Raw genomic sequence first — 72,089 nt, forward strand, 5'->3', positions numbered from 1 at the left:
TATAAAAGTGTAAAAAATGTCTATTATTATCATACGAAGTCTTCGAAAACAAAGTTTTTCCTACCTAGATTCAACAGCAAAATAAGTCATAAGCAGCCATCCTACCAAGGAAGTAAATTATTAATTAAGCTACAATTATGATAAATTGTACAAGTCATTTTGATAAGTTCCAGGATGAGCATAAAGTTATCTTTTAAATAGTGATTCTCAAGGCTATTCGTGATCATTTCTACTCGGCTATTTACTTTTGTTTAAGAAGTTAATAGTATTTGTTATTTAATACCCAAATATTTTATCAATTTTCTATTATTTTCTTTTCAAAAGTTGATTTCTTTGGTCACAATAGCAGTGGTTTGGGCTAAAGAAACTGAAGGCTGAATGCTGTTTTTGAATTGGAGGTTCACACACTAAACGATTATAAATTTTGGGAGGAGTTGAATGCTACAATTAAGTTTTGCGAGAATCATTCGAAGCAACTGGTTTATTTTGTATACCACGCTACGCCACTGCTCGCAACCATTTTTTCTTAAAAACCTAATTACGCTTGGAGTTCAGGTAGTAAGCCTGACAGCCAAACCACATAAAAGTGCGGTACTGAGCTTCAAGTGTAGTTCGGTTTTGAGTGAAAGTGGTGGCAGACAGCTTTCGTTATTTGTGCATAAGTATTGTTTTGTTTGTATTGCATGTTGTTAAGTAATTTAATTCTACTTGTAGCTCAAAGTTAAGTAAAAACTGAACTGAGTTTTAGTGCTATTAACATATATGTTTAATTTAAAAGTGAAATGTTTAATAGTATATATTTATAAGTAATTTAAACTAATTAAAAGTAACACAACAGTTTTACGTTGTAATTTACTATATCAGTATCATTCTATTTCAATTTAAAAAGTTATATTAATTCAAGTTACTAAGTCTCACAAAAAGCAAATGAATTTTTAGTTTAGTATTTAACCTTAGACCAGCGGTTCTTAACTTTTTTTTTCATGTTTTACCCCTTATTGGAAAAAAATTACTTAATTAATCCCAATTTACATTACTTTAGTGCCAGTTACTCTATGAACTATTTAAAGCTCTCAAATTATACAGGATCAGTTCCTGTATCATTTGTTTGAGTTACACTAGTAGACAACTTACTGAGGATTAAGCGTCGTTTGGCTTGAATGAGAAAAACTATGGTTGTGAAAATATTTTTTTAATATTAGTACATTGCATTCTTAAAGGTACAGAACTTTATACTTTTGTAAGAAGCATCTAAGGAACACTGTATGTGAAAGGTTTATGCCACTTAGGCAGAAACTAAGCTAAAATTTTCCATTTACATAAGTATAAAGTATTAACATCTTAAATTGTAGAAACGATTTTTGGACATCTTTTAAATTAGACACTTACAAAATACTGTTTTTGTCCACAATTTTTCAGGTAATTTTGTTATATTTGCATATTTACAATTATTATGTCATGACCCTGTAGTCTCATACAGTAGCAACTTAATAGTTTTTACATACACTTTAGTTGTATATGGATATTATCTTTTAAATTATAAAATATTAATTAGACTAATTGTATGTACATAATAAGTATTTGATAAGTTGTATCTTAATTAAACTAACAGATACAAATATAAATGTCAATTAGCTCTTAAATATATTACTGCAGCGTAAAAAAGAATCTAATTTTAAAATTGCAATCAAATCTTAATAATACTTAATCATTAATTATCATATCGTTGCGCTGGTTTATGTGATTGTTTCTAGTTTTATATCACAAACAACATTTGTATTTAACTAAAAATTTAAAATACTAAACTGTTTTTTCAAGTAAATCAAGAAAAGTTTCCAATAATAAACATTTTAAATTGTCCGCATAAAGTTCTACAAATTGTATGCATTATCATAGTAACGAAAGGTCTTATTTTATCTATTTAATTTTGGTGTTTTTTTTCGACTCAATATTAAATATTACAATATTTAAATTAAAAGTAAAGTTTTTCCTGTTTTTATCCTGTTTTTGCGTACTACAAATGATACAGTTTTGTAATAGACAACTCTGGTATTATTCAATAATTTACACTTCAACTTAATTTTTAATTATGTGTATCAGTATCATTGTATTGTAATTCAACTAATTATGTTACTACATAGTATTCAATACTAAGTGTGTCTCGTAAATAAATTACCAGTTAAGTATTCAATCAAATCTTAGTTTTTTTTATAAAGGTGAATTAAAAGTTAGTTATGGCATTACTTTAGTTTAATCACAGTTAGACACAACAATTTATACTACTTGTTAATATTAAATTGTATATTATTAATTAAATTATATGAATTTATTAGAAAGTAAAGACTTAAATTATATTGGATTTATTGATATAGGTAAATAAAGTAATGTGCAAGTTGAACTAATCACAATCTAAAAATTATATAACTAAAAGTTATAAAGTATTTTATTATTTATAAAAAGTGTTAACGCTCTTGTTCTAACAATTCCGATTTTTTATCGTTTACATAAAGTTTTTGGTTTTCTTTTTGCACAAAATTTTGTGCCCGATATGATGGAGACATTAGTTTTTGAGTATGGGCAAGTTGAATAAGTTAAATGTTCATTTTAATTGAATTTTGATGCTTGAAAATTTGCATAAATTTTTATGTTTACAGTTCGGTATAGTTTCCAAATAAAACTTGGTCCTATCTATTAGGTAAACTTGCTGTTGTTAATATGAATGTAATTGTCTCGAAATGTTTATGGAGTTAAATATTTAAACTAATAGAAGTTTACAATAACTAACTTCGAAATAATAAATTAAAAATAAAATTGTGATCAAGTAATGTGCAAAAATAATCAACTTGATTGAGTTTTCTTTGTTGAATAAATAAAGCAAAAATGTTTTTATATTTCAATGAATATATTTGTACGTTGGCCTCAAATGTAAGTAGTTCTTTAGAAGTTTATTAAAGATTTTTTACTTTGCCTAACAGTTTCATTAGTATTTTGATATTTTTTATAACAGTTTGGAAACTTAAGCTAAACCTTAGTTTGTGGATAAAAAAGTTTTCACTTACTTATTACTAAAGGTTCTATTTAATATCTATTTGTTTATACAAATTCTATTTGTTATAAACATAGTTCGAATACTAGTATCTGCTAATTGTTTCTAACTCACAACATGCAAACAGATACAAGTTTGAAAGGTATTTGAAACAACAAAAGAGCTAAACTAAAACAAATTAAGATTTTAAACTTGACAGCAGGGGCGTCGCGTGGGGTGTTGCACTGCCGCAACTGCACCACCTTGAAATTTTGTAAGAAAAAAAAAGTATCTGTAGCGTTTTCGTTATTTTTTAGAACGAAATCTCTTTAAAAACTTCAATTTTGAAAACGACCATTTTGCCCACTTCACTGCCGCAAACTCTTAGCTGACTGCCGCAAATGAACTCAAAAAAGCAAAATTTCTTCAAGAATTACCGCAAAATCAATATCTTGCGGTAAGTAAACTAAATTTAAAATTCCCTAAAACAAGACATGCTTAAGTATCATCTACAAGCTATTGTAAACATAAAATAAAAACAAAGCTAAGCTACTGCAAAGGATTAAACTTGAGTTTATGTACCCACATGATTTTTTAAATTTAACAGATCACTTCTATTAAAACTGGACAACAAAAGAACAAAACTTGTCATGAATGAAATATTTAAAGAAAAAAAAGATAAGAACCTTAAATCACTAAAGTCTAAGAAATTCGATTTTTTATTTTAATTTGCATACATAAACTTAATTATAACTGATTATTGTTATCATAAAATTAATAAAATATTTTATTAAATTATTTTTAAATGTAAAATTTAAGTTCTGAAAAAAAAAAGAAGTTTAATATAAACTTCTAGTTCACTCTTACAAAAAAATAATTTAGATTTATGTTAAATGAAAATTAGTATTATTGAAACAGTCACATATTTAAATAAAGTAAATAGCCTTAACTTAGAAACTTAGAGTAGTTTAACATTTTAGGAAAATTTAGTCTACTTTATATGACTTTTGGTTTAATTTTTTCATAAACAAAGCAAAAGTTTTAGATAAAATTGTTGAAACATGGTTGCCTTGCCTCATAATCAGGATAACTTAGAAATGTTAAAAACTCAAGATGACCCAAGATAAATTAAAACAGACCAAATTATAAAAATATGAAGGCTGACTAAAGCAGTTTTAGTTTTTTACTCTGAAAATAACAAGCTTATCTAAAATTAAAAAATAAGTGTTTTACCCCTATGGCCACATGAAAACTAACTAACCAATTTTTTACTGCTATAAGGGTTACTTATTTAAAAATTATCTTTAAAATTCTTTAAAAATTCAAAAGCCTCACGAACTAAACTTTAAAAGTTGAGCTCCTGAGAAAAATACTGTCATCAAAATGAAAAACATATTAAAATTAAATAAAGAAAAGATACCCTTAAAAACTTTTGAATTTTAACCCTCCAAAAAAAGACATTAAATTTAGAAAAAAAGTTAATAAAAATCTTAATGTTTGTAAAAAAAAAAGTGCAAAATAGTGAGGGGTAAGGGGGGGGGAGGTTTATAGGCACTTTTTTACATGTTGTTGTTATTTTAACTTTTTCAAAAAGCTAATAGTTACTCTTGAATAAACTTAAAATTTCCAATTAAACTTTTAGTTACAACCGATCAAAGCCAGAGAGTACAATGATTTATTATACAAGGAGCAAATCAAAACAGCAAAAGAATACAATTTTACTAAAAACCTACATTCTCCATCATTCTTAAAGCAATTTTTATCAAACTTTTTCATCCTAAGTTTTATAAAATTTGTTTACTTTTGTTAAAAAGAAATTTAAATTTCTAAGTATCAATATATATTTTTATATATACAAAAAAAAAACTTTTGTTATTTTTTTTTCTTAGTGTTTCAAATATCTATTTCAGCAATTTGTTTTTTTTATAAAAGAAACCTCTAAAGATTTTGAGGCCAACATATAAAAAAAAATATGGTTTTAGTGATTTGATTTATTTGTTGTTTGAGTTTATATTATATTAATAAGGATTCTTTTGTACCTCTGACTGTGAGTTACCATATCTCAAAAGTTAATAAGAATTTTTTATATTTATAAAAGATGAGTTGTAGTAAAATTAAAACTTTATAAAATAAATTCTAACAAATAATTCTAAAGTAGATGTTAAGGGCATAAAAGAGGGGGGGTAAAACACTTTTTTTAAGCGCTGATTTAGTTTGTGCCTCCCATAAGGAACCTTTTATTGCCTTTGACTTTGACCAGCTATATCTAAAAAAATATATTGAATTTTTAAAATCTGTAAAAAGCATCTTGTAGCTTTGTAAAAACTACATAAAATAAGATCAAATTGTGAAGAAAGTGTTTCTTTTTTTGTAGTGAAGATTTTTTTTTGTTTGTAGACTTTTTAATTTCCTTGCCGAATCTGATAAGACATTTATTTTTTTGTTAAGTCAAATACTAATGAAATAACCATTCTTAGTATGATGTTTAATCAAATATTTTTTAAATAAAGTTGAGGCAAAATAAAAAAACTATTAAAGTTGCTGTATTTTCATTATAATAACAATTTGTTTTGTCTAAATTTTTTCTACTGTTAGTTTTAACTTTTAAGCCTTCTTAAAAATCAATACTCATAAGTAAGCTAATATTTTTTGAGTCTTTTAAATTAATTAATTTTTTTTTTAATATTCCTATATTTGCTTTAATTTTCAAAGTATTTACTTTTTTTTAAGTTGTTTTCTTAAATATTTTTTTTTTGAAGAAATAAATGTTTAGTTTTTAAACAAAATTTCCCAAGTTACATTAGCAATTTAATGTAATTGTTCTAGAAAAGTCTTTATTTAAGATAAAAAAGAGTTTCAAAGTTAGGGATTTTTTTTTAAATTCTGCACCACCTAAAAAAAATACCAAGCGACGCCACTGCTTGACAGTACTCAATAAAAACTCAATAAAATACGGTTACAAATAAAAACGTTTACTTTTCATACTAGCACTTGGTACAAGAAAAGCATAACTAACAAAACCAAATACAAAAACCAGTAACGAAGACCAATTGATATCAGAGACAGATATAAAATTTTCATAAACGTACTAGCTATGTATAAATCATTTAGTCTTCGGAATAACTACCACTATCAAAACTTTTCCAACAACTAATAACAATTAATGTGCCGCTGCTCTGAGATTGTTGGATTAGCTGCTTCTAACACATCATCTGGAGTTTGTGAAATTTCTTTAAAGTATTTCAGCGCCTTTTTTCTTTCGATTTTGTGTTACTTTTTGTTATGCTGTGAAACCACATATTTCCAATAGTGTTGCTGCAACCCTCTGAAATATTTGTAATCAACCATAGCTTTTCGGTCTTCATCTTTCTCAATCCAACAACTATTAACAAGCTCAAAAGCCTTGTTCATGATCCTGTAAACCGCTAATTTAGTTTTTTACTTCAAATCAAGACGCATATTTTCACTCAGATTCGCAATTGATAACATTTGGTATTGGCTGTATAAAGAACCATTCAGACCAAAATAAATGTTAAACAGAATATCTCGCTCTTCGAAATTCAAGGGCTTGTCAATCTTAATCAACTGTTTAATAAGGTCAATTGCAAATTTGTAGCTGCCTACAGAAACCTTTTATAGGATCAACAAGGCTGATTCTAGAGCCTTGATATAAAAAGACCATGAAACAAATTCTAATAGTAGAGAAAATATTTAGGCTTGTAGTACGTTTTAAAATTAAAGGCTTTAGAGCCGATTCACAACCTGGGAGTAAATGTCATTGTTTTAGGAGATATATTTTCTTTACCATAAGTTTTTAGCTAAGTTAGTGTTTAACTGTAATTTTCTTAAAGTTTAATAAACATAATCTTATTTAAACACAGTTTTCTAATTTGTGGGTAAATTTGGTAATAATCCTCCAAAAGGTGGTAAAACATGAAAAAAAGGTAAATAACCGCTGGTTTAGAGGTTTTAACTAGCTTAATAATTTTCACATTTTATACATTATATGTTTTAATGAAAATTAAGTTTAAAATATAAACTTGAAATGCCACATTCTTTAAAATATGTTTATTCTTTTTTTAGTTTGTATTTTGTTTGTTTGTTATTTATGGTTAAAATTTAAATGTTGTTATTTAATCAAATTAAATAAAATTATTTAAATGATATAAAACGCCTACTCAGAATAGTAAAAAAGATAAATAAAATGAAAAAAACATCTTTAAGATTAATTGTAAAGTTAATTGTTAATCTATATTGTTTTACCATATTCTTCTAAATACTGCTAACCAATTATTCTAAATTAAGAATCAATCAATTTATTAAAGGCTTTTATAAATATAAAACTATTAATTATACCATATGTAGTAGCGTCTTCAATTTTAATACATTTGAAAATAAATAGTATTACAGATGCTAAAATTAAGCTTTAAAAACATAGTTTTTGATTATTAAACAATAACAATAAAACTAGCATAAAAGTGTTGTCTACAAGTTAATCTAATTAATTTTTAGAAGTATTATATTATAATTTGCAATTAATATCCTATGCTTTCTAAACAGATGTTTCTTTTATTTTTTAGTAGATAACACCCTAAATTGAAACTAAATAAGAATAATTAAATGCGATGCTACTCGTATAAATTTTCAAAAGTAGAAATTAAAAAATTTGCATTTCTTTTGATTGAATCTGTTAACTTTATTTATATTTAATCACATTTTTATTTAGTTTTATTAAAAACACTTACATGTGCCTAAGTTTTAAAATATTTAAGTATTTTTGTTAAAATTACAAGACTTGATGTTAAATTTTCATTTTGCAGCGTCACTTACCATAAATTTTTGACAATTTGAATAATTAATTCCTCTCAAGTTTTTCTTTTAACTAATTTTTTTCTTTTTAATTTTAATAATAAAAAACAAATCTTAAACGATTTTAGTTTAAGAGCGACAAATATTTTAATTTTTGAGTGGCAACAGATGCATCCTAGTCAATTTACAAACAATAATTTTTTTTAATACGACTTGTAAGACTGAATCCTGCGTGGGAGAAAATAAAAGTTTGAAAGATATTTAATGATACAACTTATACCTAATTAAGAAAGTATAAAAACATTTACAGTTTAAAGTGAACAAAGTGTTTAAAAAAACGATTTAACTATAACCAAAAATTGCAACAACATAATTTTGGTTAATTTAAAAAGGCTCATTAGTATTATAAAATAGTTTTAGAAATTAGTTTGAAAACATATACGCAAGTTAAGTTAACACCCGGTTAAAAAAGACTACAACGAAAACGTTTAGAAGAGGTGTTACAGAATAGTTCAAATTGAAGTTAAAGTTTGTTGTTTAGATATAGCAAAAAACATATGCTAAAATATTAAAGTAAATGATTGTGCTAAGTAGAAGAAATCGAAGAAAATTTATCATTTAAAAGTATTAATCAAAAAAATCAGTTTACGTTTATATCTTAGTTATACTTTATTATTTTTTCTTTTTCTTTTTGTTTTGAAAAAATTACAAACAAAAAAAAAAAACTAAAAGTTTTTACTGTTGTACTGTAATTTGACGGTTACTTATTGTTTTATTAATATTAAACATTTTAGTTAGTGTCGGAGTAAACAAAGATATAGAAAAATTGAAGCTAAAAAAAATATATCGATTTCTGTATTGTGGGTGATAAACTTTAAGCACACCAAAAAAAGCTATAATAACTTTGTTTAAAATTTAGCCTACTCTCACTTATTTAAAAAAAAAGTCTTTTAAAGAATATTTAACTCAGAGATTTTTAGTTCTATAAGATCATTGTTAACATTGTATTATTTTTAACCTTTTTGTATATATAAAAATAACCTTTAGTTTACACATTATTTTATGTACTCTTTTATTTTATCGTTTATTTTTTAAAATAAAATAAGAAGTTTTATTTGTGCTTGCTAAGTTTTTTTTTTTGTGTTTTTTCTAGATTTTACTGGAAACGTAACAAATACTATTAATTAGTCGTATAACTAATTAGGTTTCAAGGACAAAAAAATAGATACAAGTTAGTAAAGTACAAAAAAAAACTTCATAAAAAAAAGAAACTTAAATTATAAAAAGAAATAATTTGTTAATAATGCTAATAAAGTTGGTTGATTTAAGAACATGTTTAATTGCTGAAAAACCACTAACTTAAAGAAAAAATTTAAACAAAAAAGGGCGAACTTGTTTGTTTACAGTTGAGCTTTATACTGAATGGCTCAGAATTACTGTAAACAAATTTTAACATCAATTTCAAAATACACCCATTGTTATAAAAACGTTTTTATGTATTACAGATGGCAATAAAATTACACAAAATTGAGTCCTAAGATATTTTTATCTGCTGATTAACTAATATTTTTATTTTATGTTCATAGATCAGATAAACCTAACCAGTACACTGGTTTTTTAAGTTCAATTGTATATCTCATAAAATAAATTAACAAAATTATAACAGTGTTATCTAAAAACATTTTAATATCTGAAATTTGACAATTTAGGCTAAAAAGATCTTGAATTTTCTAAATTTTCGAAAAAACATGGAATTTCAAATAAAGTGTAATTTAAACCTTTGAATTTGAAACAACTTTTAAACGTAAAGTAATAAAATTTTGATTTGACAAAATATTGTCATATATACATATACTTTTTTTATTATTATTTAATTGAAAAAATATACTCATTTGAACTAGCTATACAATATCTTCTCAATGTTTCTATACTAATTAAGATAGTTTTTATACTTGAGTGAGTAGTCTGATGGAGTCATTGAAAACTGCCTGAGTTGAATATTGTAACATTAAAACACAACAGTCGGTCACATCATATACAAAACAAAACTCTTAATACTTAATCAAATATTGATTTTTTTTATAAACCTTTTTAACTCTTAATAGTTTACTGGTTAAATTGCAGTTTATATATTGATGGATTAGATCTCATTAACATTAAAGCTTGCAAATGGACACATAAAATTTGATGTAATAATTATTATTTTTTCAATTTTGTTTATCTAAAGTTTAAATTTTTCTTCTAAAAACAACAATATTTTTATTTTATTTTGTTCAATAATTTTTAATTTATTAAACTTTGTTTAAGGCCATGTTTGGGTACAAAACTTTTACAAAAAATAATGTAAGTATCAAAGAAACTGTAGCTCTTTTAAAGTTCACAATAGTTTGCAAAATAGGTCAATCTTTTCATTCACCCATTCAAGTTTTACTAATACAACATAGATAGGTGATCATGTGTTGCAATTTATTTTGTATGTTTTTGTGGTAATCAAAGTATGATTGGTTAACAACAAAGATTCACCAATCAGCATGTAACATCCAGTAGTCAATGTTGAAGATCCAGAAGTTAATTAAACTGTCAATAAGGATGATTCTATGTTTGTCAAAGAAGATCTGATGTGTGAAGTCATATACAGAGGTCAAATTGAATTATTCAATGGTAGAAGTGAAAGATTCAGTGGTTGGTATGGAATATGTTACCTTATATATGATGAAATAAGTGATGATTTCTGCCTGTTTGGTAAATAAGTAAATATCTCGAACATTAGTCCTAACTTTGCTTATAGAAACAACGGTTATGTTATGAAAAAATTAAATCAAAGGCATTTTCTACCTAGACTTAGTTAAAATAGTTTTGAAAGCGAGTAAAATTATTGTAAGTTGATGAATTCACATCAAAATAAGATTAGAATAAATGTTTAGGTATGAGAAAGTAACTTGTCAGTAACACTATGAACCAAATCGGAAAATCTTTATAAAAAAAAGTGGACCCTCTTATATCTTTAATGATATAATGACAGAGGTTGATAATCACAATGACATGACTTTATTTGCAGACGCTAAGATGATTTTAACGCTCTACAATTATGCCTAGATAATGTTTACAGATAGCTAGAAACAAAATTAAATTCTTATAAATGTCAAATTCTCAAACCAAACTCAACTTATCTCTTAATTGACAACACTTATTTACCCTTAACCACAATATTTAAAACTTATGAATATACATTTTTATAACTTAAAGTTGAACAATCATATTAAGTATATATATTAAATTGCATCAGTATCATCCTATTAAATATTAAAAGCTTTGAATTAATTAAAATATCTGTCTGACAAAGCCATTCATACTAAATATTCTTCTCAAGCTGGAGTTCTTAAATTTCTTTACCATTTTAAATAGTTAAAGAATATGAAACATTACTACAAAAATATACATGATTGCAACTATTGTAGCATATCTTAAATATCTTATAAAAACTGACTAAATTTAGCTTAAAGTCTCTAGAATAAAAAAGATGTGAATTTGATATAATTACTTTTTATAAGTTTTGTATAAAAATATAAAGTATTTTCAGAACATTTTTTTTTTTAATTTAATAATTTGCAAAAATGGTTTTTAAAGTTGCCAGTGGTAATTTTTTTATTTACAAAAAATTTTTGTAGTAACATTATCACACAATGTAATTTTGTATGAAGGGGTAGAACTTTTGTTTGAATTTTAAATTTAAGGTCTGAATTAAAAAAAAATGAGTAGAAATTCCCAAGTTTCTTGAACCTTTTTTCAAAAAGCTCCTTTTAAACAAATTTTGCTCTTCTTTAACAAACCTAGAATATCTAATATAAGTTTCAAATTAAGACTTCACTAAAAACCCCCTTTTGGCTCCTTTGCTGCTCGTGACCTCCTTAATATTTTTCATGGCTTCCAAGAGGGCCACTTGGCCCACTTTGGGAAAACCAAGTCTAAATTAAAAAATATATAACTACAAACCTGTAAAATCCTTAAGATAAGTTGTAAAACCAACTATTCAAATACCTCTAATATTTATAAAATATATTTTGATATTTTTCTACGCCTCGCCCTAAACATATTTAATGTTTTTGTCAACTCTGGAAATATGTTTGCATCAAGTTTTAACTTTCCAAATCAAATTTATTAGCTTATATTGTAGTTTATTTTGAATAAATGTAAGGTAATATATATTTTAGATATATTTTAATGAAATGTATTTGCTTTAAAATATTATGCTCATTTTATATACCAAGTTTTGAATTTATTTTAGTTTCACTAACATTTATGTTTTGTGAGTATTTTTTACATTTGTGTATTGCATTTTCTTTGTTTTATTTTTCTTATGCCTTTTATTGTCCTTGTTTTTGTTTATTTGGCTAGTGTCAAGAACAATCAACTATAATAATTACAACAATAAATGTCCATGACATAAGTTGAAATTTTTAATACTATAGTTTGCAAAATTAATACTAAATGGTTTTTTTAGTAGTAAGTATTAACTTTTTTGTTTTTTATTTCAATTAAATAAATGTTTTATCTTAAACTTTTTATTACAGTATTTTTTAAAGTAAAAAGTTTCAGAAATCTTTAAAAAGTAATCTTGCTTATAAACAAATTCTAATAAAATAGTTCTATTATTCACAGAGAAAAATTAATGATTAATTAAATTTACAATGGAACCTAGAAAGCTTAAATTAGGAACCAATACAGGTAAGTTGTATACTTCTTCATTTTATTTAAAGTAATTAACCCTCTCCTATGCCTTTAATAATTTAACTTATAATTTTTTTAAATATACAGTTGTTTTATTAATTATTTTTAACAAATGATTAAAAAATTATTATAAATCAGCTTTATTATAAATTATAGTAACTTAAAAATTTAATGAAAACTATAGTTACTTTAGAATAAGCAAAATTAAAGTAACTTCATTAAAAGGGAAAAAGTATATATAGCACAATTTTTGCATCATAAAAAGACTTAATTTTAAAAAATTGTAGGCTACCAGTTCAAATGCCATGTTTGTGATAGAAAATATTCAAGCAGAAAAAGTCTTAATCAACACATAAAAGTTCATGATGAATCAAAAGCATTCAAATGTGATGTTTGCTTGAAACTTTTCTCAGCAAAGTCAAATCTTGAAACCCACTACAGAACTCATACAGGAGAAAAACCTTTTACTTGTCAAATTTGTGATAAAAAATTTGCTCGAAAAAGTACATTAGAACAACATCAAGCAACTCATACTAAAGTAAAATTATTTGAATGCCAAGTTTGTCGTAAAAAGTATTCTAGTAAAAGAAGCCTAAATGAACATACGATAAACAGTCATGATTCGAAGGAATTCAAGTGTGATATTTGTTTACAAGTATTTCAAAGCATATATTACCTTAAAAAGCATTATAGAACACATACTGGAGAAAAGCCTTCCAGTTTTCAAATTTGTAATAAAGATTTCACTAAAAAATCTGCTTTGGTTAGACATAATGCTATTCATAATAAAGTGTCTATTCAAAAAGAATTAAAATCTTTTAAATGCACCATCTGTCCAGAGGTTAAGCTTTACAAAACAAAGTTTCTGCTAAATCAACACATGAAAATACATGACCCTTCAAAAGCATTTAAATGTAATGTTTGCCTCAAAGTATTTTCAAGTAAAACAAACCTTGAAGGTCACTATAGAACTCATACAGGAGAAAAACCTTTTGCATGTCAATTTTGTCACAAAAAGTTTGCTCGCAAATATAGTTTACTTTCACATCAAGCAACTCACAGTGATGTCAGACCTTTTAAATGTCCTATTTGTCCAGAAGGAGGTAGGTATTTTAAAACAAAAAATCATTTAAAACTTCATATGGTGTTTCATAATGAACCAAAGTTTTCTTGTAACTTTTGTGAATTTAAAACTTATACTTCAAGCTCTTTAAAAGTTCACGAAAGAAATCACTTTAAAACAAAAGTTTAGATTTTATTTTAAAAATAAAGTTTTCTTAAAATTACATTTGCTACAAAAATGTACTTCTGTTTAACGAAAACTTCAAATACTACATAATTAATATACACAAGTTTTATGTTTTAAGTCAAAATGTATTTGCTTCAAGTGGAATTTTAATTATTGCTATTCTCTTAAAAAATATTTGCTGTTTATAAGTAATTACTTACTTTAATAATAAAATAAAAACGGTCGTTTTATCTTAAGTACTTTTTGATTTTTTTTCTAATTTGCTAAACTCAAACTTCTTACACTGTTAAAGCTAAAAATGTTTAATAACTCACATTTTAACCTTAAAAATTACTGTACAAGTTTTTTTTACAACAAACTAGTATACTTATAGCTCAGTCTAATTGCATATTTGCTGAATCAGCAAAAAAGACTTTTTAAAACTTTATTTATAGTTTTAATTGTTCTAATTTTATTTTTGAATGATTTTTAGTATGTTTGGTTAAGTTGGGTTAGAGATAAGGGTATGAACAATAAACAAAAAATAAATACATAATTCCTGACTCATTAATTACTCAAACAAAACTGATTTTTAAAATAAACTTTCTTTAAAAAATATTAATTTTTATAGTTTTACTTGTCATTATGATAAAGAAATATATAAGTAATAAGTTAATTGATTAGTTGTAATGTCTCACATAAGCAACTATTTTTTTTTCAATTAGAGTTTTTTGAATGAACTCCATCTTATTTATTTTTTAATTTAGTAAGTTTTATGATAGTATACTAAATTAAATTATAAAATCATACAAAAGAATAATAAGTATTTCATAATTTAAGACAATATGCTTGTTAAAAATTTAATTTCAACATATTTTTTGTACTTTAAACGTGAATATACTAAGAGTCCTTTTTAGAATAAACATATATAGTTTTCTTTTATACACAAGTGATGTTTTTCTTGTGTTTGTAAATCATTATTTTTCGAATTATAAAATATTTTTTTGTTTGATATTTTGTTAAAATTGTTAAACAGTTAAAATTTTGTTATTTAGATATAACTTACTGTTTAATTAGTGAGGCTATTTAATAAAGTTATTTTTATTTTACTTGAAGTTTCTTTAATAGTTTTTAATTTCATTAGATATTTTGATAAATCTGATGAAAGTTATAATGGAAGAAGCTACTTTTACCAGTTAATGTGGATAAAAGGTAAGTTAAATTAAAAAGGTAGTTTTGTGTAGCTTTAACACATATCACATGCGTTATGTGCAAACAGATATGTTTCGTATCATTCAAACCAATATAATAATATTTAAGTCATATATCATAAATGAAGTATATATGCTATATATTTTTTATTTGACTTGTAAAAATATTCTTATGTTTTATTTACGTTTTTACTAAGTAGTTTTGATAATAAGCATTTTAGTATTGCTTTTAAGTATCTTGAAATTTTTTTCTTAATTGTTCACTCGTTGTTTTTGTTTTAAGTTTGTAATAATTTCTAAAAAGTAGTATATTTTGAAACTAACAAAAGTATATTCAAACTTAAAAAGTAAAATAATAGTTAATGAAAATATATATAAATATATGTAGTCTACAACACAAAAATTAAAAAATATACATATAAAACTATATAATTTAATGGTTTTTAATAGCTATACTCAGTGTATTACTATAACATAAACTTTCTTGACATGAGTTATTATTGAAATGATCAATTTTCATTATTTTTGATTGTCTTAATGTATAATGTGTTAAAGTTTTTAATAATCCTTTTTTTTATAAAATGAGACAAAATAAATCATTTATAATAAATGTTTTTTACTATACTTATAACTTTGTCACTGTTAAATTCATATGCATATTACTATGTGACTACTAATTTATTTAGTTTTTATTTGGTTTTAATTGTGCTTAGTTATAGATAGGGGTGGGTTTATTATTTTATGTATACATATTTTATTATGCATTAAACTTTTAGTTATTTAAGTTGTTTTAATTTATAAATAATTTTAAAATACCCTGAATTAGGGCTTTTTTTTTGTTATTTGTTTTATATTCTATATCAAAACTAGTTGAATTGAAAATAAATAAACAAAAAGTTCTAATTTAATATACTTTTAAACATACAATAAAACTATCATATGTGTTAATGTAGCTTTTATTATTTCTTTTAAAGTTTAAACTCATACAACTAACTGAACATAAAATAATTACAAGCAAGTATAGTTAAAAAATAGCTAAAATCATAAAAATCCTTAAAGTTGTAAAAGCATAAAAATACATAGAATTAACAAATAAGTAAATTTAATAAAGTTATTTTAAAAGGAAATTCTATAACTTTTTGTAAGTTTTTAAAGACACATAATCTTTTTTAATCTAAAAAAAGTTTTAAGTTACAGATTAAAGGGTTTAATTTAATAATTCTTTGTATAAACAATTTATTTGAGGTTATTGTTTTACAACATCGCAGACTTTCGAACATCAACAGAACATTGAGTTTGATAAAATTACCTAATACCCTGTTTTGCTTTTTTATAATAACAAAGAAGATTGCGATTTTAACAAGCTCTAACTAAGTTATATGCTTTCTTTTATACTGTAGTTTTAGGGTAGTTGTCAAATGTTGCACAGGTTTACACTTTTATGTTTTTCTGTTATTATTTTTTACCATCACCAATGTGATTACTTAAAATATGTGGGTCTGATGTTAATGTTTTGCTTTAACATCATTAATTTCGGTTTTAGACTAAAAAATAATTTAAGTGAACATTTAAAGTAAAGCTCTCAAAGAGTTGTTTTTTATGCTAAAACTAAGGTAATATCTATACCAGTGTTGGTAGCATTTTAAAAAAATTTATGCTAATTTCTATGGCAAAATTGCGTTCAGGCCACATTATACAAAATAATTGGAGTAAAAGTTTAAAATTGTTGTCATTTAATTTTTAGAAAATTGCATTTACTACATCGAAAAAAAAATCGCGTATGTTTTAACTATTTTCTCAGTGGAATGCCTTCTGAAAAAGAATTAAAAAAAGATAGGAAATGACTGCAGTTCAGTGATTTGTTTTTTCTTAATTTTACTACATCACATCAAGTTATTAAAAATAATTGTATAATTTAATTTTCATAGATTATTATTGTTAAGAGTTTATAGAAACCTATTTAAACAAGGAGTTATTAAGAAGCAAACAAAGATTGGTTTTAAATTTTGATTTTTTTTTACTTGTTGCTATCGCTTAATTGTTTTTATTTGGCTGTTTGATTCTGTTGGTTGATGTATAAAACATTATTATATAGTTTTGTTAGCTTAAGGTAGTATACTATGTGGTAATTTATCCTACAAATTAAACAAAAACCTTTATTTTTTTGTTTTTTTATATGAATAGATTATAAATATTATTTTAATGCAGCTCTATTTAAAAGATTAAAAGTTGAATGCTAAGTTCTTAAAATTGAAAGGAAATTTTTTTAATGTCAGGTTTATAATGTAAGGTATACTAGTTTAATAGATTTTAATCGAAACAGAAGAGTTCAAGACTTTTAAAAATAATTAAAAATATATAAATGTGATGTTTGCTTGAAAAAATTCAATAACAATTCACATTTTCACATACAAGATAAAAACAATTTGCTTGTCAGATATGTAGTAAACAATTTGCTACTAAGAATAATTTAGTTGTGCTTCAAGCATCTCACAGTGAAACAAAACCTTTCAAAAATATCTATATTTCCAGATGGCAAGTTTAAAAAAAAATCATTTAATCAGAAACAAGTTATTTCATAATGAGCCTAGTTTATTTAAAGCATTTGCAAATTGAAAACTTCTACAAGTTGTAATTTACATAAAAATAAAAATACTCACTTTAAATTAAAAGGATTTAGTTTCAGTAATTAAAGTTTTTATCAAGCTCTTATCCAAAAAATACTCTTGAGTAAAAATAAGAAAAATTGTAGTCTAGGTTATACTTTCAAGGTAATATATAAAGAGGTATATAAATAGTTTTGTATGTTTTTTTTTGAAAATTTGTCTTCTTAATTAAAGTAATTGTTGTGTGTGGTGTGATAAAGCTTGTTTTTAATTTTTCTTTGTAACAATCATCAATAAAGTTTAGTTGTTAGTATAGTTTCGGTTTAAGCGTCTAATATTTAATTTTTTTAATAAGTGTTTGTATACTGATTTCGTTTTTAAAAAAATATTTGTTACTCTTTTAATTCAATGAAGTTAGTTGAAATATTTTTCAATAATTTTAAGTAAATCAGTAACAGTACAAGCTATATGATATTAGTTGTTTTTTTATTAAATTTATTTTAAGGACTATTTTTTATTTGATAAAAACCACTCGTGTAAAAAATACAAGAGCTTGAAACATTTATAGACAACAAAATAATTTTTTTTTTAATATTTAAGTACTGTACATAAATGAATTGTGATACATTTTTGATAAAATATACCTTTGTTTTGAAAAGCTTTTGGTGTTCGCTTATATTAAGATTTTCTGTTACATAGGCTTTTTTTAATAATTTTTTGTTATAGTCACTCAAATGGTTATGCATTTTTCTAAGTAAGAATAGTAACTGATACTTTCGATTTAAAAAATATAAGTCCTACTTTTGGTTACTTACATAAAGAATGTCAATATACAAAATAAAGGTAATATAGTCAATAATAAAAAGTACTAATCGTTAGTTTTCCATTAAGATTGTTTCTAACATTCATTAGTTTACTAATTGCATAATACCCAGTACTGATGTTTGTATAAAACTATATATACATATCATTAAAATATTTCAAACAATTTAGTTTAGCTGAAATAATTAACACTCGTGTCTGATAAAATCTAAATAAGGAAATTATTTTTTTTTTATTATAGTGATATATTTATATATAACTATGTATAATATTTAATATAATATACATATATAATATAACCTTGATAAATTTAAACTTAATTATCATTATTAACAGAAACACAATTTGTTTGTCAAGTATGTAATAAAATATATTCAAGCAAATATACCTTCAATCAAAACATGAAAATTCAGGACGAGTCAAAAGCATTTAAATGTGATGTTTGCTTGAAAGTTTTCGACCAAAAATCAAACTTAACTAAGCACTATAGAACTCATACAGGAGAAAAAACCTTTTTCTTGTCACGTTTGTAATAAAAAAATTGCTGAAAAAAGTAGTTTAGTTCGATATCAAGCAACTCACAGTTAAATTGGATCTTTTAGGTGTTCTTTTTGTCCAGAAGGTAGATCTTTCAAAACAAAACGTGAGTTAAATCAACACATGGTTTATCATTATGAACCAAAATTTGCTTGCAGTCATTGTGTATATAAAACTCACACAAAAAGTAATTAAAAAAACACGAAAAAACCCATGGTAATAAAAATATTTAAATATAAACTAAAATTTTGTAGTTTAAAGCAAAAAAAACTTTAATTAATACTGAAACAATTTAAGGGCATAGGGGGGTAAACACCCTTTTTTGGTTTTTGATCTTATTTTATATAGTTTTTACTAAGCTACAAGATCCTTTTTACAGATTTAAAAAATTCAAAGTAGTTATTGAGATATAGCCGGTCAAAGTCGAAGGCAACAATAGGTTACTTATGGGAGGCGCAAACTAAAACGGCAAAAATAGACTATTTCTCTAAAAGTCTATCTTCTCATACATTTTTTGAGATAACTACCTCAAATTTTCAGGAAATGTTCTTTGATATATTTAAAAAATTCTGTCGGAACAGAATTCAAAAAAAAAAAAAAAAAATCATATAAAAAATAAACAAAAAAAACAGTTTTTTTTTAGTTTTTTTATTATAATTTTTTTTATTTTTTAATTTCTTTTAATTTTGTTCCGACAGAATTTTTTAAATATATCAAGGAACACTTCCTGAGATTTTGAGGTAGTTATCTCAAAAAACGTAGGAGAAGATAGACTTTTAGTGATTTCTAGTTATTTGCTGTTTTAGTTTGCGCCTCCCATAAGGATCCTGTTGTTGCCTCCGACTTTGACCGGCTATATCTCAAAAATTATTTTGAATTTTTAAAATCTGTAAAAAGCATTTTGTAGCTGAGTAAAAACTAAATAAAATAAGATCAAAAACCAAAAAAGGGTGTTTACCCCCCCTATGCCCTTAACTATGCATAAATACTTGTAAGTTAAATTAAAGGAACAAAGTAGCATGTTGTGTTTTGTATTTCTGAAGTTTTTATTTTCATCAACAATATTTATCTTTAAGAAGCATGTTTTTAAGTAAATAGAAGCTTAATCATCTTTTAAAACTTACGTAGTAAGAAGCTTAAAAAATGTTTTTTTGAATAATTTATAGAAGTACTATTTCTTTTATAAACGACAATGACTTTAATTATGCATTTTTTAATAATTATAAATAAATTAAATAAAAGTTAAACAATTGTTATTTACTTGTTTATTTTTAAAAAGTGGGGTATATAATGTTTAGTTAGTATTAACTGTACTTTTGTACATATAACTTTAAAATATTCTTATAGTTTGAATTATTTCGTTTAATACAAAAAAATATACTAATTTAAAACTTGCGTTATTAGAGTATATGTCAAAATTTCTTTATGTTAAAGGATTTATAAAGTTCCGGAGTTACTCAATTTTAAGTTAACTATTGTAAGATTTACATCATTTCTTATAAATATTTTTTACACAATATTTTTAAAGTTATGTCTTTTCTGTTTCGTTTATTTTTCAAGCAAGTTTTATTATTAAACAGAATAAAAATAGTCTTTAAATTTTTTAATAGTTTTAATTTTAACTTGGAAAAAAGAAGAAAAAAGAAAGGATTCAAAATTTTTAGTTAACTACATTTTTCCGCGCTAAATTTTGTGTCTTTATTTGTTTGATTGCTGAATCCTAAGTTTTTTAAAGCTTTCCATGTTATAATTATCTACATGCTTATTTTCAGTTATTGCTATTAAATTATTCATCCTTTGTCACTTATAAAGTGGTTAATATCTGAGCATTAGGTGTTTCTTTAAATCGTATCTGTAATAATGAAATATGTTGGCTAAAACTATATGATTAATATAAAAATTAAATTTTTGTTATTATTCTGATACTTATAACATTCACAGATAATTTATTTAAACTATAAACTGTAAAATGGAATCTACTTCCATAGCTTCACTGATAAATGAAGGTAAGTTAGATTTATATTTATGATTATCACTTTCATATATTAAAAAAAAAAAGTATTTAGTAGTATATCATCTGACTTCATGTTATAGTTATATAGCTTAAACTAATCTTTTAGAGTAAAACTACTTCTATTTAATATGCAGTTCAAAAATATTTTTTTATGTAACAATTCCTAGATTTATCAAACCAAGCGAATTTGCTTCTTGTAAATTTAAAGGGAATTATAGATAAACTTCAAGCTGAAAATGTTTGCTTTCAAACTCAAGTAGAAAAACTAATAAATGAAAATAAGCAATTGGTTATATCAAACAATAAACTCTCTATAGAAGTGAACTGTTTAAAAAAGGATTTAAAAACAAAGTTCATACAGTAAGTTTAGTTTAACTAAAGAATGTTCAAAGAATTTGTAATTACTATTTTTGTTGTTAAAATCAAAGGTTAACTAAATGTTTAACATACTATATTCTTATTGATTTAATATATTATACCTTAAATTATAATATACAAAAAATTGATTAAAGTATATATCAAACGTTTAAAACAGAAAAATGAATAAGTCCAAAAGCAATGAAAATCAAGTTAAATCAGAAAAACTTAAATTTTCATCAACAGTTGATAATATTGAAAGAAGTAGTGATAAATCTGAACATAATGAAAAAAGTAAAAATGGTTACATGTTAAAATATTTAAAAAATAAGTCATATTAAATGGGAACGGGTCTGAAAAGCACTTTAGCAGAGTGACACTTTAGCACGGTCTGAAAATTTAGCACAGAGTGACACTTTAGCACGGTCTGACAATTTAGCACGGTGCGACACTTTAGCACGGAGTGATACTTTAGCACAGAGTGTCACTTTAGCACGGCGTCACTTTAGCACGGCTAAACTTTAGCACCAAGTGACATTTTAGCACAGAATTTATTTTGCGTTTTTTTTTTCTTTGCTTAAATCGGATTACGTACTGTATTTTTTTTTAAATTTAAGAACGAACTATGGAAGTCTGTAAACTAAAAGTTAACAAGCTTTAAATAAGTTGCAAGTTGAAGCTTTAGTTAAAACTATAATAAAAGTGAATATAAAAACTTTATTAACTAGTTTTTTTATTTAATTTTAGATGAAAATGTTTTGATACTTTTACTTTAAAGTTTTCGACAAAAAAATATTTTAATAAAGCTAGCAATAAATACAAGCTTAGAATAAATACAAGGATTATTAAAATTTTTAAATGCTTTAACTAATTACAATCAGGCCAAACTTTTAGCGTAAGTTTTAGATAAAAAGTGAGATATATAAAGATTAAATACTTTCTTATTTCAGTTTAACACCTTTGTAAAAAAAATATTTATAGTTTTTTTAAGACAGTATTTTTAAAACTGTTAGAATTATTTTTCACAACTAATTTTTTGTTAAGTTAACTATTTTAGATAATCAAACATTTTTTAATTCTAAATTTTTAAAGATTTAAAACTATTATGTGCAAAAATGTCACACCGTGCTAAAGTGACGCCGTGCTAAAGTGACACTTTGTGCTAAAGTATCACTCCAGGCTAAAGTGTCGCACCGTGCCAAAGTTTCACCCAGTGCTAAAGTGTCACTCCGTGCTAAAGTGAAGCCGTGCTAAAGTGACACTCTGTGCTAAAGTGTCACTCATTGCTAAATTGACGCTGTGCTTTTCTGACCTACCCCATTAAGTAGGGTATAAGTTGTGTAAATTGGCATAAATAAAACTTGGTTTTTAAAATTCAGTAATACTTCACCTAAAAAAATCAGTAATTTTTCTTAAGTTAACTATTGTTGTACTTAAATCTTTTCTCTGTTATTAATACTGTTTATTGAATGACAAAAAAAAAAAAGCGCTTAATATATTTGTTCCAAAGACCCGATGCAAGAAAAACCTTAATTCAGTTTTCCTGTCGCCCACCACTTGGATACTTTTTAACATCATATTCAGGACATTTAAAAGTGTATCATATTTTACTATTGTTATACATGTAATTTATGCTTGCATAGTGTATGTAGAAATGTATTATTTTACTTAATATGTACTTATGAATTACAGAATTGATTAATGTTGTTTGTGATGAAAACAGTAAACATTATGAATATTTGGGAGACATAAAAGTTGAAAAAAATGATTTGGTCCAAATACAACCAGCTGGAAATAATCTTAAGTATAAGAAAAATAAAGGTATGAACTTTACGAGAGTATTTAAAAACCTGATTTAGTTAATTTATAATACCAAAGATAATAACAAGTTTCAAACCCAAGTTGAAAAGTTTTAGAAGTTAGTGACAAAGTTGGTAGCTCAAATAAAATCAGTAGAAATTTTTTATTGAGTTTGATAGTGTAAACAACAATATATTATACTTATTTTATTTTTGATTTATTAATATAAATTTATTACTAAATTTCATTTTACTGTGTAACTTTTTCGTATTAATAAGTTATATACATTTTTAATATTTTTTTAATAGTATTAAGCCTAGCCCCTATTGTTATAAAAGTCTGACAACATAATTTAGATCTTTTATCTGTAATTAAATTTATACTTTAAGAGATAAAAGTTTTCCTTAACCTTCAAACTTACGGAAATATTAAAATAATTGATTACATTTTATATTTAGTAAGTTTTCTTGTTAAACATTTTCTATTACGGTTTTGGTTTAAGCAAAATTTTTGTAAACAATATTATTTTTATTACTTTCTTAAGTACGGTCTATATTTAATACGAACTTGTTCATTTTCTTTGACTCACAGAAAAAAAGTTCAATTGTCAAACTTGTAACAAAAGTTATTCAAGCAAATATACTCTAAATTATCACATGAAAACACATGATGAATCATATGCATTCAAATGTGGTATTTGCTCTAAAAGGTGTGTGAGTAAGTCATTACTTAAAATCCATTATAGAACTCATACTGGAGAAAAACCTTTTGCTTGTGAAATATGTGACATGAAATTTGCTGCAAAAGGTAATTTAGTTCGACATCAAGCAATTCACAGTGAAATTAGATCTTATAAATGTTCTGTTTGCCCAGAAGAAAGATTTTTCAAAACAAAGGATAGTTTGAATCAACACATGGTATATCATTATGAACCAAAATTTGCTTGCAGTCTTTGTGATCATAAAACTCACACTAAAGATGCTCTAAAACGCCATGAAAAAACACACGACAAGAATAAAACATTAAGTAGTTAATAATGAAAAGTGATGAAAGCTAAGTCTAATAACTTTATTTCATAATGTACTATTGCAACGGCAAATGTACTGGTTAATTAAATTAAACTACTTTAAACCATTTGTTATCTTATTGATAAGTTTGTATTATTACTATTAATTACATAGTAGTTTTTGCAGTTTAAAAAAAAACAACTTTATTGTCGTACTAGAACAGTTTTATTTATGTTTGCTATCGTTTAATATTTAAATGACTGTTGTGCGTTATACATACAAATTTGATTACTTGTTTAACTTTTCTTGAACTTACCTAGTTATACATAACTTACTTTTTTTTATAATAATAAGTTGAGAATATTGTTTTGTTAACAAATTACAGCAGATTTAAAACATTGAAAATACAACTTAATGCGTTTTGTACTAAAAGTTTATTTTTTCTAAGATTTCATAATAGCTAAATAAGTTATGTTTTAAAGCTTTTAGTTTCTACAACTAGATGAAAATAAATAACTTAGTTAGTTCCACGCAAATGTTTAAGTTTATGTCACCTAATTTTGATAACTAGTTTAGTGTACCATTGCTTCAAAGTTTGTCGTAATTTAGCTGTAAGTAGTAAAAAACAGTTTACTGTCCAAACACAATAATAGAACAAGTTGTAGATGTATAGTTTTTATCATTTATGTTCCTATAACAATTTTGTTTTACTAAAAATAGCTGTGTTTATGTTGTTTGAATTTTTAATAAACTGTCTGTTTATACAGGTTTGTAATAAATAGCAGAAACTTGCAAATTTATTATCATAATGGAGTTCATAGGTCAGTCAATTCTTACAGATGAAGGTAAGTAAAAATATACAAAATGTTTTGTTGTAAAAGATTTACAGACCATGAAAAACTGTGTTGATTATTTGAAAATAAAAGTACTTTTTTAATCTACTAAGTAAAGTTTAGTTCAGAGCAGAAAAAATAAACGAAAAAAAATGTATATTAAAACAGACATTTAAAAATTTCATTGTTTTTTATAAGTGGTCAACTTAACATCATTTTTTATAGTTTTTTAACTTTATATATAATTGTGATTTTCTCTTAAATTATCAAAAATTAACTGAAATAGATAAAAAACATTAAAGTATTTCTTTGAACAAGTTTAATTATTTTTACGTAGTAAATGTACTAGAGAAGCTACACATTTTAACATAGCTATTTAATGGTTCAATTATAAGTTATTTAAAACATAGTGTATTTATATATTATGTTTTTTAAACCATAATTTTCATTTAATTCAATCAAAAAATTAACTTTACTATACTAAATAAACTATTTGAGTTGTATTATTAGCATAGATGAAAGAAAAAAGTAATACTTGGTTATAGTTTTGTTTAAGAAAAAACTCTTTTGTAGTACTGGTTAATCTGTTTTATATATAAAATATTAAGTTGACCTTTCTTAAATCATAACTAACAAAAAAATTAAAAGTTACGTATTTCATGTGTTAGAATTTATTATTGTTTTCTGTAATTAGATACTTTTATTAACTTTTGTTTATTTATTTATTTTTAGTTGAAGCTTTCGGATTATTTACTCAAATAATGTTTATAGAAATAATTTTAGAAATTTTGACAACTAACTAAAGTAAACATAAGTTATTAACAAATTATTTTCTAATAAAAAAATTGAAGCTTTTATTTTTTAGATGTGTCCAACCAAACTAATTCACTACTGAATGATTTGAAATTAATAGTTGATAAGTTACAATCTGAGAAAGTTTATTTCAAAACTCAAGTAGAAAAACTAAAAATTGAGAAAGAAAAACTACTTATCTCAAACAAAATTCTCACAAGCAAAGTCGGGTTGTTAGAAAAACACTTAAGAAAATATTCGATGTAAGTTTGAAAATTTTATTTTAGTTCCTATAATAAACTAAAGAGTAGATATATAAAAATAATGTATAATATTTATAATACAATATATACATCGTTATAATGACGAACAAAAACTTATTTTATTAATTGTTTGACAACTTCTTTAAAAAATAAATTTAGTGAGAGTAGAAACAACCATCAAGTACAATCACATCGAATTAAAATTTCATCTACTGATAATGAAACTGTAAAAAATAATGATAGACCTTCTAATTCCAAAAACGGTAAGTTGAAAGTTTTATATATACAATACCTTGTGTTTACTTAGTTAATTGACTTATATGTATTTTATCGTTTTTCAAAAGTTTTATTCTAATTGGAAGTGAATCAATCTTAAATTAGCAATACACTAAAAACAAAATAATATTTTTAACATAATAAGTACATGACTTTTTAGAAAGTTTAAACAAAATAATAGTTTTAAAAATATAATACATCCCAAAATACCCAAAGTGACATTTTTCTTTTGTTTAGTTTAAAAAAATTATGTTAGCTAAGTGATCTCTTATTTTTTGTTATTATTTAGCATTTAAAAAATTTAAAATTCAAGAATAAATACTTCAGAAATTCGATGTGCATAAGGGTATCATATTTTAATCAAATATTAAGGTTTTTCATTATAAGTCTCAAACAATTATTACTCATAAAATGAAAGCAATATGTGCTTATTCGATAAGTAAAATAAAATTATGACTCTAGTTGTTACTTGAATCATTATTGTATAAATTCAGGTAATTAAATTTTCAGTTTTTAAACAACGTACTGACAGTGTTGTAATATACTTGAATATTTAGTTTTTTAAAGTTTAGTGTTAATACAGATACAGAAAGCATTAGTAATGATGAAATACATCCATCGTTTAGTTATGTGAGAGACATAAAATTTGAACAAAATGATTTAAAGGAAATACCTACAACTGAAACCAGCATGTCGAACGACAAAACTAAAGGTACTAAACTGATTTTGATATTGTACTGCATTTTATATTAAAGTTATAAAAATTCAAAGTTTTATAACCGAGCTGACAGTTCTTTTTGATACAAGTTTTAGTATTATTTTGATAATGTAAAATAATAAAAAAATAAAGCATATTATTTTTTAATACAAAAAGTTATTGAAAACGTTGTTAGCATGTTTTTAAATTAGAACTTTATTAGTTTATTGCATGATGTATTTAAAGAAACTATGATATTTTACATAAGGTATAAAAAGCTATACTCGTTTTGTATTTTAGGTAGCACTTATGTTTATTTATCAAAAAAAAATAGTTGTAGTTATAAGTTATAAACTAGCTGTTAGATTTTATTAATTTAGTCTTACATTTAATTTTTACTTTAAATTTTATACTATTAACTGATGCTATTGAATGTGTTAAATAGTTATAAATGTATAATAAACATAAAGTTATCTTATGCTTTACTTCGAACAAAAGCAGAAAAGCAATTCAACTGTCTAGTTTGCAATAAAAGTTATACAAGCAAAGGAAATCTCAATCAACACATGAAAGTTCATGACGAATCAAAAGCATTTAAATGCGATGTTTGCTTGAAACTTTTTTCAAATCAAAATGATCTTAAAAGACACTACAGAATACATACGGGAGAAAAACCTTTTGCTTGTCAAGTTTGTGATAAAAAGTTTGCTCAAAAAAGTAATTTAGTTCAACATCAAGCAACTCACAGTGAAGTTAGATCTTATAAATGTTCTATTTGTTCAGAAGATAGATTTTTTAAAACAAAGCGGAATTTGAACCAACATATGGTATTTCATTATGAACCAAAGTTTACTTGCAGTCATTGTGATTATAAAACTCACACTAATGATGCTCTAAAACGCCATGAAAAAACACACAACAAGAATAAAACATTAAGTAGGTAATAATGAAAAGTGATGAAATCTAAGTCTAATAACTTTATATCATAATGAAGTATTGCAATGGCAAATGTCCTGTTTTAGTACAATGCAATTTAATAAGTTATTGAATTTTTCGTTTGTTTTTACAAAGTATGAAATACTGAATTTATTATTAGGAATTTTAAACTCGTTTTTACAAAATTGTTTACACGCATGATATATTACAAAACTAAAATTTTGTTGATGGAGACGGATTAGTTTTCTTAGTTTCGAATGTTTTTGATGTTTTATGCGACTAATTTAATTTAATATTTAACAAATTGCAACTAATAGTTAACGTACTTATCATTACATTTTCACTATGTTAATTTTTATTCAATCAATCTGCAAAAATTTTTCTCTGTTTCAATACTAAAGTTTTGAACTCGCAATTCAAAAATTTCGTTCTTAGAGTTTATCTCAAAGTTTCTTTATGTTGAAGGATTTATAAAGTAACGGAGTTACTCAAATTTAAGTTAATTATTGTGAGATTTACATAATTTCTTTTGAGAGTGTTTAGCGCAATATTATTAAGCTTAAATTATGTCTTTTTTGTTTCGTTTATTTTTCAAGCAAGTTTTATTATTAAATAAAACATTAGTGTCTTTTAATTTTTTATCAGTTTTTATTTTAGTTTGAAAAATAAAGCAAAATGAAATGATTAACAATATTAAATTAACTACATTTTTTTGTGCTATAAGTTTGTCTCTACATTTGTTAAATTGCTGAATCTTAAGTTTTTTATAGATTTCCATGTTACAATTATCTACATGCTTATTTTCAATAATTATTAAATTATTCAACCTTAGTCACTTGTAAAGTGGTTTAGGCGTTTCTTTAAATTGTAACTGTAAAAATGAAAAACATTGGCTGAAACTAAATTATTAATAAAAAAATTGAGTTAAATTTTTGATATGTTACTAATGTTATTATTTTGAAATTTATAACATTCAAAGATAATTTATTTAAATTATAAACTGTAAAATGGAATCTACTTCCATAGCTTCACTGATAAATGAAGGTAAGTTAGATTTATATTTATGATTATCACTTTTATATATTAATAATGTATTTAAAAGTTTATCATCTGACTTCATGATATGGTTATATAGCTTACACTAAATTTTTAGAGAAAAACTACTTATACTTAATGTGCTGTTTAAAAAGATTTTTTTTTGTAATTTTTCCTAGATTTATCAAACCAAGCCAATTTGCTTCTTGTAAATTTAAAAGGAATTGTAGATAAGTTGCAAGCTAAAAATGTTTGCTTTCAAACTCAAGTAGAAAAATTAACAAATGAAAATCAGCAACTAATTACATCGAACAAGAAACTCTCTTTAGAAGTGAACTGTTTAAAAGAGAATTTAAAAACAAAATTCATACAGTAAGTTTAGTTGAACAAAAGAATATACAAATAATTTAGATTCGATATTTTTGTTGTTAAAATTAAAGGTCAATTAAATATTATTAAATATTTGACATATTATATTCTTATTGATTTAAAATATTTATATCTTAAATTATAACATACAGAAAACTGATTAAAATATATATCAAACGTTTTAAACAGAAAAATGAATAAGTGCAAAAGCAATGAAAGTCAAGTTAAATCAGATAAAGTTGAGTTTTCATCGACTGATGATAAAATTGTCAGAAGTAGTAGTAAATCTGAACATAATGTAAAAAGTAAAAATGGTAACTTACTTAAATATTTAAAAACTAAATTACATTAAACAGGGTATAAGTTGTGTAAATTGGCATGAAATAAAACTTGGTTTTTAAAATTCATTCATACTTTTGTTTAAAAAAATCAGTTATTTGAGTTAACTAGTGTTGTTCTTTTGTACTTAAATATTTTCTTTGTTATTTGTAATGTTTATTGAACGACAACAACAAAGCGCTTAACATATTTGTTCCAAAGACCCGGTGCACGAAATACCTTAATTCAGTTTCCCAGTTGCGCACCACTTGGATACTTTTTAATATCATGTCCAGGACATTTATAAGTATATTATATTATACTATTATAATACATGTAATCTATGCTTACATAATATTTGCAGAAATATATTGTTTTACTTGATATGTACTTATAAATTACAGAATTGATTAGTGTTCTTTGTGATGAAAAAAATAAACTTTTCGAATCTTTGAAAGACATAAAAGTTGAAGAAAATGGTTTGGTCAAAATACAAACAGCTGGAAAAAGTCTTAAATATAAGAAAAATAAAGGTATGAACTTTATGGGAGTATTTAAGACCTTATTTAATTAACTTACAATACTAAAGATATTAACACGTTTCAAACCAAGTTAAAAAGTTTTAAGAAGTTAGTGACAAAGTTGGTAACTCATATAAAACTAGTAGAAAGTTTTATTGAGTTTGATAAATTAAACAATAATACATTATACCTATCCTTTTTCTGATTTATTAATATTAACTTATTAGTAAATTTGATTTTAGTTGTCTAACTTTTTCGTATAGATAATTTATATAATTTTTTAATTTTTTTTATAGTATCAAGATTATCCCTTATTGCGATAAAAGTCTGACAACATAATTTAGATCTTTCAGCTGTTATTATATTTATACATTTAGAGATAAAAATTTTCTTAACCTTCAAAAGTTCTGAAATACTAAAATATTAACTATTTAATATTTATTATGTTATTTTGTTAAACTTTTTTTTATTTAGAGCTTTGGTTTAAACAAAGTTTCGCGAACAATATTAATATTTTTGACTATATATATTAAGTAGTTGTACAGTCAATAGTTGAGTTATAACTTGTTCATTTTGTTTGTCTCACAGAAAAACAGTTCAATTGTCAAACTTGTAATAAAAGTTATTCAAGCAAATATACTCTAAATTACCACATGAAAACACATGATGAATCAAATGCATTTAAGTGTGATGTTTGCTTGAAAAGTTTTGCGAGTAAATCATATTTAGAAATCCATTATAGAACTCATACAGGAGAAAAACCTTTTGCTTGTAAAGTTTGTAATAAAGAGTTTGCCGTAAAAAGTAATTTAGTTCAACACCAAGCAATTCACAGTGAAATTAGATCTTTTAAGTGTTCTATTTGCCCAGAAGGTAGATATTTTAAAACAAAGCAAAATTTAAATCAACATATGGCATTTCATTATAAACCAAAGTTTACTTGCAGTCATTGTGATTATAAAACTCACACTAAAGATGCTCTAAAACGCCATGAAAAAACACACGACAAGAATAAAGCATTAAGTAGTTAATAATGAAAAGTGATGAAAGCTAAGTCTAATAACTTTATTTCATAATGTAATATTTCATTGGCAAATGGACTGGTTTAGTACAATGCAATTTAATAAGTTCTCGAACTTTTTTTTGGTTTATATTAAAGTATGAAATACAAAATTAACATAAATAAGCTAAAGTAAATTATTATTTATTGTATTAAGAATTTTAGATTTATTTTTACAAAGTTGTTTACACGCATGATATGTTTCAAAACTATAATTTTGTTGATGGAGACGGACTAATATATATAGTGTTTAGTGCTTTTGATGTTTTATACAGTTATTTTAGTTACCTTACATATAAATAAATTCTCTATAAATTACTTTTTATTCCAATGATCTTAAAAATTTTTACTATTTGTCAATAATAAAGCAGGTTTGTACAAATACTATTATATAGAATATGTTTAGATTAATCTTATTCACCTGAAATAAATTAAACTACTTTAAACCAATTTGTCATCTTATTAATAAGTTTGTATTTAAATTTTAATTACATAGTAGTTTTTGCAGTTTTAATAAAAAAATAACAACTTTATTGTCGTACTAGAACAGTTTTATATATGTTTGCTATCGTTTAATATTTAAATGACTGTTGTGCGTTATACATACAAATTTGATTACTTGTTTAACTTTGCTTGAATTAACCTAGTTATACATAACTTACTTTTTTTATTAATAATGAGTTAAGAATATTGTTTTGTTAACAAATTACAGCAGATTTAAAGCATTGAAAATACAACTTAATGAATTTTGTACTAAAATATATTTTTTCTAAGATTTTATAATAGCTAAATAAGTTATGTTTTAAAGCTTTTAGTTTTTACAATTAGATGAAAATAAATAACTTAGTTAGTTTCACGCAAATGTTTAAGTTTATGTCACCTAATTTTGATAACTATTTTAGGGTACCATTGCTTCAAAGATTGTCATAATTTTAGCTGTAAGTAGTAAAAAAATAGTTTACTGTACAAACACGATATTACAAAACTTTGTAGATGTATAGTTTCTATCATTTATGTTGCTATAACAATTTTGTTTTACTAAAAATAGCTGTGTTTATGTTGTTTGAATTTTTAATAAACTGTCTGTTTATACAGGTTTGTAATAAATTACAGAAACTTTAAAATTTATTATCATAATGGAGTTCATAGGTCAGTCAATTCTTACAGATGAAGGTTAGTAAAATTATACAAAGTATATTATTGTAAAAGATTTACAGAACATAAAAGACTTTTTTGATTATTTGAAAATAAAAGTACATTTTTAATCTACTAAGTAAAGTTTAGTTCAGAGCAGAAATGATAAACGAAAAAAAATGTATATTAAAACAGACACTTAAAATTTTCATTCTTCTTTATAAGTGGTCAACTTAACATCATTTTTAACAGTTTTTTCATTTTATATATAATTGTGATTTTCTCTTAAATTATCAAAAATTAACTGAAATAGATAAAAAACATTTAAGTATTTCTTTGAACAAGTTTAATTATTTTTACGTAGAAAATGTACTAGAGAAGGTACACATTTTAACATAACTATTTAATGGTTCAATTATAAGTTATTTAAAACATAGTGTATTTATATAGTATGTTTTTTAAACCATAATTTTCATTTAATTCAATCAAAAAATTAACTATTTACTAAATAAACTATTTGAGTTGTATTACTAGCATAGATGAAAGTAAAAAGTAATACTTGGTTAAAGTTTTATTTAAGAAAAAAACTCTTTTGTAGTACTGGTTAATCTGTTTTACATATAAAATATTAAGTTGACCTTTCTTAAATCATAACTTTAAAAAAATTTAAAAGTTAAGTATTTCATGTATTAGATTTTATTATTGTTTTCTGTAATTAGATACTTTTATTAACACTTCTTTATTTATTTTTAGTTGAAGCTTTCTGATAATTTACTCAAATAAAGTTTATAGAAATAATTTTAGAAATTTTGATAACTAACTAAAGTAAACAATAGTTATTAACAAATTATTTTCTAATAAAAAAATTAAAGCTTTAATTATTTAGATGTGTCCAACCAAACTAATTCACTACTGAATAATTTGAAATTAATAGTTGATAAGCTACAATCTGAAAAAGTTTACTTCAAAACTCAAGTAGAAAAACTAAAAATTGAGAAAAAACAACTAGTTATCTCAAACAAAATTCTCACAAACAAAGTCGGGTTGTTAGAAAAGAACTTAAGAAAATATTTATAGTAAGTTTTAAAATTTTATTTGAGTTGCTATGATGAAACTAAAGCGTAGATATATAAAAATAGTGTATAATGTTTATAATATAATATATATATATTGTTATAATGACGAACAAAAACTTATTATATTAATTGTTATACAACTTCTTTAAAAAATAAATTTAGTGAGAGTAGAAACAACCATCAAGTACAATCACATCGAATTAAAATTTCATCTACTGATAATGAAACTGTAAAAAGTAATGATAGACATTCTAATTCCAAAAAGGGTAAGTTGAAAGTTTTATATATACAATACCTTGTGTTTACTTAGTCAATTGATTTTATATGTATTTTATCGTTTTTCAAAAGTTTTATTATAATTGGAAGTGAATCAATCTTAAATTAGCAATACACAAAAAACAAAATAATATTTTTAACATAATAAATATATGACTTTTTAGAAAATTTAAACCAAATAATAGTTTTAAAAATATAATACATCTTAAAATACCCAAAGTGACATTATTCTTTTTGTTTAGTTTTAAAAAATTATGTTAGCTAAGTGATCTCTTATTTTTTTTTGTTATTATTTAGCATTTTAAATATTTAAAATTCAAGAATAAATATTTCGGAAATTCAATGTGCATAAGGGTATCATATTTTAATCGAATATTAAGGTTTTTCATTATAAGTCTCAAACAATTATTACTCATAAAATAAAAGCAATATGTGCTTATTCGATAAGTAAAATAAAATTATGACTCTAGTGCAAGGGTCGGCAGGTAGTTGGTGGTCGCGGGCCAAATTTCAAGTTTACAAAGTCTTCGCGGGCCGCAATTTTAGTTTTAGGGACATTTGAATAATCTTTTGGTTTTAGTTTTAGTCACACTAGAGAAAAGTTTTACTTTTATTCACCTTATCATTTTGAATACATATACATATATAGCTACACATAGAATGACTATTTAAATTAAATAAAATAAAATTAGAATAAAATTTACATTGACTAATATACTTAAGTGTTAATAAAGTATGTACTTACTTACATAAGCACTTACTAAGTTAAATTTAATACTTTTGTAATTTTACATGCAATTTAACTCTCTATAAAAACCAAACTTTAAAGAAAATTTATTAGTTACTTTTATATATTTGTTATATTTTCAACCCCTTTTTTCATATTTCTAAGAATATTAACTACAAAAAAAAGTTTTTGCTCTTTAAATAGTTTACATTCATTAAAAAATTTAGTAATTAGTTAATTTGATAAAATTAATACCTGTTTGTATTATAGAAAGCTAGAACAAATTCTTTGACATAATTAATTCTCGAATACTTAAATAAAATATCTTATTAGTAACTAGTCTTTTACATGGTTGTCACTTAAAAAGCAAAAATGTCTGAGTTGAATCAAACCAGCCTAAGTTCATTAAAACTTAAAAGTCTAAAAAGCTAGTAAATCGTTGTAAATCAAGCTCAAGTACCTAGTAAAAATATCATCTTCATTAAAAAGTACACAAAGTGTAAAAAACAAGAAAAAACTACAATTAGTAAACTACCCTACAGTCATAAAAACAATTCTGGGAATTCTAAGATTTTTTTTAAGTGTTTGAAATAAAAGTTTCACACACATCTGAGTTTTCAAGCTTTTAAAATAGCCTGTTTGTGTAGCAACCCAGTTAAAACAAAGTTCACAACATAAAGAAATAACGAAACTTATAAACAGTAAACAAATTACATGCCAAAAAAATATAAGTCAGGTGGAATAGACAATTTACTTTCTTAAACATTTTTAACAAAAGTATAAAACTTAATTGAGTCATTAGCGAAGAGAAAAACACCTCTTATTTATTAAGCATTACAGCAATTCTTCATCTGCAATATAAATTTAAAAATATTAGTTGTAAAATAAAAGACGAGCAACAAAAAAAACGTTAGTTAGGAGTTATTGCGAAAAACGATAAAAAAACAAATCACCAAAGTCAGTTCCAGCAAAGCACATGATTTTCTTCAGTACAGTAACCTCTCGCTTATTTACGCACATTGTGTCCCCAGAAAAAATGCGTAAAGATATGAGAGATCGTAAAGATACGAGAGGTACCAAACATACTTACTATAATGGCTGTTTTTTGGTATGGCTTCTAGCTAAAAGCAGACTCAGAACTTTTCCAATTTTTACAACTTGTTTACTTCATTTATAAATATGAAAAACAAAAGATAAAACTATATATATACTAAAAAAAAGGATTTAAATTTATAAAAAACATATTAATTTATATAATATATAAATATTAGTGATATGTTTACTTAAAAAAAATAGTTGAGACTTGTGTTAAGTGTAAGCTCTATATTTATTAAATATAACAGCTACTTTTTGCTTCAAAGTTTCATTAGAATTCATTTTTAGATGTTTATTCGTATATAAATCAATATTATTTTTTTGTGTTTTAAGCTCTCATTGTTTAATTATACGTTCATTATTTAACATAGTCAAATTTCTTTCAGAAATTTAAATTAATCTCTTATTGTTAACAAATTTTCTAATATAAATGTTTATCAATAAGTCAAGGAACATAAGTTTACAAAGTCTTAATATATAGAGAGGTGAGTTAGCATCTAAAAACATATTTTAAAACAAAAATATGCAATAAACCTAATTTGTGCAACATAAAAAATTTTTTTTTTGAATTTTTAGAATTCTAAAATGCGTAACTAAACGAGAGTGCGTAACGTCACGACAGCGTAAAGATGCGAGAGGTTACTGTAACTACAGAATTATCAGAAAAAAGTTGGTAAAGGAAGTTATAAAGTAGCAAAATTTATTATTAATAATGAGATACCGTTTATAACTAAAAACTTTTTTAAAGATTTTTTGTTGGTAGTAATGAAAAACTTTTGTTTATTTCTTCAATGACAACAAAAAGTCCTATTTAGGAAATGCATTAAGGTTATAAAGTCGCATAAATCAATTTATGACTTTAATCAATATGTTAAGATGAGAGCACTGATAGAAAAACTATTGCTCATCTGAGAATTTTTATTAGAGATGTTTTTTTAACTTTGACACTTTAGTATAGTTTCTTGGCTTACTTCAAACACGAAGCACAACAATCGGTGAAACTTTACAAGTAATGGTGCAATGCACCAAAAGTTTTTAGAAGTACAATTCCTTCTTTTATTCTTAGTATAAAGTTTAATTAAAGTTTAAAAAGTGTCCTATAAAGTAAATCAATATTAAAAAACACTGTTAAGCTACTTTAGTATATTTTTTAATAAAGAAATGTTTATTTGCTAAATTTTTTGTGTCAAATCGAAATTTCACTACTTTACATGTAAAAATTGTTTGAAACTCCAGGATTTATCAAAAATTCTCAAATTCAAGTTTTTTTTTCCAAAATTTTTAAGCATAAATTTTCAAGTTCAAAGCTTGAACTTGATATATTATAACATATATTATAACTGAAACTAATACTTTGGGTTGAGCAAAACTTACATCATATGTTTAATTTGCCACTCTTTTAAGCAAAAAAGCCAGCCTGAATTAACAAAAACATTCCTGATATTTTTGTATACAAAAAACAATTCTAGCCAAAAACTTATAAAATGACTTAGTTGGCCTGAGATTTGAAGTCCTAATTAGTGATAGTCTGAGTGTGTGTCAATGTTTATAAACTATCCCTAAGTCTAATTTATATTAAATAGGTAGCTCCAAAAAACAGCAAATGTGTTTATTGATATGCAAAGCATAAAAGTTAACTTAGTTTGACAAAATCAATGTTTCAAAAATGAAAATGTATACCTAACAAAAACTATACTAGTTTATGTCATATATATTGTTTTAATTGTGTCTGTACAAATTTAGATATTACATGTAGAAAAAACAAACTTAGAAAATTATGCATAAACTAAACTTAAACTAACTAAAGTATTTTATAAAAAGTGGTTTAAAATATGAGCACTTTTTTAAGTTGGTGTGCATATAAATTAGTTCAAGTGCAAAGAAAACTTCTAAAAAATTAAAATGTGTCAAAACAAAACTTAAATAAACCTTTTTTTCTCATTACTATGTTATTTGAAATGTTTTTACACTAAAACATAACATTTACAAATAAAAAATATATAAAAGAAACTTAGGTACAAAAAATATTGGAAAAAATATCTAAGCTATAAAGAAATGACACTTTAGTTAATTACTGTGCATTACTTTTGTACAAAATGGAAAACATTTGCATTTAGTTTATTTGATAAATAGGTATAATATAACTAACTTATTAGATTCAAGCACTCTTTTTTCAGATAATTACTTGCTGTTGTAAAATAGAAGTTATTATAAAACTCAGAAAAATATCCTGTTAGAATGCTAATCTGTCTTTTTAACATTTTTAAATTAAAGTAGCAACTTTTTCTATTATTTTTAAATGTTATACAGAGACTTAAAACCAAACTAAACAAATTAAATCGAATTACCGAAAAAAAATTTACTTGAAATATATTTTTGCTCAGCGGGCCACAAAATTTTCTTTTGCGGGCCGCATTCCATTCAAAAAATATTGTGCTCGCGGGCCGCAGATTTACCCTTCGCGGGCCGCAATTGGCCCGCGGGCCGCAGTTTGCCGACCCCTGCTCTAGTGGTTACTTGAATCATTATTGTATAAATTCAAGTAATTCAATTTTTAGTTTTTAAACAACGTACTGACAGTGTTGTAATACACTTGAATTACTAGTTTTTTAAAGTTTTGTGTTAATACAGGTATAGAAAAAAATTGTAATGATGAAATACATCCATCGTTTAGTTATGAAAGTGGCATAAAATTCGAACAAAATTATTTTGAGGAAATACCTACAACTGAAACCAGCACGTCGAACAACAAAACTAAAGGTACTAAGTTAATTTTGATACTTTAGTAATGATAAAAATTACTAAAACTACTGATTTTGATATTGTACTACATTTTATATTAAAGATATAAAAATTCAAAGTTTTATTATCCATCTGACGTTTCTTTTGATACAAGTTTTATTATTATTTTGATAATGTAAAATAAAAAAAAAAGCATATTATTTTTTAATACAAAAAGTCATTGAAAACGTTGTTAGCATGTTTTTAAATTAAAACTTTATTTGTTTATTGCATGATGTATTTAAAGAAGTTATGATATTTTACATAAGGTATAAAAAGCTATACCCGTTTTGTATTTAAGGTAGCACTTATGTTTATTTATCAAAAAAAAAGTTGTAGTTATAAGTTATAAACTAGCTGTTAGATTTTATTAATTTAGTCTAACATTTAATTTCTACTTTAAATTTTATACTATTTACTGATGCTATTGAATGTGTTAAATAGTAATAAATTTATAATTAACATAAAGTTATCTTATGCTTCACTTCCAACAAAAGCAGGAAAGCAATTCAACTGTCTAGTTTGCAATAAAAGTTATACAAACAAAGGAAATCTCAATCAACACATGAAAGTTCATGACAAATCAAAAGCATTTAAGTGCGATGTTTGCTTGAAACTGTTTTCAAATCAAAATGATCTTAAAAGACACTACAGAACTCATACAGGAGAAAAACCTTTTGCTTGTCAAGTTTGTGATAAAAAGTTTGCTCAAAAAAGTAATTTAGTTCAACATCAAGCAACTCACAGTGAAGTTAGATCTTATAAATGTTCTATTTGTTCAGAAGATAGATTTTTCAAAACAAAGCAGAATTTGAACCAACATATGCTATTTCATTATGAACCAAAGTTTACTTGTAGTCATTGTGATTATAAAACTCATACTAAAGGTGCTCTAAAATGCCATGAAAAAACACACGACAGGAATAAAACATTAAGTAGTTAATAATGAAAAGTGATGAAAGCTAAATTTAATAACTTTATTTCATAATGAAGTATTGCAATGGCAAATGTCCTGGTTTAGTACAATGCAATTTAATAAGTTATTGAATTTTTTGTTTGTTTTTACAAAGTATGAAATACTGAACTTTTTATTAGGAATTTTAAACTAGTTTTTACAAAATTGTTTACACGCATGTTATATTTCAAAACTAACATTTTGTTGATGGAGACGGATAAGTTTTAATAGTTTCTAATGTTTTTGATGTTTTATGCAACTAATTTAGTAAACGTACCTATCATTACATTCTCACTATGTAAATTTTTATTCAAGCAATCTGCGAAAATTTTTCACTGTTTTAATACAAAAGTATTGAACTCGCAATTCAAAACTTTTGTTCTTAGAGTCTATCTCAAAGTTTTTTTATGTTGAAGGATTTATAAAGTTACGGAGTTACTAAAATTTAAGTTAACTATTGTGAGATTTACATAATTTCTTATGAATGTGTTTAGCGCAATATTTTTAAAGCTTGAATTAGGTCTTTTGAGTTTCGTTTATTTTTCAAGAAAGTTTTATTATTAAATAAAACATTAGTGTCTTTTAATTTTTTATCAGTTTTTATTTTAGTTTGGAAAAATAAAGCAAAATGAAATGATTCACAATATTTGATTAACTGCATTTTTGTGTGCTAAGATTTTGTGTCAACATTTGTTAAATTGCTAAATCTTAAGTTTTTTATAGGTTTCCATGTTACAATAATCTACATGCTTATTTTCAATAGTTATTAAATTGTTCAACCTTAGTCACTTGTAAAGTGGTTTAGGCGTTTCTTTAAATTGTAACTGTAAAAATGAAAAATGTTGGCTAAAACTAAATTATTGATAAAAAAATTGAGTTAAATTTTTGATATGTTACTTATGTTATTATTTTGAATTTTATAACATTCACAGATAATTCATTTTAATTATAAACTGGAAAATGGAATCTACTTCCATAGTTTCACTGATAAATGAAGGTAAGTTAGATTTATATTTATGATTATTACTTTTATATATTTAAAAAAATGTTTTTAATAGTTTTTAATCTGACTTCATGACATAGTTATATAGCTTACACTAAATCTTTAGAGTAAAACTACTTATAGTTAATGTGCAGTTTTACAAGATTTTTTTGTAATTATTCCTAGATTTATCATACCAAGCCAATTTGCTTCTTGTAAATTTAAAAAGAATTGTTGATAAGTTGCAAGTTAAAATTATTTGCTTTCAAACTCAAGTAGAAAAATTAGCAAATGAAAATAAGCAACTAATTATATCTAATAAGAAACTCTCTTTAGAAGTGAACTGTTTAAAAGAGGACTTGAAAACGAAACTAATACAGTAAGTTTAGTTGAACAAAAGAATATTCAAAGAACTTATAATTAATTTTTTTATTGTAAAAATTGGTAAATCAAATATTTGACATACTATATTCTTATTGGTTTTATATTTTTATATTTTAAATCATAACATACAAAAAACTGATTATAAAATATATACTAAACGTTTATAACAGGAAAGTGAGTAAGTATGGAAGCAACAAAAATCAATTTAAAATAGATAAAGTTAGATTTTCATCGACTGATGATAATATTGAAAGCAGTAGTGATAAATCTGAACAAAGAGAAAAAAGTAAAAATGGTAACTTATATAAATATTAAAAAGTAAATTACATTTAATTGAGTATAAGTTAAGTAAATTGGCTTAAAAAAGCTTAGTGTTTAAATTTCAGTCAAACTACACTAAAAAAGTTCTATTATGTTTTTTAAGTTAATTAGAGTTGTACAGTTGTACTTATATCTTTTATTGTTTTGTTCATTGAACGAAAAATAAATAAAAAAGTTCTCAAAATATTTGGTCCAAAGACCTGGTACACGAAAAAACCTTTCGGATATCGAGTCGCTCACCACTTGGATGCTTTTTAACATCATGTCCAGGACATATATATTAGATTATACTATTATAATACATGTATTTTATGCTTACATAATGTTTGTAGAAATATATTTTCTTACTTAAAATGTACTTATGAACTACAGAATTGATTAGTGTTGTTTGTGATGAAAACAGTAAACATTATGAATCTTTGGGAGACATAGAAGTTGAAAAAAATGGTTTGGTCAAAATACAAACAACTGGAAATAATCTTGAATATAAAAAAAATAAAGGTATGTTCTTAAAAAAATACAGTTTTTAAAAACCTTATTTAACTAATTTAAAATGTTAAAGATAGTACTAAGTTTCAAACCCGAGATAAAACATTTCAGAAAGTTTGTGACAAAGCTGGTAGCTTTTCAAAAACTAGTAGTAAGTTTTTTATTGATTTCTATAACTTAAACAACAATACTTTATACCTATTTACTATTATGACTTGAAAATATAAATTTGAAACATTTATCTTAAATAAGTTTGATTTTAATTATCTACCGTTTTCGTACTAACATTTTATTTATAAGAAGTAATTTATATAATTATTCAAATTTTGTCTATAGTATCAAGCGTTTCTCCTAATGTTATAAAAATCTACAAACCTAGTTTAGAATATATTTCTAGTTTTGGAGATAATTTTTTAAAACCTTTTAACATCTTTAAGTACTCAATTAAATCATTATTTAATATTTAGTGTGTTTAACAGTTATGCTATTTCTTTACTTTTTGATTTGATTTAAACACATTTTTGCAAACAATTTTAGTTCTTTTGATTTTTATAGAGTATATGTATGGTTATAACTGATTACTAGCTTATACATTTTTTTGTCTCATAGATAAAGACTACGACTGTCAAATTTGTAATAAAAGTTATTCAAGCAAATATACTCTCAATTACCACATGAAAACACATGATGAATCATATGCATTCAAATGTGGTATTTGCTTGAAAAGTTGTGTGAGTAAGTCAAAACTTTAAATTCATTACAGAACTCATACAGGTGAAAAACCTTTTGCTTCTCAAGTTTGTGATAAAGAGTTTGCTCTAAAAAGTAATTTAGTTCAACATCAAGCAACTCACAGTGAAATAAGATCTTTTAAATGCTCTATTTGCCCAGAAGGTACATTTTTTAAAACAAAGAATAATTTGAATCAACACATGGTATATCATTATGAACCAAAATTTGCTTGCAGTCATTGTGATTATAAAACTCACACTAAAGGTGCTCTAAAAGTCCATGAAAAAACTCACGGCAAAAAAACTTAGTATTTAATAATAAAAAGTAATGAAACCTAACTCTAATAAATTTATTTTACAATGTAATCTTGCAACAGCAAAAATACTAGTTTAGTTCAACGCAATTTAAAAAGTTATTGAACCTCTTTTTAAAGTTTTTAATAAACTATCAAACACAGAATTAACTCAAATAAATCGAAGTAAATTACTATTTAGTTTTCAAGAATTTTTGACTCTTTTTACAAAGTTGTTTACACGCATCATATATTTCATAAAGTAATTTCATTTTAGTTAATTTATAAAAGGCGTACTTTTTTTACATCTTATTAACCTAAGTTGTTATTACATGCTAACTTTGTTAATTTTTAGTCTAGCAATCTGCAAAAATTTTAGTCTGTTTCAATACTGAAGTACGTTTGTACAACTACTTTTTTAAAATTTGTTAAGTTAAGTTATTTTATCTGAAACAATTTAGACTACTGTAATCTATTTTTGTTATGTAATTTATTAGCATAAATTTTTATTAAAAAACTTATTATTGTTGCAGTTGTAGTAAGTCATTAAATACAGCTTTTATACTAGCACTAGTTTCAGTTTTATTTGCTATCATTTGATTTTTAAGCGACTTGTTGTACAATATGTATATATATATATATATATATATAAAGATTTATATATATAAATTAATTTGTTTACTTGTTTTAATTCATCTGAAAATACCATGTTATACAGATTGTTAAAATATTAACAATAGTAAATTGCAAACTTATTATTACAATGGAGTTCATAAGTCATTCACTTCATATTGAAAAAGGTTAGAAAATTTTCAGATTTATTCTAATAAAAAAGATAATAAAATAAATAATAAGTCATAAATTTGCTTGTATTTAAAATATTCAAATTAATTACTGAGAATCATGTTTGTTTGTACTTTTTTCTAAACCTGGTAAAATAAAGACATAATTAGACTTCTATGCATAAAACTTATTATTTTTATATATTAGTGTTTTATTTTATTTTAAAAACTAAGAAAAGTTTAAAACATATGAATTTTCAATGAAATTTTTTAAAGCTATTATTTTTTTATAATATGTCAAATTAGACTAATTTACTACTGAATAGTTTGAAATTTTTAGCTCATAGATCCAATCTTAGATTTTTTAAATCTTAATACTTCAAAAAACAAATTAAAAACAAACTAAATATGTTTGAAATTTCCGGGAAGAAAGTTTTCAAAGTAAGTTTTAGAATTTTTTCAGACGTTTTGATAATCAACTACATAAGTATTCTAATTACATTATATTTTCTATTCTAATTACATATATATGATTAAAAACTATTGTTTTCTTTTAAAAGCGTTAGTAAAGAGAACAAAATCAAAAATGAAATAAACTCAGATCAAATAAAGTTTTTATCTAATAATGTTTAGTAGTCTAGTAAAACAAAAGTATGGTTTATATTGTACGGGTTTTTAATTTTGCTAAGTCTTAATCTAATAATAAAATTGTAAAAGATTGTTAACTTAGTTAAAAGCCTTTGTAAAAAACATAGAATGTTATTTAATATTTTATGTTTTCATTATACTTGGGTAATTATATTATTGAAGTAAAATATATATTAAACAGTTCATTAATATAATGTAATGAGTTTCTTAAAATCTCAACTTATTGTTTTTTACATATAACATTTTAAAACTGGACTTAAAAATCTTAAAATCAACTTAATCAGTCACTATTTTATTCACATATTTTAAATATAACAAAAGTATCTTTGTACTCCAAACAATTACTTACATGATGTTTACAGAAGAAATTTTCTAATGTCAAATTTGTGACAGAAGCTAATTAAGCAAATATAGTCTCAATCAACATATGATAACTCATGACAATTCTAAAGTATTTAAATGTAATGTTTGCTTCAAAAGTTTTGTGAGTAGGTCAAAACTTAAAGTTCATTACAGAAATCATACAGGAGAAAAACCTTTTGCTTGTAAAGTTTGTGATAAAAATTTTGCTGAAAAAAGTAGCTTAGCTCGACATCAAGCAACTCACAGTGATGTTAGATCTTTTAAATGTTCTATTTGTCCAGAAGGTAGATTTTTTAAAACGAAACATCAGTTAAACCAACACATGGTTTATCATTATGAACCAAAATTTTTTTGCAGGCATTGTAATTATAAAACTCACACAAAAGCTAACTTGGTTAGACATGAAAAAGTTCACGCTAAGAAAAATCTTAAATCGTCACATTAAGTTTCATTATGATGCAAAATTTCTTTGTGCTCATTGTTACTATAAGCGTCACCAAAAATCTGATTTAAAGAAGCATGTAAAAACTCATAAAAAATAGAATTAAGGCAAAATATATTTTCTTTTACTTTTAAATAAACAGAATTCAAAAGTAATATATAGTTCGTAAAGAAGAACTTGTAAGAAATTTGTATCTTTTTAATAGCTTTAGTTTTAAAGATGAGTTTCATAAATGCTGTTCAATTTTTTTCTCACTTAAATTTAATGTTATTGATAAAAATTTTGAATTTCTCATGATATGTACTGTTTTTATTTATACACTGAAGTTTACCAAACTATACTAGAAAATTATATAATTAAAGTTTTAATCTTTTTGTTTAGTATGTATTTTAAATGTAAGTAGTTTAAAATTATTAGTTAGTATTTTTTGTTTTCATATTTTTCTGCTATTCAAAATTTTAAAAATAAGTTTACACTTAGTTGATTTTTATTTTAAACTTTTACATTAGAGAAAGATTTAATATAAAATTCTTACAAACACTAAAAGACTCTAATGTAGTATATACAGTTTGTACATGTGTTGTTCTTTTCTATGCTTTTTATTTTAATTTGGTGATTTTCTAAACATAATATTTAAAGTTACTTTTAGTTTTATAAAATAGATAAAAAAGATACACATAATTTTTTATTATTTGTGTACATTGCACATATACTGAAATGTATAGTTTAAATCGAAATGTTTAATGAGTACTTCATTTCGGCCATTTTATGTCCTTTCACATTTTATTGTTAAAAGTTTTTTTTACTAAATATTTTAACAACAATAACAAAAAAACTAAACTTTATGTATTCAGTATTAAAAAATTTATTATTTTTCTTTTAGGGCGTAATTAGTTTGTAAAATTTAAGGATTGAGAGGTAGATTGTATGTATTTAATTGTTTTACTAATGTGTAATAATTTTCTTTAATAGTTTTGAAAAAAACACATTACACAACATCAGAAGTAATGATTTCTAATATTTATACGTTCTAAGTTTATATCTTGGTTACCATAAATGTTAAAATTTTAAAGCGTGTAAGGATTTCTACTATATACGCAAAATAATGTATTTTGATAGTAGATTTTTACGTATACAGTAACCTCTCGCTTATTTACGCACATTGTGTCCACAGAAAAAATGCGTAAAGATATGAGAGATCGTAAAGATACGAGAGGTAACAAATATACTTACTGTAATGGCTGTTTTATGATATTGCTTCTAGTTAAAAGCAGACTGGGGACTTTCCCACTTTTAACAATTTGTTTACTTTGTTTATAAATATGAAAAAAAGATAAAACTATAATATATTAAAAAACGAATTTAATTTTATATAAGTTAATAATATTTTCGGAAAAATTTTACTAATTTTAGTAAAAAGTAAATTTTATCTTTATTTATATGTGACTTATTTGATACTTAACATTTATATTCTATTCTACTTAGTAAATTCAATTTATAGTTAAGCATTTGTTTACAATTAAGAAATGATGTGGTGTCTATATTAAACTATTTTTTTATAGTATTTTACAAAAATAAGCATTTAGTACTGTAATGGATTTCTTCTTTTGAACAAAAATATACAAAATATAAGAAAAATATTTGATAAAAAATGTTTATATTAAAAACATTTTTTATTTAGACCTTTGCCAACATAAGGATAAACTTGCATTGTATTTAAGATATATTAACTAAATGTTTATTAATATGTCAAGCAACATAAGTTTACAAAGTTTAAAGATATAGAGAGGCGAGTTAGCATTTAAAAGCATATTTTAAATTAAAAATATACAATTAACTAACTTTGTGCAATATTATTAAAAAATAATATTTTATTTTTTAAATTTTTTAGAATTCTTAAATGCGTAACTAAACGACAGTGCGTAACTGCGAGAGGTTACTGTAATACTTAAAAATATTGTTAAGTTAGAATTTTTTGATGAATATGCAAATTTTACAACTTTATTTCCTTTCTTAAAATTTTTCTTGAATTTTGTTTCAAAAAAAATTCAACAGAATAAAAAAATAAATTACTTAACTTAACATTATAACTATGTTTTTTACAACGTTTGTTAAATTTTTACAATATTATAGTGTTGACATATAGTTTTTTTGCTTTGTTTATTTTCTGAGCTAATTGTGCAAATTAAGTACTTCTTTAGTTTGAAACAAGATTAAGTTTTTATAGACAAACTTAAGTAATATCAAAATTTTAGATTTAACTATTTTTCATTTTCTTAGTGGTCGAAAATTTTGTTAAGACTACCATAAAAGCTGGAACTTATCAGTTTTTTAAGTATTTCACTATTGAAACAATAAAAAATACTATGTTACAACTTTATCATGTGAACCTTTAAGTTTCAGTGATTTTTAAAAATTTATGCTTGATTTTACTTGTAGAACTGGTAAATGTAAGCTTATGTTTCTGTGATTGTTTTTAATGGCTTTTAAAATTTATGTGATGACTCATGTTATTTAATTAATACTTTTTATTTTGTTTAGATATTCTGTCTAGACTAGTAAAATTCATAATGGAAGCTACATCTAAAATTGTACTTGCGAATAACGGTATGTTATATTTTTATGTAAATTATAATAAGTTAATTTTATTTTTTAAATTTTAAACTCTATGTATAAGGTTTACACTTTTCACTGTATTTTCAATCTATTTTTAAAACATAACTAACTTAATTGTAACATTGTTGATAATTTCTAGATGTGTTAAATCAAGCTAATATGCTTCTGGTAAATGTGAAAGAAATAATTGAAGATTTACAAGCTAAAAATGTTTACTTCAAACTCGAGTAGAAAATTTAACAACTGAAAATAACAAATTAACAAGTACAAATAAGCGACTGCTGATTTCAAATGAAACTATTACTAGCGAAATAAACTTTTTAAAAGAAAGCTCAAAAAGAAATAATTATAAGTAAGTTTGTTAAAGTTACTTTAGTTTATTTTTATATCCGTTTTTTTTTTGTAATATTTTTTTTTAATATTCACAACCAAAATAATATAAAAAGTGTCAATATAATGTCAATATAATGAAAAATCAATTAACATCAAATGAAGTTGAAAGTTCTTTGACTAACAGTAGAGATATAATAAGTAGCAATAAATTTGTAAGTTCTGAAAACAGTAAGTTGATTTGTTTTATTCTGCAGTATTGTAAAATATAACTTAGTTGTAGTTGACGGAGTTATCAATTTCAAACAATTTCTTTAAATATTTCTTCATTTGATAAAATAAAACTTCAGAAAAATAAAAGAAATGTTTTCAAAAATTATTTTAGTGATTTAGTTTTTATGGATTTCAATATTTTTTAATAAAATCATAAATTTATAATTAAAACATTTAAAAGCTGTAAAAATGAAAAAATTTGAAAAGACTATGTTTGTTTTCCGTTTACTTATAAAACTATGTTTTATAATACCAATTTGGTAAAAGAAATAATTTATTATGTAATGTTATTAGTTTTAGAAGTTAGTGACAAAGTTGGTAACTCATATAATGATAAGTAGAAAGTTTTTTATTAATTTAATAACTTAAACAACAATACATTACACCTATCCTTTTTTTATTAATATAAATTTATTAATAAATTAGATTTTAATTGTATAACTTTTTAATGTTAATAAGTTATGTAATTTTTTAATTTTTTTCTGTAGTATCAAGCTTAACCCTTCCAGTTTAAAATTCTGACAGCATAAATTAGATCTTTCAACTGTAATTATATTCATACTTTTAGAGATAAAAGTTTTCTTAACTTTCAAACTTTCTGAAATACTAAAATAATTAATTGTTTAATATTTAGTATGTTTTATTGTTAAACTTTTTTTAGGCTTTGGTTTAAGCAAAATTTTGCAAAAACTATTAATTTTTTTGACTTTCTTAAGTACAGTCTATAGTTGAGTACTAACTTGTTCATTTTGTTTGACTCACAGAAGAACAGTTCAATTGTCAAACTTGTAATAAAATGTTATTCAAGCAAGTATACTCTAAATCGTCACATGAAAAAACATGATGAATTAAATGCATTCAAATGTGATGTTTGTTTGAAAAGTTTTGTGAGTAATTCACATTTAGAAATCCATTATAGAACTCATATAGGAGAAAAACCTTTTGCTTGTGAAGTTTGTGATAAAGAGATTGCTGTAAAAGGTAATTTAGTTCGACATCAAGCAATTCATGTTGAAATCAAATCTTTTAAATTTTCTATTTGCCCAGAAGGTAGATTTTTTAAAACAAAGCAGAATTTGAACCAACATATGGTATTTCATTATGAACAAAAGTTTGCATGTATTCATTGTGATTATAAAACTAACACTAAAGATGCTCTAAAACGCCATAAAAAAACACACGACAAGAATAAAACATTAAGTAGTTAATAATGAAAAGTGATGAAAGCTAAGTCTAATAACTTTATTTCATAATGTAATACTTCAATGGCAAATGGACTGGTTTAGTACAATGCAATTTAACAAGTTCTCGAACTTTTTTTTTGGTTTTTATTAAAGTATGAAATACAAAATTAACATAAATGAGCTAAAGTAAATTATTACTTATTGTATTAAGAATTTTAGATTTATTTTTACAAAGTTGTTTACACGCATGATATGTTTCAAAACTATAATTTTGTTGATGGAGACGGATTAATTTATATAGTGTTTAATGCTTTTGATGTTTTATACAATTATTTTAGTTACCTTACATATAAATAAATTCTCTATAAATTACTTTTTATTCCAACAATATAAAAAATGTTTACTATTTTTCAATAATAAAGCAGGTTTGTACAAATACTGTTATATAGAATATGTTTAGATTAATCTTATTCACCTGAAATAAATTAAACTACTTTAAACCATATTTGTCATCTTATTAATAAATTTGTGTTATTACTTTTAATTACATATTAGTATTTGCAGTTAAAATAAAAAATAACAACTTTATTGTCGTACTAGAACAGTTTTATTTATTTTTGCTATCGTTTAATATTTAAATGACTGTTGTGCGGTATACATACAAATTTGATTACTTATTTAACTTTTCTTAAACTAACCTAGTTATACATAACTTACTTTTTTTATTAATTTTAAAATGAGAATATTGTTTTGTTAACAAATTACAGCAGATTGAAAACATTGAAAATACAACTTAATGCGTTTTGTACTAAAACTTTATTTTTCTAAGATTTCATAATAGCTAAATAAGTTATGTTTTAAAGCTTTTAGTTTCTACAACTAGATGAAAATAAATAACTTAGTTAGTTCCACGCAATTGTTTAAGTTTATGTCACCTAATTTTGATAACTAATTTAGTGTACCATTGCTTCAAAGATTGTCATAATTTTAGCTGTAAGTAGTAAAAAAATAGTTTACTGTACAAACACGATATTACAAAACTTTGTAGATGTATAGTTTCTATCATTTATGTTGCTATAACAATTTTGTTTTACTAAAAATAGCTGTGTTTATGTTGTTTGAATTTTTAATAAACTGTCTGTTTATATAGGTTTGTAATAAATTACAGAAACTTGCAAGTTTATTATCATAATGGATTTCATAGGTCAGTTAATTCTTACAGATGAAGGTTAGTAAAATATACAAAATATTTTGTTGTAAAAGATTTACAGACCATGAACAACTGTGTTGACTTTTTGAAAATAAAAGTACTTTTTTAATCTACTAAGTAAAGTCTAGTTCAGAGCAGAAATAATAAACGAAAAAAAAATGTATTTTAAAACAGACGTTTAAAATTTTCATTGTTCTTTTTAAGTGGTCAACTTAAAATCATTTTTAATAGTTTTTTCATTTTATAAACAATTGTGATTTTCTCTTAAATTATCAAAAATTAACTGGAAAAGATAAAAAACATTTAAGTATTTCTTTGAACAAGTTTAATTATTTTTATGTAGTAAATGTACTAGAAAAGCTATACATTTAACATAGCTATTTAATGGTTAAATTATAAGTTATTTAAAACATATAGTATTTATAAAGAACGTTTTTTAAACCATACTTTTTATTTAATTCAATCAAAAATTTAACTCAATTATACTAAATAAACTATATGAGTTGTATTACTAGCATAGATGAAAGTAAAAATTAATACTTGGTTAAAGTTTTATTTAAGAAAAAAACTTGTTTGTAGTACTGGTTAATCTGTTGTACATATAAAATATTAAATTGACCTTTCTTAAATCATAACTAAAAAAAAATAAATTAAAGTTTTTATTGTATTAAATTTTATTATTGTTTTCGGTAATTAGATACTTTTATTAACACTTGTTTATTTATTTATTTTTAGTTGAAGCTTTCTGATTATTTACTCAAACAAAGTTTATAGAAATATTTTTAGAAATTTTGACAACTAACTAAAGTAAACATAAGTTGTTAAAAAATTATTTTCGAATAAAAAAATTAAAGCTTTAATTATTTAGATGTGTCCAACCAAACTAATTCACTACTGAATGATTTGAAATTAATAGTTGATAAGTTACAATCTGAAAAGGTTTGTTTTAAAACTCAAGTAGAAAAACTGAAAATAGAGAAAGAACAACTAGTTATTTCAAACAAAATTCTCACAAACAAAGTCGGGTTGTTAGAAAATCACTTAAGAAAACATTCATCGTAAGTTTTAAACTTTTATTTTAGTTGCAATGATAAAACTAAAGTGTATATATACATATAAATAATGTAGAAACGTATTTTATTAATTGTTATATAAATTCTTTAAAACATAAACTTAGTCAAAATAGAAACAACAATGAAGTACAATCACATAAAATTAAAATTTCATCTACTGATAATGAAACTGTAAAAAGTAATGATATACCTTCTACTTCCAAAAACGGTATTTAAAATTTTTATATAAATAATACCTTGTGCTTACTTACTCAATTGACTTTATATGTATTTTATTGTCTTTCAAAAGTTTTATTATAATTGGAAGTGAATCAAGGCTGTTATCTTAAATTGGCAATACACAAACACCAAAACAATATCTTTAACAATTTTATTTTATTTTAAATTCTAAATCTATGACTTTTTAGAAAATTTTAACCAAAATAAAAGTTTAAAATATATAAAATATCCCAAAATACTCAAAGTGACAATATTTTTTGTGAAGCTTTAAAAAGTTATACTAGCTAAGTGATCTTTTAATTTTTTGCTTTATTTAGCATTTTCAAAACGTAAAATTCAAGAATAATAACTTCAGAAATTCAATGTGCATGGTGGTATCATATGTAAAAAAAATATTAAGGTTTTTCATTATAAGTTTTAAAAAATCATTAATCATAAAAGGAAAGCAATATGTGCTGATTCAATAAGTAAAATAAAATTATGACTGTAGTTGTTACTTAAATCATTATTGTATAAATTCAGGTAATTCAGTTTTTTATTTTTCGAACGACGTTCTGACAGCATTGTAATACATATGGATATTTAGATTTTTAAATTTTTGTGTTAATACAGGTATAGAGAGCATTAGTAATGATGAAATACATAAATCGTTTAGTTATGTGAGAGACATAAAATTTGAACAAAATGGGTGTGAGGAAATAACTACAACTGAAACCAGTATGTCAAACGATAAAACTAAAGTTACTAAACAAAAAAATTTTAATACTTTAGTATTGATAAAAATAACTAAAACTACTAAACTTTAGATTTTACTAAATTTTATATTCAATATATAAAAACTCAGAAGTTTTATAACCGAACTGATAGTTCTTTAATACAAGTTTTATTATTATTTTGAGAATGTAAAATAATTGAAAATGTTGTTTGCATGTTTTTAAGTTAAAATTTTATTTGTTTATTTCATGATGTGTTTAAAGAAGTTATAATGTTTTACATAAAGTATAAAAAAATATACTCCTTTTTTTAAGGTAGCACTTTTGTTAGTATTTAGCAACAAAAATATTAGTTGTGGTTATAAGTTATAAACTAGCTGTTAGATTTTATTGATTTCGTCTAACATTTTATTTTTACTTTAAATTTTATACTATTTACTGATGATGTTAAGTGTGTTAAGAAATTATAAATTAATAACAAGTTTAAAGTTATCTTATACTTTACTTAAAACAACAACAGGAAAGCAATTCAACTGTCTAGTTTGCAATAAAAGTTATACAAGCAATGGAAATCTCAATCAACACATGAAATTTCATGACGAGTCAAAAGCATTTAAGTGTGATGTTTGCTTGAAACTGTTTTCAAATCAAAAGGATCTTAAAAGACACTACAGAATACATACAGGAGAAAAACCTTTTGCTTGTCAAGTTTGTGATAAAACATTTGCTCAAAAAAGTAGCTTAGTTCGACATCAAGCAACTCACAGTGAAGTTAGATCTTATAAGTGTTCTATTTGTTCAAAAGGTAGTTATTTTAAAACTAAAACTGGATTAACTAACCACATGGTTTTTCATTATGAACCAAGATTTGCTTGCAGTTATTGTGATTATAAAACTCACCTAAAAGCTAACTTAAATAAGCATGAAAAAACTCACATGCAGAAAAAAGTTTAAGTTTTCAACCTCATATCTTCTGGTTATACGCAACTTAACTGAATCTGTTCTGAATATTTTTAGTTGTGTTTTTCAATTTCAACTTTTGTCTTCAAAAAATTGTTAGTTCAACGCTATAAAAGCTTAATTATAAATTATATACAATTAGGTTTAATGTTAAACACGGAGTAAAGTATTGTAAAACTAATTTAATTCCATTATTATTTGACAATAAGTTAGCTACATTTAAATGAAGTAAAAAAATGTTTTAGAAACCATAAAATATATTGACTTAGTATTTACAGTTTTTATAGATGTTTTTTACATTTTTAGAAAACAATTACCAATCGATAATTGTTTAATGTTACTAGTTAAAGTTGTTTATTTGTATATAAAAAATTATCAATTTTTTATAATGAAATATAGAGAATTGGTAATTTAATTTTTCAGTCTTGAATATTCATTTGTGAACTTATTGTTCTAGCATGTAGTTTAAGTTGAAATGTTTTAAAAACTACGTAAAATTTGCTACTGTATGTTTTTATAAAGAGTTTTTATGAAAATTACAATTGAAAAATATTTCTTTTAAGGTTTATTTCGTTTTTCAAAGTTATGGAAATTGTAAAATAGATTTTACATATTTATTACTTTAACAAACTACTTATTTTTTCTATTATAATTAACATGTGTGTTTTTTAGTTTCAAAATAAAAAGCATTTAAATGTGGTTTTTGCTTTAAAAATTTTTAAAGATGGTCTCTGTCTAGTCTCTGTAGGCATTATAGAACTCGTAAACCATGTGCATGTCAAGTTTTTTATAAGAGATTTTCTCAAAAAAGTAATTTGGATCGAAATTAAGCAACTTACAGTATAATAAGATCTTTCAAATGTAGTATTTGTCAACAAGAAATATTTTTCAAAACGAAAGATATACTAAGCAAAACATGGTATACCATTTAGAACCAAAAGTTGCATGTAGTCATTGTGATTATAAAACTTACAGTAAAGATGAATTGAAAAATAATGAAAAAACTCACTAAAAGAAAAATAGTCAAATATTTAATATTGAATTGTGTCTAATTGGCATTGTTACGACTGCATAAAGCTAATAAGCTCAATAATCAAATTTGATTTCAAAAATTAATTAAACTGTATGATTAACAACAAAATTGTTATGTTAAAGCAGGGTTTCCCAAACTCATTTACTAAATCGCCCCCTTTTCAGTAATTTGAAAAAAATCGCCCCCCCCTGATTTTACAAAGTAGTTTTTCTTTTGAGTACAAACTTTTGAGCTAAAAAAGTTGTGTTCGAAATGTAATTTAGTCTGGTACTTCTTATGCACGCACTTTTGTGTTCAAAGTAGTTTACAGGGCTTGAGAAAAAAATTTACAGTTATTTTCTTAGAAGCCCCGTAAAGTGTTTTAAAATACTTAATGATTAAAAAGCCTTGTGTTATCTGTAATCAATCCTGTTTAAATATGAACTGTTTTGAAACTAATGAAACTTTTAGGTCAGTGGTGGACAATTTTTGTAGTCAGCTACTCATATTTACTAAAAAATCTTTTCTAGTTTCAACTCGTTAAAAAAATGTAATTGCGGGCTGCATGATTTTAAAAAAATAACAAATAAGAAAATGAAAAAACTCGAGCAAAATTGTAATAAACTCATGTACTATTATTGTGATCTAGGAAATATTATTGTGAACTGAAAACGAAATGAAAGCGTATTTCAAAATATTAAGTATCAAAAAACTAAATTTTATTTATTATGCACAAGTAGTTTTCAATTTACTTAGCGGGTCGAAATTCGTCTGGATCTGCGACTGGATCTGAGCCTTACGTTACCTATCTGAAACCTTAACTGAAACCTGAAATTATAATAATATCTCGTATAACAAGTTTCGGACATTTAGAAGTTAATACTGATTAACTTATTTAAGCCGCACAAAATACTTAAATTATTCTATAAGTAGGCATATTCTAAAATAACTATACCAGAGTTTAAAAAAACTAAAAAAATGAACAGTTTATCATACACATAATAAAATAAAAATTAATTTCTGATCTAGTTTGAAGAAGTTTGACCGAATGGTTGATTTTCTCACATGAAAAGTGGTTTCATCAACAGCTTCAGTTAATGCAGTAAATTTATTAATTTCAATACTAAGATATATTGTAAGCAAGTTAGTTGTAAAAATTAAAAATTTAATTTTAAACTTTTTAAACTATTTGTTTCGTAGTAGAATACCATGAAATAGTACTTGACTTGGAATAATCTTTAGGAAACTAAACCTTAATTCTAACATTTTTTTTTCTTTATTTAAATTCAAAAAAAAATCCAATGTTTTATACTTAATTCTGTGAACAGAAAGTAATCAATTTAAAAAAAAACTTTTAACTAGGATAAAATTTTGTTTTGTAACTTTAGCAGTCTTTTTGATGGCTTATTTAATTCTGTTTAAAATTTTTTTTCTAGCTATTAGCCCATAATAATTTAACAGAGGAAAATAGTGAAAAACTAAAAGCTAGTGTTGAAGTATTAAAATAAACTAAGTATATTCTAATTGCTAATATTATTGAATTAAGAAAAAACCAAAAACAGTTGTATTAATAGTCTAAAACTCCTTATATAATAATAATTTTTCAACAATAATAAATCAAGTTAGAAAATAAAATTGAGTTTAAGAAACTTTTAAATGAAAGAGTAAAAGTCATTTAAAATTGAGACCTCAAATTTGTACTCTTTTAAAACCAAAAAATTCATATTAGATTTAAAACTTTAATAGTTATCAAAATTTTACAATCAGATAATAGGTATATAGTTATATAAATTATATACAGATTAATCAAGTAATAACAAAAACCTGTCAAATAAAGGTCTTTCAAACAAATATTTTAATTTTATCACTATGCTATAAAAACTTTTAGAATGAAATGTAAAACGACGAATATTAACTAAAAAATTAACCAGGTCAAAATAAAACTGTTAACAACTTTAAAACATAAACCATTTAATAAACATAGTAGGCTTCCGCTTAAGTTCGCACTTTGAAAAAAACTAAAAAGTGCAAACTAAAAGAATTATTACCATATTTTTTTTTACAAAATGACAAATTTCAATATGTTAATAGCAATAATGTTATGAATAAACATGAAATCCACTAAAACATAAAACAAACTTTCATTAAAATAAAACAGATCTATATCAGCTAACAAATACTATATACATTTTGTTTTGTTAATATTTGGTTAGTAATAGACTTTACTTTAGTTATATATAAGAAAATATAAATTTGCTTTTTTTATTTGGGTAAAAAGTGCGAACTCAAGAGGAAGTCCAACGTAATTAATATTTATTAGGCATTATGCAAACCTGTTGTAGAATAAAAAGCTTAATAAAGTTGTTATTATAAAAATAACTACTTAAATACAATACAAACCAGGTTAAATAAGAAGTTTTCAAAAGATCAAATAAAATTAAAAAACTTTCATAAAATAATGTCTGCTACTGAAGTCTAATATAATGTGAAGGATGAGGTTCGTGACTGCTTGCAAAGTTTTCTAATCTGATTCTTAATTAGTTAAATAGAGCCTTAAGTCACCTCCTTTATAAATATCTAGATTAGATCTTTTGCTCAAGGTGTTGATAACTAAACTGAAAGCTTTCTCAACAACATAGCTAGAAGGAAAAGCTATAAACAACAATCTAAGTTCCTTTTAAATGATTGTATACTTTTGCCTTAGTTTTTGTTGAGTCCAAAAGCTTTCATAACGTTGTTTGGAAGAATTTACTTGAAGTTTAAGGTCAGTTTGTAAGTCTGAGAAGGTTTCCTGTATGTCGTTTATTTCAAAAGTATCTGCCTCGAAGGGATCCATATTTTTATCTATATGATAGCTTTTTTTTGTGTCAGATCTAAAATTACTACTTAATATGTTAAAATCGTTAAAAATTCCAGATTTTTTCCAGTTTTTTTTTTTGCCGAACTTGTCAAGTTCCAGGTTTTTCAAGGCTTCTAGGTAAACTGGCAACCCTGTATAGTTTTATTTCTTAGTCTAACTTGGTGACTTTTCAAAAAACAACTGGAAATATCATGAGGTGACAGTTAATAAAAGATAACATAGATTTTTAAAAAACCATTTATGGTCCCAAATAACATATATCTCAGGTTATAAAATAGTTAGAGGGATTTCAATCATCTATGATATATGTAATTGTAAAACAAGGAAATATATGAATGAAAATATAGTATTTACTTGAAAGTAGGAGTCATAGATACTTGATTTTTTTTTTTTCATAAATAAAATAAACTTTTTTGTTTAAGTTTTACCTCAGGGTCATACAATTTAGAGCAAGCTAAAATTAGTAAAATAGCAAAAAAAAAAGTAAAAATCTCATGACAGCAAAAAATTTTAAAATCGCCCCCTTCTCGCCCCCTTACTAGTTATCGCCCACCCTTTCGCCCCCTTACTAATTATCGCCCCCCAAATTACTAAAATCGCCCCCAGGGGGGCGATATCGCCCACTTTGGGAAACACTGTGTTAAAGTTTATCAAACCTTGTTTTACAATCTAACTTCTGAGTTGTAAATAAAAAAATGTAAACACTTGCATAACCACTAGGATTTTTTGAATAGATTTGTTTTCATACTGAAAATGTATATTTTAAGTTCTAAATTTTAAAGTTTGCTAATCGTATTTTTTTTTCAGTTTATACAAAAGGTACACTTATTAAGTTTTGATCTAAGAATAACCTTCTATGACATAACAATTTGGAGTGGTCAGACTATTTTTGTTAAGATAATTTTTTTTTTTTCAATATTGATGAAAAAGTTGTGTATATATTTTTGTAAAGTATGGGTTTAAATTATTTAATTTTTGATGCGAATTGATTTTTGATTGAGATTTTATTTAGTTTTGTTGTTTTAAAAAACTTTTTAATTAAAACAGAAACAACCGAGTTATCGAATTTTTTGACTAAATTTAACACATATCTTAGGTTTGTTTTGTCTGTAAAAACCTTTTATGATTTCTAAATGTACTCTATGTGTAGTTTGTTTTTTAAGGATTTATTTGAAATATTCTATTCACTTAATTTGGTTCATATGTTTTAAATTAAGAAAAGTTACAACAAAAGTCAAACATATTGAATAAAGTATGTTAAAAAAAAATGTTGCGTCAAAAATATTTAATTAAATTTTTACATTTTAACTATTACAGTTGTACTTAGTTATTAAGACGTAATTTTTTAATTTTCAGTAATTAATTCGGATTGGTTTAAATGGTTAACTTTATATTACGGTGTAACTTATTAAATTAGTTAATGTTTTTATTCAATTAGATATTCTAATAGTGAAGTAAATAATGGAAGCTACATCTAAATCTAAATTAAAAAAAAATGGTTTGTTTATTTTTTTTTTACTTATTGTCGTTCATTTATGTTACTTAAAATTATAAAGATAATATTTATATTAAATTTTATACCGTTAAAAAGTATTTATAAAGCAATATGAAAACTGAAGTTTTATTCTAAAAATTTCAAAAACTCCCTTTCAGTATATAGATAATTCAAATATATCTATAGAACTTTCAGAAATCAAATTATATTAAGATTTTTATTTAGAAATTAGAATATATTTACAAAGTTATTGCTTTTTAGATGCGTTATACCAAGCGAATATGCTTCTGTCAAATTTAAAAGAAATAGTTGAAAAATTGCAAACTAAAAATATTTGTTTTCAAATACAAGTAGAAAATTTAACAAATGAAAATAACAAATTAGCAAGTGAAAATAAGCAACTGACTGTATCAAACAAACATATGTCTAGTGAATTAAGTATACTAAAAAAGGAGTTGAAAACAAAGTATTTTACGTAAGTTTGTAAATACATGTTATATGTTAAAAAAAACGCTTAAAATGTTCATTTCTAGGAAATGTTGTTATAGTTTTATTATATTATAGTTTTATTTATATATAATTTTTTAATTAAAAACGTTTATCCAACTATTTAATCAGAAAAAATAATAAAAACAACGAAAGTCAAATTGAATCAGATCAAGCTGAAACTTTATCTAAAAATAGTGAAATCTTAAAAAGTAATACTAAATCTTTGTATGGTGAAAATGGTTAGTAAATTAATATTAAACTAAGATAAAGGTTCTTTACAGTCTACTAAATTAGTTTAAAGTTATACAAAAGTATTATGTTGTTACGTTTATATAAATTTAATCGTTTTTAAATTGTTATATTGTTCTATTCACAAATTTTAATTTTAGACTTAAAATGTTAATGGGGAAGTATAAAACATAAAATTTGTAATTACTAATTGTATAAAATTGATAAATATAAAGATTATACTTTACCTTTTAGTAAGGAAACAAGGCAATTAAATGATTTTAATTAAATATATATTTAATTTAATTTATTACCGGTTTTAAGGGCAATTTCAGTAAAAAAAATCAGCCAATCTTATGATTGTCTAAATAACATAAAACTAAAACAAAAAAGTTTGGATGAAGTAAATAAAACAGAAAACACTATGTGTATAGAGAAAAGAAAAAGTATGAACTTTAAAGAAGTCTAATACCTAAATAGTTAATTTTATATATAAAAAACAAAAATTGTTTTTACAGACTTTGATAAACTTCAAGTTGAAAACGAAAGTTTGCAGAAGTCGAATGATAAAGTTTGTAGCTCTACTAAGATTGCTAGTGAGTTTATTTTATAACTATTATTTTAAAACTTACACTTTTATAAATGAATGTGTAGTTTAACTTTGAGATAAGAAACTTGAAATAAAAGTATATTTAATCAATTTGATTTATCATTGAATAAATAAGAAACTATAAGAAGTAAAACAATCAGAGATACATAAAAAATATTTCTTTAAATTTATTTAGAACTTCTAGGATATCAATAATTGGTTACATTAACATTTATAATGACCTTAATATTGGTATTTTCATAAAAGATATCAAATATTTATGTTTTTATATTAGACGACAGAACATTTAGCAAATTAATAAAACTAAATAGTTTTATAAAAAAATATAAAAAAAATTATAAATTTTCATTTTATCTAAACTGAAATTCTCAGACTTAATTATTTTTTGACTTATATTTAAGTTATAAATACATAAACTAATACTGTTATCAGTTTAAGATAAATGTATATTATTTTTGAGTTTGATATAATTTATATAATTTAGTAATGTTTTCTTATACATTTTGTTTGTAACTTAATTTAAGCAGTATTTGTAATTTTGTTCTTAGTCAATACAATGTATTTATATTTTATTTATAATCCACCATTTATATAACATTCTGCATATAGCAGTTATTAAACAAATGTTAACTTATAAATTTATACATATTTTAATGTTATATTTATATTGTGATTATTTATTACAGATTTGAGTAATACTATTTTATGTGTTCAAATTTAATGATTTAATTATTGTTATGGAAGACATACAAGTTAGTAGTTTTTAAAATCACATTCATCTAGAAAAGTACTACGACAAATAGTATGAAGATAAAAATACTACAATAGTTTTAAAAATTTTTTAAATGTTTTAGATCACAACGATATTCTAATTCAAGATGAAAAACCGCGGAAATTCAATGAAAAAGTTAGAATCTCATCTAAATCAAGTAGTTAGTTGTTTAAATAATTTTATAAGTCAATTACTTAATAACATATATGTCTTACTATTTGATTTAAAGTAGATATTGCTTTTATGTAGAGTTTTAAATTTCTTTTACTATATTACATGTTTTTTTTTTAAATGATAACGTTTATTGTGTTTTATCGAAATAGAAATTAGTTAAGCTTTTTGAACATCTTTTAGTGTTCTAAAAATGTATTACTTCTTTTTAACTGTTTAATCATGAGTATTGTTAGATTTATAACTTAAACATCATACTTATAAAAAAAGTTTATAATTTAAGAACAACCTTTGATTGATTAAAATGTGTGTATCCATACTTACAGGTAAGAAGTTCAATTGTCACGTATGCTATAAAAGCTTTTCAGGCAAATATAGTCTCAACCGACACATGAAAGTTCATGACGAATCAAAAGCATATAAATGTGGTATTTGCTTAAAATTGTTTGATAAAAAGTCAAACTTTACTAAGCATTATAGAATTCATACAGGAGAAAAACCTTTTGCTTGTCAAATTTGTGATAAAAAATTTATTGTAAAAAGTAATTTAGTTCGACATCAAGCAACTCACACTGATGTTAGGTCTTTTAAATGTTCTATTTGCCCAGAAGGTAGATTTTTCAAAACAAAGCAAACTTTGAACCAACACATGGTGTTTCATTATGAACCAAAGTTTGCTTGCAGTCATTGTGATCATAAAACTCACAAGTCAAGTAATTTGAAAAGGCACGAAAAGACTCATAGCAAGGAATAAGTATTAATTTTATATATTAATAATTGCAATAATATAGTTTATTTACTATAAATTCATAAGAAAATTAGGTGAAAATTAATCTTAGCCTTTACCGTAAGACGATATCAGAATAAAAGTTTTCTTTTTATTTGTTAACTAAAAAAATACTGATTTAGATATAATTTTACTTTATACTTTTATCTTAGAGTTATTTAATATTGGTAATAACAAAACATAATTCAGTTTATTTAAAAGTGATTTTTAAACTTCTTAAGTCTTACTTCCTAGGGTTTTACAAAATAATTCTATTTATTAAAGGTTATTTCTTTAAAATAATGTCCCTACTAGTGTTTTCACTTGTTTAGTTTTTTTTTTTTTAATAATTTAGAATTTTGTTGAAAGTTATAAGTGCTTTGTTACCTTACTTAGACATGTTACCATATAGAACAATCTCTATTGTAGACACTAAACTTTTGTTGCCTGTTTAGCTACGTATAATATTTGTTTTAGTTACACACTGATTTAATTAAGCTCTTAATATTGTGTTTTAGTTAATGATTATTCATAAGGCTAAAGCATTTTAAGTTTTTTAAACTAAGTTTAATGCTACATTTGTATCTGTACTTAATGCAATGGAAAGCTAAATTATTTATCATTTTTTATAGTCTTATCTTCTTTTCAATTTGTTAAAGTATTAAATTTTGATTAAATTTATCATATGAAGCAAATAAACTTGATTTTAAGATGTAAAAAATTATTTTTGTAATTAAAATTTATATCTCAATTTGAAACAAAAAACTACTTAATTGTTTTTTTTTTGAACTGAAGTTCTTTGTTTTTTAATTCTTAAATGACTTAATTAGATAAATTCTAGTGAATTTTATCAATTAATGCTAAACTTAAAAAAAAAGTAAAAAAAGGTTTTAAAACTTGTTAATAGTTATAGTGAGAATCTATTTAATAAAATCATAACGGTAACAAAAGTTTAATATTGTCTCAAAAAGTAAGCTACTTATTCCTATTCATAGTCTGTTAATGCTTTTTAAAGCAGTCCTTCTAATTCTGTTAGTGATTAACCGGACCCCGGGCAAGGCTTTTTTAGATCCGGATCCCGCTAGATCTAGAATTGAAAATAATTACCGATCAGACTGCATGTTAATTAAAAAAAAAAAATAAAAATTTGAAACCACCTGGAACTCAAACTTGTAGCTTCATGTAAAAATAGCTTTTTTTTTTTTTGAGACTATATAAAACTTTTGTGTTGTATTTTAATATAATTTAGATTATTACTTATAAGGTGAATAACATTATAAAGCATATAAGATAATGAAATTTAAAATAAAAGTTTAATATTTACAAAAAGTTATTATAAAAATAAAATTGTTAAAACTAACTTTAAAATACTTTCAATACATAACAACAACATTTCTTGACCAGTATATTGACAAGGTATAGAAATTATTATGCTTTAATTTCTTTATTTTACTAATTATTCGAGTATCATTAATAAACATTATAATAGACCAATTTTGAAACAGTTTATAATTCAATTTTTTAGACTTGTTTTAAATGAGCTCATTTAGTGAGATACATTTTATGATTGATCTTTTAATAGAATAAGAATTGAATTTAAGTAAATATATTTGTTAAAAACTTTAAATGATATTAAGTATATTAATATATAGTTATCTGTTTTAAATAAAAAAGATTTCTCAACTTACTAAAATGAAAAGTGCTTATTTTAATTAAGATGTACAAATTAAATATTTTATTTAAATAATAATAATATTTAGCATGAATAAGTTTTTAAATAATACTACAGATAAGCAACACAGTTATGTGCAGTTTACTAGTTTATTTAACTTGAAGAGGATGCAATTTTTTGTTACCGAAACCTGCTTGTAAATAAAATATTTAATTTGCACATCTGTATTTAAGTATATTAATAGAAACACAATTTTAAAAATAGTAAAATGATAATTACTTAAATAAAAATAATCAATTACTTACTAAGATAAAAATTTTATCTTTTAAGTAAACAATTAAATTATATTCAAATGTAAATTATTATTATTTATACTAATTTATTGTCTAACTTTTATTGCGTTACGCCGATTCCCTGCAGAACAGTTCATCAGACTGAAAAAAAATATACAGAGCGATGAATTAGAAAATAAAACTAAAATAAGAGTTACCATTAACATGTTGTTTACAAAAGTTAAACCAAAATGAAATATAGGTAAGTTTAATTTTAGTAATCAATTAACCATGCATTTTACATGTTTTGCTTTGAAAAAATATATATATTACGATTTATAGGGGGTTTTAAGAAAACAAAAATGGTCTTTTTACGAAAAGGTTGTAACTCAAAAACAAAAATATATACACTATACAAACGTAAATAGAGCGAAACAACAAATTAAATAAAATGAAATAAAACAAGTCAATATGATTAAAATAAACTAAAATATTCCCTAGGTTAATGAAGGCACTGCGTGACCAGTTCATTTTTCTTATTAAGAATTTTTATTGGTTTGCGTTTACTATATATATATATATTTACAATATGGTCTTTCTTGGTTACATAATAAGCACATAAAGTTTGGTATGGTTCTGCTGTTGGTCGGTCTAAGTATTTTCCATTCAATTAGGTATTTTTCGTCTTTTTCATACAACTTCCATAGTTGGCTAGTTTTGTGCAGTTGGTGGGCTTCTTCTTGTTGTGTTTAGGAAATGATGCTCTATGTTCGTATAATCTGATTTTAAAAGTTAACCTTCAAAATGGTTAGCAGTATTGAGGATTGATTAGGATTTGCCCAAATTTGTTTCTGCTCAACGTAAGACTTTTTAGTGAGTTTATGAACAAAAAGATAATAAAACACATGATTATCACAATAAAGTAATACACTGTTGATTTAAGACAATTTTTAAACATACAGGTAAAGACTTTACTACTTTGAAATTGTGAAGAAAAAGACAATAAAACACATGATTATCACAATAAAGTAATACATTGTTGATTTAAGACGATTTTTTAACATACATGTAAAGACTTTACTTTGAAAGTTGTGAACAAAAAGATAATAAAACACATGATTATCAAAATAAAGTAGAAGACTGTTGATTTAAATCACTTTGATAACATGCAGATGATGTAGATTTGCTTAGTTTTTTAGTTCAAGCAAAAACAATTCAAGTTTTAAATTTTATTGATTTTTTTCATACTATTTCATTGGTTTTGAATTGTATGTGCTTGTACTGTACCTTTTATTACTTAAAGAAACTTATAAAAGGTAAACTCTAAAAATACATATGTAAAAAAGTTGAAGTAAAAATTTGATGACATATTATTTCCCAGAAAACTTTTCTAAAACAATTGCAAATTTTTAGAAATTTTTTAAAACAGAAATTTTGTATAATTACGTAAAAAATAAAACTTTGTGCAAAAAATTCACTTGGTGACATTCTCAAGGTCTCTTTTCTCTCGCTTTGATATATTTAAGCTAATTTTAAACTTTTCGCTTTATTTTTTTTAAACCTTGATTTTTTCAAAAATAAGTTTTACCATAATGTCGAGCACCAAATTCTAATTCATAAAACGACAAACACTTTATAAAAAGGATGAAAAATATGCAAAATAGAACTTAAAAGCTTCAAAGCTTTGAATTTATATTGTTTGGTTTTTCAAACTTGTTTTTTTTTGCATGAAAAGATTTAGAAACAATTAGCAGATACTAGTATTCAAACTATGTTCATAACAAATATCTCTGCTATAATTTTAATTTCAGCTTTAAATATTTGTTTTAGTTTAAGTGTTTATATTTGTAACTTCATTAACTGCTTAAACGAAACATAACTTACATGAGTAAATATAAATGATTACAATAAAGGTGTGATTTTAATACAGTCACAGTAAACTTGTGATTGATTAGTAATTTTTTTCTAAACTACTTTTTATAGAAACTTGTTGGTTTTTGTGCTTATTTATAAAAGTATACTTCAATCTAGTACTAAAGATACTCTCAGTTGTAATAAGTATGCGAATAAAAATTTATGCACACATTAAAGCTTAGCTTAATCTTACAAACTCTGTACTTTTAATTTGGTCGTTTTTATTTGTACAACAGCTTATTTTTACATGACTTAAATTTAGCACTATTTCCTAACTTAAAAGTTTAATGTATGTTAAAAAATAAACCAGTTGCTTCGAATGATTCTCGCAAAACTTAATTGTAGCATTCAACTCCTCCCAAAATTTATAATCGTTTAGTGTGTGTATAACCACTGACCGATGGCTCGGTCGTAGTTAGGTTAGGTAATTGCTTATTATTGTTTTTCGCCTTAGTTTGCGACCGCGTCATGCGTTTTATGTCGTCCATCGATAAGCGTTTGGACGACATGAAATCTTAGTTAAAATATATATATTTAATATTAAAACTTTCTAATATATATTCTAATATATATTCTAATATAATTATAAAACGTTCTAATGGAACGATCAATAACTTTAATGTATTGAGCTTATTTATAATCTAGTATCTAGAAAACAACTTTAAGTGAATGGTGAATTTATATACATTTAAAAACAAAACACGACAATGTGATAAAGTAACGTGATGAAGTTCTACCACAACTGACTCGAGGTTTTCTTAAGCTTAGTGACTGTACGCTGGTTACAATTTATAAAACTCAAACAATTCTACTATCCTTTGCAGAGCTTCTATTCCCTTTGGCCAATCCGTCAACAACCCAACAACCACCCAAAACATCCTTTTAACACACTAAGAAAAACTTATTTATTTTTTCACTCTCTTCTCTACTTACTACGTCACGCACAAGTCTTTCTGTAATTTTCCACTTAAAACTTTGACTCCTTTGATGTAAATTCCACTTAACTTATCTTTGACTCCTTCATTGTACTTCTCGAAACAAGTAGTAAACTACTACTTGTTATACTACCCTTCCTACCTTACTTAATTGATTTGTTTTTATCTTCTGAGTGCTAAAATATTTGAAGTTATTTTCTCGTTCTAGCTTTTGAAACAAGTAGAAGCTACTACTTGTTATACTACCCTTCCCTAACTTCGTTTTTTTTTTTTTTTAATAATCTAAATGAGCACTTGTAGTTTGTATTTACTTTTGCTATGCTAAAACCTCTACCCAACTTAAGACACTGCACCCAAAAAAACCTCACTACAGTCGTTAGTAGAACTAAGAAAAAGTTAAATTACGAAATTAATTTTTTACAGGAAACTGTAAAACTTTACCTTAAAACATGAATTGTTCGAGACTCAAAATATGAGAAAATAAACACGAAAAAAATGCTAGTATTTAAATTTACTGGAAGTCTCTTTCACTTCTTAATCTAAGTTTGAACAATGTTAATTTGGTTAAGCATGACAAAATAAAAAAGCATTTTCATTGAAATAAAAATAAAATTCTTTAATAAACAATAGTTTTCAGATTAATAGTTATTTTTAAATACTAAGAAAAACATTTTTTTGTAAAAATACACTAATATAGTTTTTTAAAACGATTAAAAAAAATTAATTATAAGATGTTAGCAATTACACACAATTTTTAAAACAGAAAAAAAAAAAAAAAAAAAAATTAATTAATACCTAAGCTACAATTTGTCTTGTAAGTTCACGTACACAGTTCTCGTTGATGGGAACCTTCCGTTGCTGGAAAAGGAAATCTCTCGGACAAGGGGTTCGTTCTTCTGGGGAAAACTCGTAAAACACAGCTTCTCGTTGATAGGAACCTCCCGTTGCTGGAAAAAGGAAATCTCTCGGACAAGGGGTTCGTTCTTCTGGGGAAAACTCGTAAAACACAGCTTCTCGTTGATAGGAACCTCCCGTTGCTGGAAAAGGAAATCTCTCGGACAAGGGGTTCGTTCTTCTGGGGAAAACTCGTAACCTTGGTGGAAAAGTGCTAGGGACTTAAAACTAACTAATTAAAAAATTAATTAATACCTAAGCTACAATTTGTCTTGTAAGTTCTTGGTAGGAAGGGTAGTATAACAACATGGCTAAAAAAAATACAAAACAAAACATTTTCTGAGGTAAAACTACTTAATTAATTCAGTAATTCATAAAAAACTATAAACTTGTGTTTCGTAATTATAAATATAGACAATCATATTTAAACATACATTTTTATTATTAATTATATCTGCTTATTTGCTATTTAAATCTAAAAAAAAAATAACAGATATTATGATATTGAAATTCAATATTATTTAAAGTTAAGTAATTAGAAAAATTACATAAAAAACAAAAAACTTATAACAAAACCTAAATATTGTTTTTTCAATTTTGTAATAAAACTTGACGTCCGTTTTTCCATGACCCTTTCAACTTCGTCGTTTTTTTCTGACAGATGTCTCGTGGAATTGTCAAGCAAAAAGGTATATTCTTATTTCATCATGGACGTTTGAATTTAAAAGCAAAGTTTCTTTCGTTGAAACATCATCATAAAAAATATTTCATTTGGAGTATCTTTTTCCAAATATTTTCGAGCAGTTTAGCTCGGAATGTTTTCATAGTTCAACTATCTTTATAACATAATAAATATTTTTATTTCTATTTAAGAAGTTTAATTAATTTCTATTAGGTGAGTTCCCTCTCAACTTCTTCGTCCCCACATATCTTCCATATCAACTTATCTGCTCCACACATTTCCATATTAACTTTTTCGTCTCCACACTTCTTCCATATTAACTTATTCGTCTCCACACTTCTTCCATATCAACTTATTCGTCTCCACACATTTCCATATTAACTTTTTCGTCTCCACACTTCTTCCATATTAACTTTTTCGTCTCCACACTTCTTCCATATCAATTTATTCGTCTCCACACATTTCCATATTAACTTTTTCGTCTCCACACTTCTTCCATATTAACTTTTTCGTCTCCACACTTCTTCCATATTAATTTTTTCGTCTCCACACTTCTTCCATATCAACTTATTCGTCCCCACACAACGACTATCTTTCAGTTAATATTACTGGAGCTGATTACCCTTCCAAACTTAAAAAAAAATTTTACCTCACATAAAATGATAAATATTTCTGAGTTCAGCCAACGAAGTTCGTTTAAAATATTGACAAATTGATAAGTTTCATTATGTAGTGTCACGGGAATAGAATTGCGTCCTCCAGACTACTAACTTTTAGTTTTTTATTTGTTTAAGTTTATTTATTAAATGTTTTTTTTTTTTTTTATGTTTAACATAATGTCATGATTTGACAATTTAAAACACTTGATTTGTGGTTATTCTACTGGATTAAAATAAAAAACTATATTTATATTATTTTTATGATATACGATGCACTAAGATTAATATAATTAAGTGAATACTTAAATTCACTGTTAACATGCCATGCGAGGTTGTTTACGAGTTAAGTAGTTAAATTAGCAATTTAAAAAGGACCAGAACTTAGCGTTTTTATAAAAACCAAAAATTTCTTCATTATAAAACCAAATAACATCAACAATATATATATACGAAAAAAAATAAGATAAATTAATATGAAAACTACAACAGACAGACTATACATATAGTAACTATAAATCATAATATACTACTAAGCATGACATAATGAGAATAAACTTAATAAGTAATTTGTAGTTTAAGACAACGAAAGTCCTATATCGATGCTCAAACCCATAGAATGCCTTATGCATAATATCAACATTACTGTTACCTAAACAAATCACAACCGCTTGTGAAGCTTTAATCAAAAGTTTATATACCTATTTTTTATACACTTTAAGCAACATTAGTGGAATTTTTTAGACATTAAGTAAGATTGTTAAAAAATAGATAAAGCTACTCAAACTTTATATTTTTTATAATTCATTTTAATAAACTTAATTAATAAGTTCATTAAAGCAAAATATTTATTATATTATTTAGATAATTTAATGAAAATAATTAAATGATAAAAGTTTTTTAATCTAAATTCACAGAAATATGTTTGATAGTTATTGTATCATTATAGCAATCAATAATTAAATATTAAAATGTATTAATTAACTTTTTACTGAATTATCATTATAACTTTATCATTAGATATAAATCACTACAAAGAAAGCTAATTATTGAACTACAAGTTTGCCGTACAATGTGACGTAATATATCAATTGAATTTGAATTAAGTTTTATTTTTTTTATGCTATGTTACAAGAGAACAATAAGACAATTAATTAATAAAATGAAGTGTTTTGGTAAGAAAATCTTCATAGTATTTTTAGGTTCTGTTTTGTTATCGATTTATAGTCAAACGCCATACTGAATAAACTAAAGCCAGATGTTATAGAATTTAACAATTGTTATTTACTCCTAACGTTTTAGATTTTACCGATAAAAAAATAAAATCCAACTGAAATTTAAATTGATAAGAAAGTTTATCTTTTACGACAGTAACTATAAAAAATTATCAGATGCTTGTAAAACGAAAATAGCAAGTTTTATTTTGTTATTGTTTGAAAAATTTATTTTTGACAATTTTTTTATGTGAAAATTTTCAAATACTGTCAACCAGTACTCCTATTTGTTTATGATTAAAGTACAATTTTACTGCTAAAAATTAAGTTAACAAATTCGATTTTTTATACTACGGGAATTTTATCAGTAACAGGTGCGGTTAAAATAATTTAAACTCCTTCCGTTGTTCACAAACTTTAAAATAAAACAAGTTGTTAAAAAAAGATTAAAAGTTAGGCTATAAGGTTGTATCGTAATAATTTAAAGTTTAAAAACAAACATTTTTAAAGTTATTAAGTATTGTGTAGTTTATTATACATAAGTTGTAGTTAGAGTATACTAAAACATTCTACACTTCTTATATTCTTAATGAAACCACACTAACAAAAATAATAGCAACATAATAATACACATGACATAGTTAAATAGTTAAATGTAATCAACAAAACTTTTTTATTTTCTTTTATTAAATAATATTTGAAACTTTTTTATGTTTTTTTTTATCTTTTAATGTTATATTTTTCTTATTTAATCTTTATTTTACCAACTAAACATATGAAAATAAAATAACTTAAAATTTAGTATTTTGAGTAACAAAAAAACATTTAAATGTTTTGATTATTTTAAACAAAATAAATCTAATAAATATTAGTTTGCACTTAAGCAAAATCGAAGTTACCTAACTATACATTATGTCAAAATTATATAAAAAATCATTTTATAAATATTATCACTGTTCTGTTTAATTATTATCATCTCTAATATCTCGTATCAATATTTTATAGTTACGGTGTTAAACATAACAACACATCAAAAAAAAATTAAAAAAAAAAATTTCTAGTTTTAAGAATTGAAGTCTATATTGATAACAATAATTATTGAATGAAGTCATAACTGTTAATATTATTCGTAAAGTAATTTGTTTTAAAACGCAGGATAACGTTTGATGTGTTTAAATGTGTTTCTAATAATGTTCTTCTATTTTTTCAAATGAAAGTATTCAATTTTAATTAACCCACATACTACAATAACGTATAAGCTTAAACTTTGGATAATAAATTATAATTTAAGCAATATATATTTGTTTAATAATATAAAATTTCAACATCTCTACTTATTGTTTATTTAATTATAATACCAAGTAGTAATAATAAAAAATATATAAAAAAATTATCTAAATAATGAAAAAATAAAATAGTTACTAACAGTTTAATTGATTTCTTCCGAATGAGCTGAATTATGTAGAAACAAGATTTCTTCAAAACTGGTCTAAAAGTTATTCCTATTCGTCTGCATCGTGACCTTCCTTTCATATTCCCTCACGCGCAGAATCAATAAGTATCCTAGATGTTGTCCTGCTTCCTGTCGATCGCTTAAATTTTCCTAAATGTTTCATAATCGACTATTTAACACTATTTCCCGCTAAGTCTACTGTGGTTCGCATAATTTTTAGTTTCCATGTTCTAACTTAGGTCCAACGAAGAAAAAGTAATGTATTTGACCTCTCCCAATTTCTAGAATAGATTTTTTAAAAATAGCTTTAAGCTCTGCTGTCCATTTTCTATACTTCATAAAGCTTTAATGGCCAACAAACAAATACGTAAAAATGTTTATCCACCAAAATTTTGTTTTCCATGTTCTCCTTTTAGGCCCAACGATAAGAAAGGATAAAAGTTAATACAAAAGTAAAAACTACTGCCTTATTGAAGTATGAAATTGACGTGTTGTAAAACAACGCGTACTTTATTAATTGATTATTATTCGCAACTCAAGAATATAAATTATGGTACTATAACTTATCATAGATTAAAACATTTTTAAAATCATTAACAATTAAGTTAACATAAGTAGTGAGATTTCCTTACAAATATGTAATAATATAAAAAAAAAATAATATAATAATATTTAACTCTTTACTATTATAAT

Source organism: Thalia democratica, chromosome 3, assembly GCF_965202585.1.
Source record: "Thalia democratica chromosome 3, ktThaDemo2.hap1.1, whole genome shotgun sequence".
Taxonomy (NCBI): Eukaryota; Metazoa; Chordata; class Thaliacea; order Salpida; family Salpidae; genus Thalia; species Thalia democratica.